We start from the raw sequence: 62287 nt of genomic DNA on the forward strand, positions 1-62287 counted from the left end.
GCATCAGCAGCTTAGAACAGCACCGCCATAGCATCAGAAGCTTAGAACAGCACCACCATAGCATCAGCAGCTTAGAACAGCACCACCATAGCATCAGCAGCTTAGAACAGCACCACCATAGCATCAGCAGCTTAGAACAGCACCACCATAGCATCAGCAGCTTAGAACAGCACCTCCATAGCATCAGCAGCTTAGAACAGCACCGCCGTAGCATCAGCAGCTTAGAACAGCACCACCATAGCATCAGCAGCTTAGAACAGCACCACCATAGCATCAGCAGCTTAGAACAGCACCACCATAGCATCAGCAGCTTAGAACAGCACCGCCGTAGCATCAGCAGCTTAGAACAGCACCGCCGTAGCATCAGCAGCTTAGAACAGCACCACCATAGCATCAGCAGCTTAGAACAGCACCGCCATAGCATCAGCAGCTTAGAACAGCACCACCATAGCATCAGCAGCTTAGAACAGCACCGCCATAGCATCAGCGGCTTAGAACAGCACCACCATAGCATCAGCAGCTTAGAACAGCACCGCCGTAGCCTTGGCAGCTTAGAATTGTGTCAGCATAACAGCATTAACCTAGAACAATACCCCCATTACAGCCGCATCTTAAGACAGCAGCACTATAACATCAGCAGCTTAGAATCACGCCACCATAATAGCAGCAGCCTAGAACAGCACCCCAAAATAACAGCAGCCACCTAGAATAGCACTGCCATAGCAACAGGACCTGAGAGCAGCGTTCCATCGCATCAACTACCTAGAACAGCTCTGCCATAACATCATCTGTCTAGAACAGCACCACCATAGCATCAGCAGCCTAGAACAACACTGCCATAGCATCAGCAGCCTAGAACAACACTGCCATAGCATCAGCAGCCTAGAACAACACTGCCATAGCATCAGCAGCCTAGAAAAACACTGCCATAGCATCAGCAGCCTAGAACAACACTGCCATAGCATCAGCAGCCTAGAACAACACTGCCATAGCATCAGCAGCCTAGAACAACACTGCCATAGCATCAGCAGCCTAGAACAACACTGCCATAGCATCAGCAGCCTAGAACAACACTGCCATAGCATCAGCAGCCTCGAATAGCACCGCCATATTATCAGCAGCCTAGAACAGCACTGCCATAGCATCAGTAGCCTCGAATAGCACCGCCATATTATCAGCAGCCTAGAACAGTGTTCCATTGCATTAACAACCTAGAACAGCACCGCCATAGCATCAGCAGTTTAGAATAGCACTGCCAAAGCATAAGCAGCCTACAAGAGCGTTGCCATATCCTCAGCGACATAGAACAGTGCCACCATAGCATCAGCAGCCCAAAATAAAAGTGTCAACCTAGAACAGTTCCGCCGTAACGAATGCAGTATTATTGGCAACAATATTTCGCGAACCCCTCAGAGGCTGCGGCTGGTTATCATCGGCCCCTCCTGGGCCGCCTGTCCTATTCTCCCTCTGATATGTGCGTTATAAAGCGCTCGCCTCGTGTCCTCCTCGCTCGCTGGGGGGGGGTTGTGTTTCCATTTTTTCAATAAATTAAAACTGTTTCCAGAGAAACATTGTAGAGAACGGCGGCAAAAGTAGCAACTACAGCGCCGGGGTGAGATAAGTCCCAGAGCGGCTCCGGGTGTGTAACAATAAAGCTTTAAGGCTCCTGACCGCTGTCCAGGGCGATATCAAGTGATTCGCGGCCCGATATTGCCCTCGCAATCCTTCTGAAAACCCCCGGATGTGAGGCATTTTCACCTAGAAACAGCCCCGCATCCCTGCGGGGTTCCCTTCATCCCCGCCGCGGCTGTCACAGCTGCGGCAGGAGATCGCAATGTTCTCCCGTTGTTTTCAATGGGTGATATCGTAAAAATAAAGAACATGCTGCGATTTTTTTTCACACAGCATCGCAGGAGTGAAAATATCACAAATGAGGATGAAACCATTGAAAAGCATTGGTTTCATAATCATCGCTTTCGCATCGCGAGAAAATTACTCGATTTCCTCGCCAGTGTGAGGGAGCCCTAAGGGATTTTCCAGTTGTAAACTATTGGAGTCCACTGTCCAGGAGCCTCAACCGATCAACTGTTTGCCAGGCTGATGCACTTGTGGATTTCTACAGGAAGCCGACAGCTTTGTTCCCACTGCAGTGGTCAAGTTTGGTATTACAGGCAAAGTTCCCATTGAAGTGAGTGGCTGTAATACCAAGCTTGGCCACTACAATGAGAACGGAGCTATCACTTCCTGCAGAAATCAGCTCTGTGCATGAGTACACCAGGCAGAAAACAACTGATCAAGTGAGATCCCGGGTAGCAAAGGGCCAGGCCGGCCGATCAGCAGATGGGTGGGGGTCCCGAGCACTGGACCCCGTCCTTCAACTACTGAAGACTTATCCAGGGGATCAGTTAAAGACCGGACTCCCTTTTAAATGGTTGGTGCTAATATATAAACATCCAAACATCCCCTATCCATAGGATAGAGGATCATTTTATGACCATGTACACTACAGGTCTGACCGCTGGGACCCCCACTGACCACTCGAACGGAGTCCCGAAAGTCCCAACATGAATGGAGCGCAGTGGCACTATTCCTTTCGATGGTAGCGCTGGAGATTGCTGAGGATTGTGCAATTTCCATAAAAACCCACTAACCCCTCTAGGTTGGTTTTTACCGACTCCCCAATGCCCCGCTAAGGGGGGAGCCTTATGCAAAGATGCCGCCAACTAGGCATTCTGGGAGCCTTCCTGGGTGGACTGGGGCTTCAAATATGCCACAAATGGAGGCTCAGCTGCTGGAAGCACAGGAATGGATTGCCGCGCTGTCGCTGGCACAGTGGGGGTTCGGCTCGCCCGTTGCATCCATCACTGGAGCGCGGCTCACACTGAGGTTTAAAACAATTGAGTGATTGGATTCTTTTCTTCATCTTAGCATCTTCTTCGCGCCGTTCTGTAGACGTAACCCTATAATAAAACCTTCTCATTATGGTTTTCACATCAACTCCAAGATTTCCAGCACAGAAAAATCCTGACACCTAGTGGCGGATACGAGATGACAGGGTAAATCAGTTACCTGAAAGCGCTGCGGAATAAGTTGGTGCTATACAAATAACAAGATTAGTCTATTTTTATTTATTTAGTGTGTTTGTGTGACGGGCGCTCCATTCAGTCGCCTACCAGTCAGTACCGCCCCAATCCATCCATAAGGACATCCATAGCACGCTGCTCCCCAAATGCAATATTCAATACTTATTAGTACATACAGTATATACTAATGCAGGTTATTTGGCTGATTAATATAAATCCGACGTTTCGGTCAATTCTGACCTTTCTCAGCAGCATCTATCCAGCCAACGTCAGAGTGAGGAATGAGCTGAGCGGCAGAGATACTGTTGAGAAAGGTCAGAATTGACCGAAACGTCCCATTTATATTAATCAGCCACCTTCTACTAACAAATAACCTGCATTAATATATACAGTATGTACTAATAAGCATTCAATATTGAGAAATAGTGCGCTGTGGATTTGGTTATGAATTAACTGCGCTCCCTGATTGGCCTGCAGGTGGCGCCTCATGTGACAGTAGTGACGAGGATAGCAACAAGAAGCAGGACTAGAGAAGAATCAGTCAGGAAGGAGGAGAGAGGAATTGTCTGCAGTCCCTTCTTGGGGTCTCGCTGTCGCCTCTCCTGTTGTCACTTTCATCTGCGCCAAAGCAGGTGAAATGGATTCACAATCACTTCTGCTTCCTAAGAGCTCCTTCACGCTGGCGATCGCGGTATTGAAGAAAATCGCAGCAAAATCGCAATTGAGTTCACACGATTTTTGAGCATTAGCGATGATTTTTATTGCATGATTGTTAAAACGCATTGCGATAAAATGGCCAGATTTTCGTGCGATGCGCAGAATTATGTAACCAATGGCATGTCCCATCTTTGGGCGCACCTTCACATCACATGTTCCATAGTTGTCAATGGGGCCAGCGGCAACATGGCAGCACGTGCTAGGTGCATGCGATGCGACATCTCCCATTGAAAACCATAAGGGAAGATCACGACTTTCCCACAGGGAAAATGCATATTGGCGAGCGCAAAATCGGGCCATGAACCCTCGCACTCGCCCGTGTGAAGTTAGCCTAACATTGAAGCCTATGGTGGAAAAGTCGGATTTGACTTGTAACCAAATTCCAACCAAGCTGGATTTTCCGCAGCTGTCATGGCGCAGCTCTGTTAGTTCGCAGGTTGCAATGCGACCCCAATGAAAATCCAGCAGATGTGATGCTGCATGTGACACTGCGATTTCCATGCTGCCGTGTAGCACTAGCCTTTGGGCGCAGTCACACGGGACGGCTCAGATGGGAAATCTGCAGCATTTACATTACAAGCCACGTGGACAACACCTGTATTGGAGGTGTGCGGATTCTATGTTGCGCTCATGAAGAGTCCCCGAGTCTCCCTGCAGGACATCTGACTACCTCCTTCCCAGGGCCGCTCACTCCTGGCCACGTGCAATCCATCGTCAGACATGTATGCTTATTTTTACTTTGTCGCTCCTTCACACCCCGCGTCTCCCACACTTTCCCGATTATCCGGCTGATTACTTGCAAATTCCACACCTGCACGCCGCATCTTAAAACTCTCTAATTGGCAGATTCTCATTAAGTCATTATAAGACCAAAAAATTAAGTGAGATCCCACAAAGGCGAAATATCAGCTGAGCGCGGCGAATGTGCGGGGACGCTCCGAGGGAGAGAACAGACTGACTGATAATTAGTGATGGATGAACTTTTCAAAAGTTCGGTTGATTCATTGAATTTTAGCACCAAGTTTGGTTTGGTCCGAATTGGTTCTAACCGGATCTGGACTTCCCTCCTAGGTACCCCTGAGGCCTCTTTCACACGTTTAGCGTTTTATCATGGATGTTTTGCCGTTATAAAACGCCGTCCGGAAATCGAGACTATCTGAAGCATTGGATTCCACTGCATCTGTTCAAATGGGAGATTTTCCGGCATGTAAAATCAACCGGACAGAAAGATAGCGAATACGGAAAAGAAAGGACTTGTAGCTGGTTCCCATAGACACCTATGGGAGCCTATGAGAGCCGTCAGAAAAGGGAGAGGGGAGGAAGGTGGGAGGGAGTTTAGCAGCTGGTTGCATTGCTAAAGACTAAGGCCTTATGTCCACGAGGACAGATCCGCAGCGGGTGTCCCGCAGCGTGATCCGTGCCCCATAGGGATGCATTGGACACCCACAGGTACTTAAATACCTGCGGATGTCATTTTCCCTGAGGCGCGGATTGCGTGTGCGGGAAACCACCCGCAGCACGCTCCATTTCAGTGTGGGTCTCCTGCAGGCTTCTATTGAAGCCTATGGAAGCCGTCCGTATCCGCGGCACACCCGCACCTGAATTTCTGCTCTCCGGTGCGGGAGAGCAGGAGTTTTAAAAAAAAATAGAGTGCCCGGTGCATGCGCGTGGCACGCTGCCGGCATGCCGAGCACATCCGCCGGGCCGAAGAAAGAAGATCCGGCTGCGACGGAGGGAAGATCTGCAGCATCCAGACTGGCAAGTAAATCTTCTTTTAAGGCCTCATGTCCGCGGGAAAGGAAGGACCCGCTGCGGGATTCTGCATGGAGAATCCACGGCGGGCCTGATTTTCCCTGTGGACATGGAAACCCAAACCAACCAATCAGATTTTTTCTTACAGAATCAATACACAACACTATCCCAAACTTTCGGACAGTTTTTCCGACTTGTCCAAAAAAGAGCGTGGCCTAAATTGCACCAAAATGACATCAAATTGCCACAAATTCTGACGTGAACGAAGCCGACCAATAGGCTGTCTAAACTTAGACCCGACAGTCTAAAAATCAAACGATTAATCAATCAGTGATAAATTGGCGCATTTTAAAACTGTCTGGTTGAAGTTCGCACTGTGTAACAGTGTTAGTAAATAGGCCCCAGTGTGCCAGCCTTTTGCATCATGGAGACGCTCTTTGGGGGGTCCTCGTGGACCGGAGGCGCAGTCAGACTGAGCCCTCGTTTAAATGCTTTTAATAAACTAATGTTTCAAGTCCATTGAGTCTCCGACAGAGCAAATAATTGTCCGAACGTATTCAGATCTCGCAACTCATATTTTATTTTGGAACGCTCCGAGATGAAGTCTCCATGGATGCCGAACATCAGCCTAATAATATCATTTAAATGTTCTTCCCTTGCATGGCTGCTTCTTTTCAGTGACTTTAATTAACAAAACTGAGTGTGTTTCATGTAAGGTATCCCCCAGTGTACACAAAGCTAATACACAGGTAGCGCCATGCCTTGTGTAATGATTCAGGAACTGGATGAATACGGCGGAGGGGGGTGGGGGGGTCACAATCATTTGTGATAATTAAACTTGTCATTTGATAAAAAATGGAAAGTCCAGGCCTGCACTCCCTTCCAGCAATTACTGCCGCACTCTCTCAGCTAATTTTATGCCCAAAGAGTTTGTGATAAAAAGACTCATTAGGATATTCTTTGTGCCGGGTTGTTCTTGATGCGCTGCTTTTTGAATCCCAGTTTGCAGAGTCACAATGCCTTGGAAGAGTCTATTCACTGTGTATGGAGGGAGGCGACTTCAGAGTCAACCAAACAGTCTGGATGCAACAATGTTGCACATCATAGGACGGGGTTACTTTGTGAAGTAGTAGCCTTGAAAAAGTATCCAGATGTAACTGCAGGAGCTTTCTGTGATGTCACCGCTGCTCTCTAGTGAATGAATAGACTATGTCCCCAGTGATGTCACAGCTGCTCTCTAGTGAATGAATAGACTATGTCCTCAGTGATGTCACAGCTGCTCTCTAGTGAATGAATAGACTATGTCCTCAGTGATGTCACAGCTGCTCTCTAGTGAATGAATAGACTATGTCCTCATTGATGTCACCGCTGCTCTCTAGTGAATGAATAGACTATGTCCCCAGTGATGTCACAGCTGCTCTCTAGTGAATGAATAGACTATGTCCTCAGTGATGTCACTGCTGCTCTCTAGTGAATGAATAGACTATGTCCTCAGTGATGTCACCGCTGCTCTCTAGTGAATGAATAGACTATGTCCCCAGTGATGTCACTGCTGCTATGTAGTGATTTAATAAATTGCGTCCTCAGTGATATCACCGCTGCTCTCTAGTGAATGGAAAGACTGCACCCTCAGTGATGTCATCGCTGCTCTCTACTGATTGGATAGGCTGCATCCTCAGTGATGTCACTGCTCCTCCCTAGTGAATGGATATACTGCATCCTTAGTGATGTCACCATTACACTTTAGTGAATGGATAGATTGCATCCTCAGTGATATCACTGCTGCTCTCTAATTAATGGATAGACTATGTCCTCAGTGATGTCAGTGCAGCTCTCTAGTGACTGAATAGGTGTCATTCTCAGGGACCTCATCGCTCTTCTCCACTGAATGGGTAGACTGCGATCTTAGTGATGTCACTGCTCCTCTCTAGTGATTGGATAGGCTGCATCCTTAGTGATGTCACCATTACCCTTTAGTGAATGGATAGACTGCATCCTCAGTGATGTCACCGCTGCTCTCTAGTTAATGGATAGACTACGTCCTCAGTGATGTCACCGCAGCTTTCTAGTGACTAGATAGGTGGCGTTCTCAGTGATGTCACTGCTCTTCTACACTGAATGGGTAGATTGTGATCTCAGTGATGTCACTGCTCTTCTCTAGTAATTGGATACAATACATTCCCAGTGATGTCATCATCACTCTCTAACAAATTGGCTTAATCCTCAATGATGTCACCATCACCATCAGGCTACATTATCAGTTATATCACCACTGTTCTCTAGTGAATACATAGGCTATGTTATTAGTTATGTCAGACTACCCTCTCAGTGATGTCACCATGTCTCTCTATGATGTCACCGCTGCTCTCCAGTGGATGGATAGGCAGCATTCTCTGTGATATGACTATATCCTTTTATTTGTTTGCTTCTTCGTGGATCTGGCAATAATTCCACTTTAAATCATAAGAGAAAATATTTCCCCTCCATCTATGAATGTTGGATGAGTGCAGCGCGTCAGAGAGACATTAAAACTCACCTCATGTGAAGAAATATAGATTATCTATTCCGTCTTTAAGAAGCTTGTGTAGTGGGAACTCACAATGAGTAAGACATATAGGAGTAATTATATGTTCCCAGCCAGCGAACACTCCTCCAAGCTCGTGGACAAACATTGTGGTTCTCCCAGTTCTGATGAATACATAGCCTGTAACTCATTGTAACGGCTGTTATTATGGTGGGTAAATGGCACCATCGACTCCGCACGCCGGCAAATTTTCTATCTAGGATGTAACTTGTTTTACATTACAAAAATCAACTATGTCACGTGCCGTAAAAGATCCCGTGTATCACAATAAAGGCACAAAATATCCCTCCAAGACACCCTACAGGCTGGAATAAAGGCTCACGCTCAGGCTGTGGTGCTGGGGGCTCTGCTAACACGTTCTGGTACAATCCATGAATGTTCTGGACATTATGGACCATCGGCACACATCAATGACCTCATCCTTGTATATGTGATTGTCCATCATCTTCAGATGTCACCAAATGTCTGTGCAGTCGAACATTCACTCCATAAGGCTTCTACCATTTAACGGACGTTCATGGCAAGACAGAGATCTGGCAGATCTAGCCATAAAGTTGGCCATACACATCTGATAGCTGCTCACTTGGCCGACAGATATTCCTCCCATGGATATGCACTTTAGCCAAGTATCCATATATCTTGAACATGGATAGGGGAGTAGGTCATTGCAATGCACCTCTGTCCAACATTGGGCACCTCTGTCCACTGCTGGGCACCTCAGTCTACCAACAGGTCCCTCTGTCTAATTCCAGGTGCCTTTGCCCTCCAACAGGTACCTCTGTCCACCTAGACGGACTTTTGTCCAACAACAGGCACATCTGTCCAACAGCAGGCACTTCTGTGTACCAACATCTGTCATCCACCAGGTGCTCTGTCCACCAACAGGTGTCTGTGTCCATCGCCAGGGACCTCCATCCACCAATTGGTACCTCTGTACAACAAGCGGCACCTCTATCTACCGCCTGGGGCCTCTGTGCATTACTTATCTCCCTTGAGAATGAAAGGTCTGGAGATGTTGAAATCCAACAACCCGATTCTTATCTCCCCCAATGTCTGCTATCAAGTGAGAGTTGGGACATCATGCAGATTAGATGATCTTCTGGTTACACTGACACTAGCATGTTCAGCCGACATAAGAGGGATTGTGCCGAGATGTACAACCCCTTTGACAATGAGGGGCAATCAGCTGATCGTCACGAGTCCCTCTCTCAACAGACAGCTGATATTACTGAGTGAAGCCGCACCCAGTGTAGGACTACCAGGACAGAAACTGCCCTTGCTGAGCGGCTCTCCATTCTGGGACATAGAGAGGGGCCCCAAGTATGGGACTGCATTCTATGACATTTGATACAACCCATTTAACCCAATGTATATGACCACCTAAAAGATGCCCCCAGACATTAGACACCCTCGGTTCTGCTTATGCCATCGGAATATAAAAATCCTGTTTCAAAAGGCAAAACGCATTGGAGCGTTAGAATCAGACCGCGCAAATCCGTCACACACTATTTGCAGCAATGGCGCCGGCGTCAAGTTGAGGCAATGCATCACTGCTCCGTACAGTAGAAAACAAAGAGAATTAACAGCAAACTTCCAGGAAGAAGTTAAGATTGAGCAACAAGAAAGGTACGTCTGTGACTGACAAGACTGCCTGACCCAATTTGCTACTTGTAAGACACAGAGACTATAAACCCTTGTGTGAAACTCCAGAGAGTGGAAAGCTATGAATATCTAACACCCCCCACCCCCATCATGAATAATTCACTGTACCAGTAGGATCGGGGTTACTGGCACAATTATACAATACGCTGCAGATTGGAAGCCTTCGGAGGTGGCACATCACAAAGCACAACCTGCGCCTGTCTCTTCTCACCAGCACAGTCCACAAACTGATGGATTTTTTTGCATTACTTATATAAACCCCCTCCCAAAGTCGCGGGGGCAATAAACAAAGAATGTCCATATGTGAGTCTGTGAGAACAGAGAACATGGGAAGAAACATTGTATCAGATAGTCCCAATAAAGCAGTTCAGTAAGCAAAGCGTTAACCCCCTTAATGTCACAGAATGTAAGTTTACGTCCTGGCTGGGTGCTACTAAATGCAACAGGGTGTAAACTTGTGTTCTGTGGATGGCATTTTATCCAATGTATTTGGTATCATCGTATCCGTAACGACATGTGCAATAAGGTGAACATACTATTTATCCAGCACGGGAAAAAACGTTTAAAAAAATTGTACCAACTCGCAGATCGATGTATCATGTCATTTATGCTTTATGATTAACGCTATAAAAAAAATTGCAGAATCAGGCGGGATTCACACGAACGTATATCGGATCTGTTTTCACACTGAGCCGATATATGGTGTCCTCATGTGCAGGGGGGTGAGGATGGAAGAGCCAGGAGCAGGAACTGAGCTCCCGCCCCCTCTCTGCCTCCTCTCCGCCCCTCTGCACTATTTGCAATGAAAGGAGGTGGGATGGGGCGGGGCTAAATTCCAAGAATTAGCCCCGCCCCACCTCTCTTCACTGCAAATAGTGCAGAGGGGCGGAGAGGAGGCAGAGAGGGGGCGGGAGTTCAGTTCCTGCCCTGGCCCTTCCATCCTCCCCCCTCTGCAACGTATATCGGCTCGGCGTGAAAACTGAGCCGATATACGTTCGTGTGACTTCACCCTAAATGTGTTTTTTCTCACCGCCCTCCAAAAAGACTAATAACAGTTTTATGATACATTATATGAACCCCAAAAATGGTACCAAGAAAAACAACAGTTCGCCATGCAAAAGCCAAGCCCTCACCCGGCCAGGTTGACAGAAATATAAAAAAGGTATGGCTTTTGAAAAGTGGAGATAAAAATCCCCCCAACATTGTTGCATCCTCATGGTCCAAATAGGCTGCATCACTAAGGGGTTAAAGGAAGCTAGTCATCACCCATCAAACCATCCCCAGTATGCTGTCAGCCAATAAACCAGCATTTGTAACATGTATCCATAGTTAACATGAACACACGCAGGCCTTACTTAGGAGGCGCGCTCTATAAAACCCCTGGGCTATATTCTAATGAGGACTTAATAGTCCAGCGGGTGGGCATTCTGTGAAACCATGCCCCTCTGGGCTTTGATTGTCTCCTACATCATCCACATGGCCGTCACACTGTGATGTATGCACCATGCATTCTGGGACAGGGGGGTGACATCACTCCTTAGTGAGAGCATTAAGAAGGTAAGTGAGGAGACTTATAAGGCCACCCATGCTCCTCTGGGTAATATGCAAATAAGGGAGATGGAGCAATACCTCCGCAGCGCCACATGCACAGTTACTTTTGCCGTGCTGCTGGCAGACATTTCATAAGGATATCACTTTTAATGAAGCAATGTCCTGGAATTCAGCACATGCAGAATGCAAGGGGGACTCACTAAAGGGGGGCTAGAGGGGTCTGGATGCCTTTTTTGGGCATTACACTATAACATGTAGTATCACGGATTATTCAGAAGGTTGATGATCCGGGATTATTCTGATAGCCAGATTGGAGACGGGATTTTTTCCCCAAAACTGAGGAAAATTGGCTTCTATCCCTTTTTTTTTGCCTTCCTCTGGATCAACATTGAGGCGTAACAGGCTGAACGGATGCACATATGCCTTTTCTCAGCCTGACACACTATGCTACTATGTTACCGCTGCTCTCTAGTGACATGGCAGGCTGCATTCTCAGTAATGTCCCTGCTGTTCTCTGGTAAATGGATAGGCTGCATTTTCAGTCATTGCACTATTGGCCTCTCTGTTGGCAGCCTCGTACAATGGCCTTAAAGTCTATCAAGGTGGAATTAACCAAAAAGGTTTCCGTTGATGAAGTAATAACCGTTTGCTCGTAGAGGAACTCGTTAGCGTGTTTTGTGAATGATGGCTTTCTATCTGATCTCACCTGCTCAGGCTGTAGCTGCTTGGTACATAGATAATAGGAGAAGTAACAAACTACAAATAACTGGAAGTCCGACTGCTCCATCTGTCACCCGATAGTGACTAATGAGGAGTTAGGGCTTCTTTAGACGACCGTATCTCGGCTCGGTTTTCACGCCGAGCCAATATACGGTGTCCTTGTCTGCAGGGGGGGGGAGGATGGAAGAGCCAGGAGCAGGAACTGAGCTCCCGCCCCCTCTCCACCCCTCTCCACTATGGGGGCGGTGCTAAGTGCCTATACGGGAGCTCAGTTCCTGCTTTTGGCTCTTCCATCCTCCTCCCCCTGCAGACACCGTATATTGGCTCGGCGTGAAAACCAAGCCGATATACGGTCGTCTGAAATAGCCCTTATTGTGTATAATTTGCTCAGAGGGGCCCAACTTCACTTTTCTTCACCTGGCCCTAGACTCCAGCCCCGCCATTTATGACAGAACACAGTGACACCCGTGAATGATAGTTTACAGCGCGGTCCGATTGTTTGGTCTTATATCATCGTTACGCTATAAATCATGACACCGTGTGACATTGACTGCGTTACATTGTTTCGCTCTGTATAACATTGTCTCTCATTCACGTTTCGCTGAATGGAGAGATTTGCCTTTTGATAACTGGGAGCCGTTTTGAGCTCTAATTCACATGCAGAGAGGAGTCAATAGACTTTTAAATGGACATTAAATGATATAAAAAGGTACAACTAATTGTTACAAAGTGCCATATAATGGAGGGCCTAATAACGCAGCAGGATTATACTCTTGCCGTGCATTAAAAGTAACATGTAGCACTTACTAAAGTCTTTTATAATCCGGTTCCTCCATAATTGATATAAAGACACTTATCGAAACGGACGGCTACGGCTGATGAATACAAGGTACGTAGCCCGCACTTGTCACATTGAATATTGCCACTTCTATGGCAGTCATCATCCCATCGCACGAGAATACAACCACTGACCCTTCATAGAAACAGTAGTTTAAAGGGACGGCGCTCATGCAGCGACGTGCCACAAGTTCTGGGCACAGGTATGAATCTGATAATAAGGTACAATGCAAAAGTAATGAGAACTTGTCAGGTAATTTATGCTGCCCTCCCGGAGACACGCTGCATCGCAGGCATTCCAGCGGTCTGTCACTGATAGGGCAGGGTTTTGCAATTTTTGTGTACTTACTAGAGATGAGCGAGCGTACTCGGTTCAGGTGTTTTTGCACTCGAGCACCGCTTTTTCCGAGTAACTGACTACTCGGACGAAAAGATTCGGGGGGCAGATTGGTGGAGCGGGGGGTAGCAGTGGGGAACAGGGGGGAGCTCTCTCTCTCTCTCTCCCCCCTCCACACCCCTCTGCAACCCCCCGCTCACCCCTGGCGCCCCCCGAATCTTTTCGTCCGAGTAGTCAGTTACTCGGAAAAAGCGGTGCTCGAGTGCAAAAACACCCGGACCAAGTACGCTCGCTCACCTCTAGTACTTACAAATTCAACTGGACGGTTGCTGCGTAGGAAACGTCCCGCTCCCACAGCACCTTGCAATACACCGGTCTGACGTATTCATGAGGTCCGCACGCCCCATGCACCTGCAGTGATTTACATTTTTCTGACATTTACACTTCATATTGTGAAAAATGTGCACTTTCATTTGGTCTGGGGTCTGAATTTATTTGAGTTACTATAGAGGTTGACGAAGGCTGCAGAAATGACAGGTCAAAGATGTTCAGCAACAAACACTGTAGTCATCAGGAGAGGTTATCATGGTAGTCTGGGGCAGATGGAGAAGAAAATGTCACATGTGATCACTGGATTTCTAGAGGAGTTGCAGCCTCTTCTGACATGTCCAATATGTAAATTCTTGTATACCACAGAAAGTCTTCATGCACCCCAGATCAGTGGCGTAATTACAGTCCTGTTTAAGTGTTTTTTGTTTGGATGCACTGATCCCAGTGGAGTTGCTAGGGTCTATGATGATACATGACCACTACGAAAAATACATTTTTATATTATATATATTTCTTAAGTGAACACTGGTGATTATATTACAATTTCATCTAGTAATCACAGGTGATGTCCTCTTGGTTAGGGCATTCACATTCACTTTTCTTCTCCATCTGACCCAGACCATTGTGACCGCTTCTTTCAGCCAGAACTGATCTTTGCTGGGCTTTAATTACTGGTAAGAAGGCGCGGAACTTCCATGTCAAAAAAGAAAAGAACAAAAAAATAAGAAGAGTTGTAGGAGTGCTGAGCTGTTCCCCCTTTTGACACAACTCTGCGCTTTTGTTGGAAACACTGTGCACTTTCCTGTGTTTTGTACAGCCATGCCTTCACATAGATATGGCAGTATTACCCCTAGCACAACTGAAGAAGGGGCCTTGTGTCCTGAAATTTGTTTTATTTCCAGTTTTATAAATCAATGAGAAGTTTGATCCTTTACCTTCAATCTTTTCTTCCTTGACTTGGAAGTGCCGCTCCTTCTTACTAGTTTTTCGTGTTAGCTTCATACGTGTGTCGGTCACGTCCATGCTTGTGTAGCGCCTTTCCTCCATAAACACACTTTTGTCTTCAACTAGTGATGAGCGAGCATACTCGCTAAGGGCAATTGCTTTAGCAAGCATTGCTCTTAGCGAGTACCTGCCTGCTCAAGAGAAAAGGTTCGGCTGCCAGCGCGGGTGACAGGTGAGTTGCAGCAGTGAGCAGAGAGAGCGGGGGGGGGGGGGGAGAGGGGGAGAGAGATCTCCCCTCCGTTCCTCCCCACTCTCCCCCACAGCTCCCTGCCCGCCGCCGGCAGCCGAACCTTTTCGCTCGAGCGGGCAGGTACTCGCTAAGGGCAATGCTCGCTCGAGCAATTGCCCTTAGCGAGTATGCTCGCTCATCACTATCTTCAACCACTTATGGCCTCAATAGTAAGTTTTAGTCCCTACCTATACTTCAGGAGTGCTCCACTCTTTTTTGTTGGTTCTACACCTATTCTGATAAGGCCGCTGACACATGAGCGTATTTTGGCCACATTTACACATCTGCAATACAGACAAGTGTTCCGGCTTTACAGTGGGTCTCCTAACCCAAACTCTGAGCAGAAAAAGGAATGCTTAGAGTTCAGGCCCAGAAACCGGCGGTCAGATGGAACACTTATCCATATTACAGATGCAGAAATATGCTTGTGCACCATGGCCTAAGAGTGGGTATGGCTGGCTTCAGCATTGTGCGCCCATGCCTCTTACTCAGCCTTCAGCACCTTCTTAGATAACAGCAGAAAAAGGACAGACCATGCCAAGCTGGAACCCCCCCCCCCCTTTAAAACTTCTTCATGTACCCCTTACGTCCCCATATACACTATGATAGACCTCTGTAAACATGTATATCTGAAGTCAGTAAGGATGTGGGCCTCCCGCTGTGAAGATAGACTTCCATAAGTATTCCTCCTATATCCCCATCCAACCATATAATTAATATGTCCAACCCATAAACCAAGAGTGATCGAGGGAATGGAAATAAAGGGAGTAAAACGTGTCTCCAAAGCGTTCGCTCAGAGCTTCTCTCCATAAAACAAGAGCAAAATTAATCTTGCTTTTGCTACAGAAGTGTTCTATCTGTATGAATGCTCCAAAAGTGAATAACATTACAGGCGGAGATGCCTCTAATGCAGAAACGTATATTTATATCGGATTTTTGCTACACAAGGGGTTCACGTAATAACACAGGACCCATACGAGGAATAATACAGTCAGCCCAGCGAGGCGATGCTGTAATTTATGGCTGGGAATTGTGGACATTTATAAAGCAGGAGAATGGAGAACCCAGGATTTATGTTGGTCACCTGCAACCGGGAGATATATTGCTGCCTTATAACATTGTGTACGGCCGCTGCTGAAGGATGTATTCTTGGCAGGGGAGGAAAAAATACATTATACTGCGTTTGAAATCCCTGAGAAGGGAATATTCATTAAACCAGAGTGTGTGCTTGTAGTGTGCATTATTACGCACCACACAATATTATTATCGAAGCCCTCCAGTATTGTAATTTGTACTGCAGCAAACAAGACTAACAATGGCTGGAGAATGGAGATTCAGCAACTATTTTTGCTGCAGGGATTTTTGATCCTTTTCTGTATATTCTGTTTTCTCACAATGTGATCATCGGCTGATTTTCTTTTACTCTTCCCATGAATGCATACATAATATAATAAACCTGATACAGGATACCATGTTACAGGCACTGCAGAAATAACACCAGACACCCGTTTATGCTCTGTATCATAATATTTATAATATGTCTTATACAATGTATCAGTTTATATGCACCACAGGGCAAAATAACAAAATACAATATGTATCAGATATGCCTTCAGAAACATGTATCAGATATGTCTACAGAGGACAGCAATGGCATAGCTGCTTTAAGCTGCTGATGTTGCTCAATGCTGTGAAGAATAATGGAAAATTAATGCACAAGAGAGAAGAAATCTCACAAAAGTACTGCATCTAAGTCCCTCATGTGCAAATGAAAGGTGGAGCAATTGCCTATAGCAAGCAATAAACTTCCCGCTGTCATTGTTCTAAAGCAGACTGGAAAATTGAAGTTCACATTCAGTATTTTTCTACATAAACAGAGGAGTCACTTTGTAAATACAAGACATTACTCATGCTGCGCTGATCCTCAGCTATATCCTGTGTTATACTCCAGAGCTGCACTCACTATTCTGCTGGGGGAGTCACTGTGTACATACATTACTTATCCTGTACTGATCCTGAGTTACATCCTGTATTATACTCCAGAGCTGTACTCACTATTCTGCTGGTGGAGTCACTGTGTACATACATTACTTATCCTGTACTGATCCTGAGTTACATCCTGTATTATACCCCAGAGCTGCACTTACTATTCTGCTGGTGGAGTCACTGTGTACATACATTACTTATCCTGTACTGATCCTGAGTTACACCCTGTATTATACTGCAGAGCTGCACTCACTATTCTGCTGGGGGAGTCACTGTGTACATACATTTCTTATCCTGTACTGCTCCTGAGTTACATCCTGTATTATCGTCCAGAGCTGCACTCACTATTCTGCTGGGGGAGTCACTGTGTACATACATTACTTATCCTGTACTGATCCTGAGTTACATCCTGTATTATACTCCAGAGCTGTACTCACTATTCTGCTGGTGGAGTCACTGTGTACATACATTACTTATCCTGTACTGATCCTGAGTTACATCCTGTATTATACCCCAGAGCTGCACTTACTATTCTGCTGGTGGAGTCACTGTGTACATACATTACTTATCCTGTACTGATCCTGAGTTACACCCTGTATTATACTGCAGAGCTGCACTCACTATTCTGCTGGGGGAGTCACTGTGTACATACATTACTTATCCTGTACTGATCCCGAGTTACATCCTGTATTATACTCCAGAGCTGCACTCACTATTCTGCTGGAGTCACTGTGTACATACATTACTTATCCTGTACTGATCCTGAGTTACATCCTGTATTATACTCCAGAGCTGCACTCACTATTCTGCTGGTAGAGTCACTGTCTACATACATTACTTATCCTGTACTGACCCTGAGTTACATCCGGTATTATACTCCAGAGCTGCACTCACTATTCTGCTGGTGGAGTCACTGTCTACATACATTACTTATCCTGTACTGCTCCTGAGTTACATCCTGTATTATACTCCAGAGCTGCACTCACTATTCTGCTGGAGGAGTCACTGTGTACATACATTACTTATCCTGTACTGATCCCGAGTTACATCCTGTATTATACTCCAGAGCTGCATTCACTAGTTTTCTTACAATAGAGCACTGAGCACCTCTTACAAAATCATTAATGTTGAGGAGATCTAAGAGGGAGTGCCTTCATTTACAACACATTTGGGTAGACAGGAGTTGTTTCCCAGGCACTGGTTACATAACCCCTTGCAGTTAGTTCTGCACTAGAGTTGACTGTCCATATGTTGTCCATTTGTAGTCTATGCTTGCTATAACTGGACTCCATACTGTCGGCAGTTAATGATGCTCAGTGTGTCTTCTATGGGTTATTTTCTACATGCAGCGATAGAGTGGCGGTGGGGGAGGGGGCTTTTATCAATTAGGCACTGAATGAAATGCAGCAGCTGCTGGCAGATTGTCTTCTTCCTTCAGTTCAATAGCTCCTTCTTCACAATGATGGTAACAGAAATATATTTAATGAATGATACACTTGTAGCTAATTACACGGAGACAGACACAGTCCAGACCGCGGTTTCATCAGCAGCGGAGGGTGGGCTGGATGGAGCGCTGCAATCCTCCAAACACGTAAAGAGAGATTTCCTTCTATCAGATGGTAATATTTACTTCCCCATGTGTTCTGTCTGCGGAGCCTTTTACACCGGATGACTATCGGGCACAGATGTCCTACAGTTGTTCCACCGGAATGAGCGAATGCAGGCAGAGCGGCCGCTGCACCTATTTCATTTACAGTAAACAGGCAGTTACTCGTAGATAAATGACTGCCTGTTCACACGGCCGGTCCATCGTTCAGTTCTCTGCATGCAGAAACTGAGCAACGAAGAAAAAGGAAATGAATTCTCATTCATCATTCAGTCGGGGTATGGATTTATATTGGGGGATGATAATTCACTTTCCCACTTGATGCTGGAATCTGAACAATGATTGGCCCGTGTAAAAGGGCCCTTATATTTTGGCGCATTTACAGAGGCGATTTTCTTGCACGATTTCTGTGGGTTGTGAGAAGTTCAGAAAACAGACAGGAAAGAGAAGGGACCCGTTATTTCCATGGGCGGCTCTGCAGAGATGCTGTCAGATAGGGAGGGGTGAGAATCGCCCAATCTTCCCTGTGGGAGAAAGAATGTTGCTTTTTGCTCGTATGTACATGCGGATCTCATGTGATTGCAACGGGATTTTCTTTTTTTGACTTTTGGAATAACATGCAAATTCCATGTTCATTTTTCACACGTGTGAAAGTCACAGCTGCGGCGATGTGATGCGTTTTTCTCTGAAAATGCATCAAACTTGCCTAAAAAATAGAAAGTTTGCAAGTGCAATATCGTTCCGTGTAAACGCATCCCCAGGGTTCGCACGGCAGAATTCACAGCAGATATTATCAACATTAGTTCCATCTACAAAAACCGTGTCAAAATCCGCAGCTTTCTGGTTTGGTTTTTGGTGCAGATCTAAGTGTTAATGGGCAAAATCCCCATGTGGAATTCTGATGCGAAAAATCCAGTTTCCGTACTTTTCTTCATCGACACGTTACATGTCGCACCTTGGGATTGTTCTCAGTAAGACAAACAAAGTCATCTTGTGGATAGGATACCTTTTAATGGCTAACAAAAATACATGGTGTTACTGCAAGCTTTCCAACCTCTCAGGATCCTTCTTCAGGCTTAATAGAACAGATCTAAGGGTGGATTCAGACGACCGTATATCGGCTCGGTTTTCGCGCCGAGCCGATATACGGTGTCCTCATCTGCGGGGGGGAGGGGGAGGATAGAAGAGCCAGGAGCAGGAACTAAGCTCCCGCCTCCTCTCTGCCTCCTCTCCGCCCCTCAGCACTATTTGCAATGAAAGGAGGCGGGACAGGGGCGGAGCTAAGTTTCCGCAAATTAGCCCCGCCCCATCCCGCCTCTCCCCATTGCAAATCATGCAGAGGGGCGGAGAGGAGGCAGAGAGGGGACGGGAGCTCAGAGCACTGCTGCTGGCTCTTCCAGGCTCCCCCCCTGCAAAGAGAGACACCGTATATCGGCTCGGCGTGAAAACCCAACCGATATACGTTTATCTGAATCCAGCCTTAAGATGTACACTTTGCTCTCCTGGTACTAAACTTTTTCCATCTCACATCCTTACACAGAAAGGCCAGTTTCCATGTCAGAATTCCATACGAGGATTTTTCCCATTGACAGGGTGAATTCCACGTATAGATCTGCGCTAAAAAACAGCAGAAGGGCTTATTCACACAAGCGTATATCGGCCACTGTTTTCACGGCCGGCCGATATACGTTACCATCTGAGCTGTCTTCCCCTTGCCAGCTCACATTCTCTCTCCTCTCCTCCGGCTGTTTGCAATGGGAGGGGGTGGGGCAGGGCTATGCTGAGGACAAGGGTCAGGAATGTAGCTCCGCCCCCTCCCATTGCAAATAGTCAGAGGGGAGAAGAGAAGAGGTGAGGCGGGGAGGGAAGGAAAAGACAGTTTGGACGGTAGTCTATATCGGCCGGCCGTGAAAACCGCAGCCAATATACGCTCTTGTGAATAAGCCCAAAAGCTGTGGATTTTAATTCTACCCTGTGAACGCACCCTTAGGCCTACCTCAATCATGCATTAGGGAAAGTGCGCTTTGCCGCATTATACTTTTGGTTTCGGCTGCGCTCAAAAATGGGACAGACTCCGCTTGAAAATCACGGCACGTTCGAACATCTGTCTGTGGCTGCGTGAAAGGCTCCACTGAAAACAATGGGAGTCTCTGACAGCGTTTAGTGCTGCGCTGAAAGCACAAAAGCGGTGTGTGTGAGGGAGGCCTCGGGGCTCATTCACATGGGCATGAAAATCACACAGAAGATAGCCATGCAAAAAAATATTGTGGCTCACTCGCGTGAAAAATCGCATGAATGGATGATTTCCCATTATCCAGTCCCGAGCTTAATTAGCGGTGAAATTGCCCATTCACACAATTGTGAGCTGCAAGTTGCAGAAAAAAAGTGCAGCTGCTTCGGGAGAAACGAGAGAAAGATGAAGGAAAGCCCTGTGGGGCTTCCCTTTGTCACTGGGGATTCACTTTATCTCGGCAGGGATGGGGGGATTCCCCTGCAGGGGAGAAGGAGGGATTCCCGAATAGCAATAGAGAGAGGGGTTCCCCTGCAGGGAAGCTGGAGGGATTTCCCCACAGTGTGGAGAGAGGGGGCATGAATAAATATGCAGGGGATGAATACATACACAATTACAACTTTTCAGTATTTATTAAACATAGTATTCATTTCCTTCCAATGTAACAATTTGGACGATTTCAGCTCCAATCATAAATTCTATATTGAAATCCAACTTGTAATACAAACAAACGGAAAAATACACCAAGGGGGTGAAGACTTTTGCAAGGCACTGTGTAGCATCATGAAAAACCCAATCACACTATGTAAGTATTGGAGCCGTAAAAGTAATATTTTTGCTTCCATCATCAGCTGTTTAGAAATATACATTTTTGGCCAATAATCCCAAACTTTCCGACTGCCATTAAATATTCATTGTGGGAACTGAGTGCGGTGAAATAACGGGTTTAGCGCGCGGCTCTCAAGAATGAAATATTTCTGCGTGAACAGCGGATATTTGACAATCTCCTTCTCGCTCGGTAAACACCAAAATCTCTTCAAACCAGGCTAGTTTTGTGTAATAGGAACGCTGGCTGTTTCCGGCAGTTTCGGCGCGCTCTCCTCGCAGTAAACGCCTGTTTACAATGCTAAAGCAGACCTTTTGTCAGTGTTAATTTGCAGTATAGATTATGGAGACGGCCGGTTCTGTGCCGTAAATCCTGCTTTGTGGCCCATTGCCTTCAAACGGCGGGATCTTATCCACTCCCACTTCAACCTGCAGCGCGCCGAGAAGAGGAAATAACTCTGTTTCAAGTCAAATAAAAGAGTGATTAAATTCGACGTTCTTTGTGTTGTTCCCAGTATTGAGCAGTGAAAGACGCTATTAAGGCAATCCCGCGACCGGCGGAGGGCTTCGGGGGGAGGTGTTTATTATTTTAAAGGTGGCTGGATGCAGAAAGCAGAATATTAATGGTAATGGGAACGTTGTAACCAAGACGAATCCCCAATGATAAATCACACACACGACTTTTAGGAGTCTCCATTGGGAAACAGCAGTGTACAACGAGTTCCCGGGCGGCTTGTTTAAAGGTGGCACCAGCTGGCCCGCGCTTATAGCCACTGGAAAAAAAAAAAAAAAAGGACACTTCTGAGGACTCTTAAATGGGACCAAATAGCACTGATACTAGTGTGAGAGAACTAACAGACTTGGACCCGTTTTCAAATTGTACGTTGCTAAAAGTTTGGTTCAGTGTAAACCCAAACGTCAGGCAGCTTCTCTCAGCCCAACCAGCTAAAAGTTTTCTTTTCTCCTTCTTCCTTTTTGTTTCTTTTAGAGAGAAGTAAAATGAAGGCTTATAGGAATGATGAATGAAGGCAACAAAGAAGAAAGGGGGGGAAAGAATCAGAAGAAGAAAAGGGGAAAAGAGGAAGATGACAGTGAAAGAATGAAGAGGCAGTAGAAGGAGAAAAAGAGAAACAGAGATGACAGAGAGAGAATGAAAAGGAAGTAGAAGAAGAAAAAGGGAAACAGATGACAGAGAGAGAATGAAAAGAAAGTAGAAGAAGAAAAAGGGAAACAGATGACAGAGAGAATGAAAAGGAAGTAGAAGAAGAAAAGGGGAAACAGAGATGACAGAGAGAGAATGAAAAGGAAGTAGAAGAAGAAAAAGGGAAACAGATGACAGAGAGAATGAAAAGGAAGTAGAAGAAGAAAAGGGGAAACAGAGATGACAGAGAGAGAATGAAAAGGAAGTAGAAGAAGAAAAAGGGACACAGAGATGACAGAGAGAGAATGAAAAGGAAGTAGAAGAAGAAAAAGGGAAACAGAGATGACAGAGAGAGAATGAAAAGGAAGCAGAAGAAGAAAAAGGGACACAGAGATGACAGAGAGAGAATGAAAAGGAAGTAGAAGAAGAAAAAGGGAAACAGAGATGACAGAGAGAGAATGAAAAGGAAGTAGAAGAAGAAAAAGGGAAACAGAGATGACAGAGAGAGAATGAAAAGGAAGCAGAAGAAGAAAAGGGGAAACAGAGATGACAGAGAGAGAATGAAAAGGAAGCAGAAGAAGAAAAAAAGGAGATGAAGAAGATGGAGAAAGAAGGAAAAAGGAGGAAAAATAAGTAAAAGAAGAAGAAAAAAGAAGGCAGAGAAAGAATGAAAAAGAATAAGAAAAAGATGAAGAAGAAGGAAAAAGGAAAAGAAGAAGATGGAAACAGAACATAGAAAAAAGTAAAAGATGGAAAACGAATAAAAAAGAATCTTTTACTTTTACTTTTTTTTAAAAAAAAGAATGGAAAATAAAAAGAAAAAAGAAGCAAAAAAAAATCTTTACATTTCCTTCTTTTTCCTTTTTTCCCTCCTTCTAAAAAGAAGAAAATGATGTAGAAAGAGAAGAATAAGAAGAAATAAGAAAAAATCATCTTTTTCCTCCTCCATCTTCCTCCTTTTCCTTCTCTTTAATCTTCCTTTTTCTTCCTCTTCCTTCTTTCTATAAAGGTCATTGATCATGAAGCATCACCCAGTATATATATATATAAGTGAGCTGGTGTTACCTTGGTTAGTTATTCCTTCCTGTCTGAAGCCCCCGGCCTCCTCCTCATCAGATGGTCATGTGATTTCACTTCTGACCAACTCAGATTTATTAGGGGTTATGAATTGAGTTTCTAGTTCATTTCTTAAGGCCGGTTACATCAAAAATTTTGATCTAAGATCAAGAAGAGAAACGTTTCACCAACACGATCATCCAATTGTAGAGGATCAAACCTGTTGATCTAAGTTCAACTGGCGAAGTCCAAGATGGTGGAATAGGTATATAGTAATGTATATACAGTCTGCCCCTCCATACATCTTTGATCTAGACTCCTCTGACTTAAACCTACGACTCTCAGCATAGCCTTACATTTACCTATACAGCAGGATCCATCCATTAGCTTATATGCCATGAGCCTCCACGCTGCCCACGTAGGTGATAAGACCCCCCATGCCCCCCGCCCTTGCCACAGTCACCTTAGTTTAGTGGATATCTCTATTGCTTCTTCTCTGCCAGAACCCAGGGAACAGAAAACTGGAAATGCACATTTACTGACAGCGCGCAGCGAGGAGACGCCGCCGTTTCATGCTCCTCACCAACCTGTAAAACGTTGCGGTTTGATAGATATATTCCTAAATCAATTGACAAGATTGTCATCTGTGAAAAAGTTATGCGGCAAAATAAACCAGCGTGATGTTATCGCTGCCATGTTCTCCGTATAAACGCGCACAAAACCATTTTCTTCCTGAACTATTTCTGAACAATCTTGTAAATTATTTTCCCCTCTTTGTAATGAAAGTTCTGCCTGTAATCTCACGACTTCTCCTCTCCACTCTAAATGACTCCAGACATGCAGAAGCTTCCGCCTCAGCAGAGCAGGGATGTGCAGGACGCTCTCCGCTGGCGGTGTACACCCAGCTAAGCCGTACGCAGCAATTAAGTCAGGGCTTTAGGGACGTCTGCAATGTGGTCTCCAGCGGGATCTTAAGGTGCGGCGGAAGGAAGATGCAGCCAGAAGGTTTGGACTTGGGTTATTGTAGGAGGCAGATAAGTAGGTCTACTGTGCAGTGGGTCAGCGCTGGGTTCTCTGTACCCCTCACACCTCAATAGGACATATGTAGGTTTATAGAAGGTTCCTCAATTAAGGCTAATGCCCACGGACGGATTTCTGCCGCAGGTTAACGCAGCGGAAATCCGCGGCGTTGTCCTGCAGCCAATAGGTTCTATTGGACCTACGGAATTCCGTAGCGTCAAATAAACCGCGGCATGTTCTAAATACCGTGGAAATACATGCAGCCGACTTCCATTGTAGTCAATGAAAGCCGGCCGTTACGCTATACTTCCGCTGTAGTACTTCGGAAGTTTTGTGTGAATACTCGTCCCCGTCCACCGCTAGCCGCGTCATCTTACACTGCCGGCGGCGCTTCATGCGTTGTACTTCGCATGCGTGTCGGCCCTCCATGCAGGACACATACGGCGGATCCGGAGTGGTAAGTATGGGGGTTTGGGGGGCGCCATGGCAGACTCCACTGCCATATTCCACTGGCAGAGTCTATCACGGCCGTGGGCATGAGGCCTTACCCAGGATCCCCATATTACCAAAGGCTGTAGATGACTACTTGCCCCCTCGCTCATTGCTAAGTTATTAAGCAATAAAAGTCAATTAGTTATGTGCAACCCGTATGGTCACATGTGGGCTGGGGGAGATTGCCCCCTATAAGTCTACCCAGCCAGATGAATTTTTTTCTCCATGTGGCAGCATGCTGTGGAGCTACATGAATCATCCTTCTCCTGGCTCTGTCTTCTTCCCTCTGATGTTCTGGGGAACCGCTGTCAGCTCATCGGCACCCAGCAAGGCTCTGCTATCTTATGAGCTTGGTTCTGGTATTTTACCTATGTAGTGAGGTTGGTTCTGGTGTATTTATGTCACAAGTTTTGCTCTGGGGTTGTATCTATGTACTGGTTCTGGTGCTTTGTTTATGTTATGAGCTTGGTTCTGGTACAGTATTTATTCACTGAACTGTTTTGGTGTTGTTACGCTACTTTCTGACCTACTGTCTATTAGTGCAATGTATATATATATATATAATTTTTTCCTTATGAGAGGGGGCGAGGCAGCCAATAAAAAGATAATTCTGCCCAGGCTGCCATCTGACCAAAACTGGTATAGGGAAAACATGATCAGTGAGTCGTACATTGTTTTCCAAGGCGTTGTAGAATGGAGGACTGGAATCCTAGCAAATTCTGACAGCCAGAGTAAACTGACAACTCCTCCCCTACCCTGCTCTCTTGTTGTGAACATGCATTCACTGCTTTCCACTGAGCTATTACAGAGGGCTGTAGGGCAGTGTCGGAGGATGGTAGGAGAGATCGGGAGGACGAAGCAGAGAAAGCTACTATTACAGAGGGCTGTTATTCATTCCAAGTGAATTTTCTGGTTTTATTAGCTTTGAAAGGGGGAACAGACCAGCAGCTACTCAAGAGAGAGGGTGTAGAGATAGCTGTGTAGTATTGAGTCGGCCTGGTTATGCTACACAGCTTCTGAAAGAGGAAGGGGAGCTGAGCTTGTGTGCACTCATGAAAGAGGCCAGCTGATTATTGCTGGGAACTCACAAAGCCAGAAACATGAATGCAAGAAAACTTGCAAACCAAGTGAGAGGCTTTCTAAACTCATGACAAGGAAAACTCAATGCAAAAAAACTCAGTGCATCATTTTTTTGTGTATGTATTTATTTTTCATACACAAAGGTTTTCAAAGACTTTAAAAACTGACCTACTTACCGGCTCATTGGCACAGACATTTATCTTCATTGGAATATAACCAGAACAGAGGCAAAAAGAATAATCATGAAGAAGCCTCTGAGAAGCTTGAAGACCCAACAGAAAAAAGTTATCCATAAGGGGGTCTGAAAACTCTTAGAGGGCACTCCAGTTTTTACAGGACCGCCCCTTTGAGAGTGATCATTGATGGGCTGAAACCGCACAAACTTTAGCAGTAACTTCCAGAAGTAACGCTGCGATTATTTAGGTCATTCGGTTACAACTTTGTTTTCAGTCTTGGTGACGATTCTGTCCGATTACATGAAATCGACTTCTATAATTATCCAGAAATAGTCTTCCGCTCTAAAAGCTCTTCATCCGCCAGCGAAACCTCGAGGAGTTAAAAACTAAGTCTAATTACATTAAACATGAGATTATTTTATGAATCAAAAAAAGTGGATAAGAAATCAATTCTGCAGAAAGAGAAACATTTAGAAGAGATCTTGATGGTAAGAAGTGGAGCAGCGAAATCCAAGGTCAAGTCTGTGAGCGTCTCTAATGAATAGCTCATTTCTCTTAGCGTGTGGGCCGAGAGCAAAAAGTCCCTAATTAGGGAAAAGTGACGGAAAAGTAGGATTCATTTGTAAAATAATAATGTGTCTGTAGCGTGCGGGGGGGGGGGGGGGGATTCCAAAGGCCGGATATGGGGACCACCTGCCTAATATAACACCACCCGCCCCCAAATTACCACTAATGGTAGCATATAGCACATAGGTAGAGCTCATGGCACATTTGGCCCAATTTACGATGCAGCCCCAAAAGTGTGAAAGTGGTTTTTCGGATATTTTAAAAAAACTTGCCCCATGGTCTAAAAAAAAGTCCATTACTTACCCTCTCATGTTGCCTCCAGTCCAACACTGTTAACCCAATCTCTGCTCATCCAGGAAGTGATGACGTCATGATCATTGCTCACATCATAGCTACAGTCATTCCCTGACCTCAGAGGTCATGTGCCGTTCTTGCACACATGACCACCGCGGCTGCAGTCATCACCTGACTGATGAAGGGGGCACCATCACTTCCTGGATCATCGGAGATCAGAGCGGACCACTTGGAACGAAGGGAATTCCCTATACTGGGGAAAGTTTTTTCAACTGGTGGAAACCCCTTTCACGGGCATGTCCGCAGTACGGAAGTATACCGCAGATTCGGCATCCAATCCATGGCAAATAGGCACCAGTAAAATATCCCATTTATTTGAATGGGCTTTTGTGCTGTAATCTATATGGCACAGCTTTTTCAATGAGGGGGGGGGGGTAGTGACACGCATGCCGGATTCATGACATGGATTCTGTATGCGGATTTTACCAAGGCCTAAATCCCTATGCAAATCCATATGCATATAGAGGGGCAAATAAGTGGCTTGTATTGTGCAGTGTAATGTGGCATGTAACGGTGGGGAGAGTATACCTACAATGGCATGATTGAGGAAAAACATCCAGCGAAAGGGGTCCTGTGGGTGGAAACAACTTATCACTGAAAGGGGTCAGAGGAGGATGTCAGGAATCGTTCTGACCAACAGACCCCAGACTGTCAGGATCAGCCGAATACAACGCTGGGGCTCCAACGAACCTGTCCGAGTGTACAATGACAATGGGCAGATTAGTTGGCGCGAGATGGGCTATAATAGTAGATGAACAGTTCCAGTGGCAAGAGAAATAGAAAGACGAGACTCCATGGGGCAAAAGAGCACAAAACTTGTATCACTGAGCAGCAGAAAAACATCTCCTGGTCAGATAGATCCGGATTTCTGTTGCCCCGTGCTGATGGGAGGGCAGAGTTTGAGCAAGATGAATCGATGACCCCTTCCTGTCCGTTGGTCAGAACATGTCAGCACCTCCATCTAATCTGTGGTAACTACAAGCAGCTTCCTGTCCGCAGGGGCCGATATTCCTGCAGAACCATTTCACCACCTATTGGAATCTACACCATGATGAATTGCTGCGGTTCTGAAGGCCAAAGGGGTCCAACGTCCTACTAGATGGGGGGCTCTAATAAAGTGGCTGTTCAGTGTAGACTGGGTTATGGTGAGGACTGAGCACGATCTTCCGGACTCTTCCTTCTGACTATGATGGATGGTTCCGATTCCTACAGTCATCCACATTTTCCGCACACGCCAGAGCAGTCATCGGGCCGAAGCTTGAGCGCCGCGGTGCTCAGAGGTGCGCACACGCTGGAATAAAGTTGATACACGGGTGTTAGCAACAATTAGAGAACTGCTTACAGTCGCTCTTCTGAGTAATGTAATTAGAACAAAAATTTAAATTCTATTTAAAATGTATGATCGTTATCGGGTGGGAGCGGAGGAGTGCGTGGCGGGCCGAGCCGCGCTGCCAGCATTTTGCTTTTTATTTAATGCCATCTTAATCAGGCATTAATTATTCAGCAGCCTGCCATCCTCCTCCTGCGCTCCTCATATTAGATGCTGATGTATTTGGAGAATGTTACAAATTACACCCAGCTTTGAAAGTAAAGAATGGCGCTGGCCGATCGGTTATCGGTACGCAGCGTATAACGTCGGAGAGAAGATTGCAGCTTTAAAAAGGCCATCCAGAACTAAAGACAGAGACCGTATGGAGCCGGAGCGTGGCAGCGGGGCGGGCAGTTGGCGCTGGGTTCACATGCTTTATATCATTATGCATTTACACTGACTGGCTACTTTATTAGAGACACGATTGGCACTGACCTGTACGGAAATGATCCCCGGAGTGCGGCATAAAATCACGTGATGAGTTTTTTATGGATCAGTTTTAGGGTGAATCCACATTAGATGGGAAAATCCAAGGATCTGAGTGATTCCAACGAGGCCGGGTCATCGGTGCTGGACTGGCCGGTGGCTCAATGCCAACCATGGGGGGGGTAGTCCTTGAGTAACTGTGTGGAGAGTATACAGAGAATGGTGTGATCGAGGAAAAACATCCAGCGAAAGGGGATCCTTTGTGGTAACCGCAGGCTAGCTGAGTGTTGAAGTGTCACATGACAGGGCGGTGCTGCTAACCTGAGCTCTCCACCCTTTTGTCAATGTAGCTGTTTCATTGATGCAGAGCGCAGGAATGAGACTTCTGCCACTAGGATTCCGGGAAACAACTTTACTGACTCCTCTGATGCAATTCCAGGGTAAGGGTCAAGCATAGTACAATGTATTACAGCATAGAAGTAGATGAATGATTACTTGGTTACCGTCCCTTTAAATGTTGCTGCTTTAGCAGATTTATTGGAAATAAAGTCTGTGATGCTTCTGGAAATATCTCTTGCTTGCTTGTTAATGGAAATATCGTCACTTATTGTTCCGACTTTAGTCTTAGGGGTGCCCGGCCCATCTTAGGTTAATGTCTGCTATGCTGATTGGTAGACTGTATGGCGGTATTCACACCTGTTACTCATGCTTCAGATCTGTCACGCCATCCCTGGAAGGACGCACGCAGGAAAGGTTTATCGACATGAGAGCTGACTAGTACTGCCTCCACTGCAGGCCTGAGATCAGTGGATGCAAAGAGGTCTTTGCTCAGCTTTACCGTCTCTGACTCGCTCATACTCTTTGGGTTTTCTAGAGATCAAAACAGTTTTCCTCAAAATTTAGAGGCTGGAGGGGGGGGGGTACAATCTTCTCCCTTAGTAGCTTGATTCTTTCACTGCATCACACTTGCAAATCTTGCATAAACTTAAAGGGGTTTTCCATGGAAATAGTATTGATGACCTATCATCAGAATAGGCCATCAATAGCTGATCGGCTGGGGTCCGTCATTTGAGACCCCGGACCGATCAGCTGTGCAGGCGCAAGCTGTCGGCGCCGCAATAAACACAGAGGTCGGCGCGCAAGCCTCTGCACCAATCTCTGCGTAGTGGCTGGCGCTTGTAACTTCAGGCACAGCTCTCATCAATGGGAGCCGTTCCTGCAGTTACAAGCACCAGCCACTGTAAGAAGGTCTGCACGGAGGCTTCCGCTCCGAACTCTGTGTTATTGCACCTGCACAGTTGATCGGTCTGGGTCCCGAGCGACGGACCCTGGATGATCAACTATTAGGCCCCCTGTCCATGGCAGTGATTTCGCCGGCAGTAAACTGCCGATGAATCACGCCGGCCGACACTTCCCAAAGCATTGCTATGGAAAGCGCCGGCACCTGTCCACGAGCAGAGAATCATTGTGATTCTCCGCTCGCGGCAGGCAATTCGCAGCATGCTGCGAATTGCTCGATTCTCCGCCGTCAGCCTATGTATTAGATAGGGCTGACCAGCGAAGATTCGGCGGCAGCTCCTGCTCCCGGGCGGTGGCTCCTGCGGCATAGCTTCGTGGCGGGATGCCACATCGCTATTGGACAGCCGGCCTTAATGACCTACCTTGATGATAGGTCATCAATACTATTTCCATGGAAAACCCTTTTAAGTTTATGCAAGATTTGCAAGTGTGATGCAGTGCAATGCAATGTGCAACATACATAGAATAAGATGCACTTGAGAAATAATTGTTCTGCAAGCACACGACAACTTTGCACTGGATTGTCCGGTTCTGGGATACTACACCTTTCCTAGCCAATACCACTATCCTAGATACCTGATTGGCAGATCTGCCGGTGGTGCAAGATGGAAGGCTGGAGGCGCAGGATCTGGGTTTGCACCAATGTGAGAATAGTTAGAACTTCCATTGACACCCTATAAACCCTTAATGATGACCCTCTACGAGAACCGTAGAGGTGACCGTATTGGTTACCATTGGCTTTCCCAGAAATGGCTCTGAGGACGACTCAAGGACTTGAGGAGGATTTGATTTTATGACTGAATGTTCTTTAAGACGTCTCCATGCCTCACAAAAGGTTGTGGCGAGAGCAGCAGGGCGCGCGGACGGACGGCCTCACTGCGTATTTCATGGAAATAACAGTTAAATCAATACAAAAAGACAGTCCGCTCAGTAATTAACAACTCTGCCTGACCACTTAATTGACCCTCAAAGACGACCCGTCATAAAGCGCCCGTCAAAGACATCTAGATGAACTGAGACGAGACGCCAAATCAATAGTGGAATTTTGATAACTTCGGTTGGGTTACAACACTTGACACAGTCAGGGATGTGAAGTGATATTAAATCCCCTTTATTGACGGAGCGAACGTTGGGGGTCAGCGGGTTCACATCAGGGGGGCCGACTTCGGCACGGGTCTAGAAAATAAATATACAGTAAAACAAGATTCAATGGCTGTTCCTAACTGGAGACTACCAGCAAGACGGCAGCTGATGGGTCTAAGGGCCGTCACACTCCCTGGATCGCGGGATTCTGAGCGATATCATCCGCTGTAAATGGCGCACGATCTGAACGACGGACTGGAATTCGTTTGTCATTGAGTTTCAGCAGGCATAAAAAAATCAAACGGTGAATGGAGCCGGCGGACTGGAAGATCTACGGCACCTCCATTCACTGAGTGATGACCACACCGATCATCGCCGGGGCGGTCTGTCGGACATCTGTGCCCAGCAGTCATCCATGTAAAAGGGTCCTTATTGGGGCTTTGTTTTAATTATCACTTGCGGATATACCTGAATGCAGCAGCCCGGCTCTGTAAGTCCAACTGCAACACCGATGCCTTCATCCTGCGCCAACCACTGTCCTGCTGTATCCACCCTGCGACAGCCACTGACCTGATGCCTCCTCACTGTGTCAGTCATTACCCTAATGCATCCACCCTTTGCCAGTCACTGCCCTGATACCTTCACCCTGTGTCAGTCACTGCCCTGATGCCTCCACCTTGTGCCAGTCACTACCCTAATGCATCCACCCTGTGCCAGTCCCTGCTAACTTCTCCATCTACCCCTCTTCTATATTCCCCCTCAGAACCTAATCCCAGTATGCCCCACCCCACATATACCCCATATCTATGAATACACAGGTAGCAGCTGGTGATGGCCCATGCAGCTTTATGTATATCACCCTATGCATATGAAAGAGGGCAGCACCATTGTACAGAATCAGCGCTGCCCCCTCTTGTGTCACCTCGGTTTCCCCATAGACTGTAAGCTCTTGTGGCACATATTTCCTCCTAGACTGTTATGCCCCCTATTGTCTCCTCTGTGGTTAGTTCTGCACATGATCTGTAAAGTCAGATATGATGGAGCTGGATGAGGATTATTGCCATTACTGAGTTTCTGGCCGCTGCGTCTGATTACTGCGGGAGGGCGGGGGTGTACAGGGGGGGGTACAAGAGGGGTGGGGGGGTACAAGAGCTGTGGGGGGGGGGGGTACGCCGATTACATTCAGGGCAGATAGGAATTGCGTGACTTTTTGGAGTCAATGCGGTTTTGTGTTTAGAATCGCTGTTCACCTGCTTCACACAATCAATCAATTTAACCCTGTAGTCGCCTGGCTGCTGTAAGTTCACCGAGACACGCAGGACATTCTGCAAGGTGACCAGTAGATTGTGATGCAGAACTGAAAACAGCTGCAATTCTGCATCAGAATCCACAAGCAGACCTGCAGATTTTGGCGCAGAACTCCGCAGTGGCCTCTTATGGGGCGTCCTGACGAATAATTCCACCGGTGTGAAAGCACCCCAAAACATATGGAGGAGGGAACCCGGGTGTGAGGAGCCGCTCTCACACCGGCACGCAGGAAGGTGCGGCCGCAGGTGGATCCCCGTTGTGGTACGCGCACACCGGTCAGATTCGCTGCACACAATTTCCATCAAAAATGCCCCAAAACAACTGCAAGACGAATCCACATAAAATCATATGGATTTTTTAAATGTTTTTCTGCAGATTATGCAAAAAGGAGGGAAAAAACTGAAATCCACGTGTTTGAGACGTGTGATTGATTACTGGCGGGCGCACAGCGGACTGCAGATACGGATTCCCATTGATGTCAGTGCGATAAAAACCCGTAGTAAATGCAGATTCACAAATCTGCAATTTCTTTGGGAAAAATTCCCGCGGTGCGCGGATGTGACTTGTTAATATAGTATCCGCTCGCCGCCTATCACAGGCCGCAAACATCCGCACGGAAAAACAGCAACATTTCTGCTGCACGAACATTTACCAGTTTTTATGCAGTTTTTGCCACGGATTCACATTAAATTCGCAGCCCATTGGGATCAATGAGAATCTGCGCTGCGAGGCCGGCTTCACACGGGCGAGATTCTTGCGCAAATCTCGCACAACTATGAACCCCATTCTTTTAAATGGAGTCATACACATGAGCGATTTTTTTTTCCCCCCACATTGTATTACACCACAATGCAAATCGCGGCTTGCCCTATCTTTGGGCGTCACCCTCCCATCGCCCACTGGTTTCAATGGGCATCGCACCGTGTGTTGGGTGTTGGCGATGCAATGCAATGGGAGAAACTTTGCTATCTTCCGATATAAAAACGTTTGCATAAAAATGCCTCGCATGTTGGCGAGCGCGATATCAGGCCGTGATCATACTCGCCCGTGTGAAAAGTCCCATATACTGCAGAGCTGCATTCACAATTCTGCAGCTCCTACCAGAATCCATTGCTCAATGAAGATATGCACAGGGATTAGCAATTCAGGATGTGTCCTCTTTACATCGGTCAACTCGAACAGCCTGTAGTGCCCTCTACCTTCGATCCTGCGGTACTGCACCCCGTTACCAGTTGCAGTGAAGCTGAGCACGGTAATAATAGAATATTGATTATAATAAACCAAATGATACATTGCAATTAAAACGTCATTTAGAAGAAACACAGAAGGTGCGAGCGGACCAGAACATTGGGAAAGTCAGAAAAAAAAAGTGTTTCTTCCCAGCGGCCTTGGAGGAGGACGCGTCCCCCGGAATAGCGGTGAATGTCTTTTCATATGGCGGCATTATAAACTCGCCCGGCTCGCGCCCATTGAAATGTATTTTTGTTGCAAATGAATCATAGAGGAATAAAGAAAACAAAATATTCCAGATCTCCCCCTCGGGTGATAATGCTGTCAGTTCTAAAAGATTATCCTTTTTGCTTTTTCAATAACGGCATTATCAAAAAGAAACCCAGCAGGCCCCGGCGCAACAGGAGCAGCCGTGCGCTGCGAGTAGCATGTACGGCGGGAACTAATTTGCCATCAGATACATACATTACGGTTCACAATAGGGGGAGAAGAGTCTATGAGGATGAAATAAAGTCGGAGGCTCGGGAGACTGAAGAGCGGCGCACAAGATGTTCTCGCTGGCAGAGGCATCAATGCCATCGCTCCCCAGTGACACCCACAATTCAAGACTATTTACCTCCACTTGGGGCGTCAAAGATAACCACAACATAAAGAATGGAGCCTCGGCGCTTCTGTCAGATCGCAGCCGGCGGGGAAAACGAGGGCATTGTGGTCGAAGCCTTTATCTTGTCGAAGTTCAGAGCTTTGAAGAATTAATCGATACGTGCCTTAGTATAGAAATCAGGGCGGTCTGGGCCGCACGGAAATATAGCACCATGATCAAATGACCAAACCCCAGTAATCCGTATTAAAGGCACAGAATGGCCACCAATGAGACCCCCATCTAGTAGCGCGTTGGACTCCTTTGGGCATCGGAGCCGCAGCGATTCGTTGAGGTGTAAATTCCACTAGGTGATGAAATATCGGCCCCTGCGGACAGGAAGCTTTTTGTAGTTGTGCAGATTAGATGGAGGCGCTGCTGTGTTCTAACCATCTGACAGGAAGGGGTCATCGAATCATGCTGATCGCGCCAAATTCTAACCTCTAATCAGCACGGAGCAACGGGAATCAAGATCCATCTGACCAGGAGATGTTTTTCTGCTGCTCAGTGATACAAGTTTTGCGCTCTTTTGCCCGCTGGAGTCTCGCCTTTCTGTTTCTCTTACACACAATGGCGCTGGAACTGGTCGTCTGCTGTTATAGTCATCCGTGCTGAGGAACGGCGAGTTGTGCGTTCGGACACGTTAGAAGGAGCACCAGCATTGTATTAAGCTTCACTTGACTGTGCAGCCTGTTGGTCAGAGCGATTCCTGACATCCTCCTCCGACCCCTTTCAGTGATGAGTTGTTTCCGTCCACAGGATCCCCTTTTGCTGGTTATTTTTCCTCGATCGCGCCATTCTCTGTATACTTAGAGGACAAAACCCCCACGGTTGGCAGTGAGACCCCGACTAGTCTAGCACTGGTGACCTCACCTCGTTGGAAGTGGCTCAGATCGCTGGATCTAATGTGGATCCACACTGAAATCGATCCACAGACAACTTATCAGATGATTTTATGCTGCGCTCCGGGTCACGGGAAGAATTTCTATACAGGGAAGCGCCAATTGTGAGAGGACCGGGGGCTCTAGTTAAGGGGCTACTCAGTGTTGTTTTCCTGATTGGGGAATCTGCGTGACAACCAATATGGCCACCATTAGGGCCCATTTACATGGGGGATTTTTTTTTCATCCAAGTTCTGTCTGAATTTGTAACTGAGGAAGCTCGGGCAGCACTCGGACTCATTAAAATGAAGGGGGTTTGAGCCGAGTGTTTTTTTCCCTGTCCGCAGCGTTCCCTATTCTGGTCCGATTCATGCATCAAACGCATGCCCCGCAGCGGTGAAGATTTACCATTCAGATGTCGGGAAGGTTCGGTGAAAACCCGTGTCGGAGCCATATTTTCTGCCATATTAGTTGTTTCCAGCCAAGTAGCAACGAAAGTTTCTGTGTTTGAAGTACTTTGCCAAGTTTCTACAAGCGCGGTTTGCGAGCCGCGCAGCCTGGAGCCTCGCGGCTGATTATTTATCACTTCACACAGGATCATTATTTTTCAGATGTACCGGAGTAACGAGCGGCTTCATCACTGGCCATTTACAGCCTCACAACGCACAGGTCTTGACCCGTCCGGACACTTGTTTGTATCATTCGGAAATGAAGAATAGAAATTGCGCGCTCGATTGGGGACGGTTGAGGTTTTATAATTATCTGAGAGCGGAGAATAGGAAAGCGTCTCCCTGGGTTCTGCGAACGCGCCATGTTTAATTCAGAGGATGACTAAGGAGATCCCCGGCCGCCATGGCGCAGGCAGACAGGTGAACGCGAGGAGCGCGTACAGTTTTATTCACGAAGCATTTTACAGAGTAGCAGCACTTAAGTTCACTATTGACATTTAGCAGGGGAATCCTGCAGAAACGGCGGCGCGAGGCCTCCGTGACCTTTATGTTTTTTTTAAAAGCAAAGAGCCTGAAGGAAATTGAATGGCGCTTGTGCGGCGCTGTATACATTTCATTAAAGCTGTTGCTTTCCAAAGAGATTTTGCAGCAAAACAACAAAAAAAAAGAAAGAATTTAACCTTTTACCGCTTTAAAGCGCAGCTGGGCGCGCACCAAAAACCCTCGGATCTGGACGCCGTTCTGTGAAGTTCTTTAGTGGAATGAGATTTCCCAAGATGCAACTGAACAGAAAATGAAGAAAATCCTTCCCGGTGCCAAGAATTCACAAGCGCGGTCCTTTGTGAGCCACAACCCCGCTCTTCATAAACACGGGGAAATCAGAGGCAACGCAACGGGCGAAGGGAAAAAGGGAGTGAGGCCAGTACCAACCCGGATAATGCCCCGCTGTAAAGACCCTCCTCCATGTCTTCAGTCTATTCTGCCCCACTACAAGAACCCCTTCTTCATGTCTTCAGTCTATTCTGCCCCGCTATAAGGACCCTCCTTCACGTCTTCAGTCTATTCTGCCCCGCTACAAGGACCCTCCTTCTTATATTCAGTCTGTTCTGCCCCGCTACAAGCACCCTCCTTCATGTCTTCAGTCTATTCTGCCCCGCTGTAAAGACCCGCCTTCATGTCTTCAGTCTATTCTGCCCCACTACAAGGACTCTCCTCCATGTCTTCAGTCTATTCTGCCCCACTGCAAGGACTCACCTCCATGTCTTCAGTCTATTCTGTCCCACTACAAGGACCCTCCATCATGTCTTCAGTCTATTCTTCTCCGCTACAAGAACCCTCCTTCAGGTCTTCAGTCTATTCTGCCCTGCTACAGAGACCATCCTTCATGTCTTCAGTCTATTCTGTCCCACTACAAGGACTCTCCTCCATGTCTTCAGTCTATTCTGCCCCACTGCAAGGACTCTCCTCCATGTCTTCAGTCTATTCTGTCCCACTACAAGGACCCTCCGTCAGGTCTATTCTGCCCCGCTACAAGAACCCCTTCTTCATGTCTTCAGTCTATTCTGCCCCGCTACAAGGACCCTCCTTCATGTCTTCAGTCTATTCTGCCCCGCTACAAGAACCCTCCTTCATGTCTTCAGTCTATTCTGCCCCGCTACAAGGACCCTCCTTCTTATATTCAGTCTATTCTGCCCCGCTGTAAAGACCCGCCTTCATGTCTTCAGTCTATTGTGCCCCACTACAAGGACCTTCCTTCATGTCTTCAGTCTATTCTGCCCCACTACAAGGACCCTCCTTCATGTCTTCAGTCTATTCTGTCCCACTACAAGGACCCTCCTTCATATCTTCAGTCTATTCTGCCCCACTACAAGGACCCTCCATCATGTCTTCAGTCTATTCTGTCCCACTACAAGAACCCTCCTTCATATCTTCAGTCTATTCTGCCCCACTACAAGGGCCCTCCTTCATGTCTTCAGTCTATTCTGCCCCACTGCAAGGACTCTTCTTCATGTCTTCAGTCTATTCTGCCCCACTACAAGGACCCTCCTTCAGGTCTTCAGTCTATTCTGCCCCACTACAAGGACCCTCCATCATGTCTTCAGTCTATTCTGCTCCGCTACAAGAACCCTCCTTCATATCTTCAGTCTATTCTGCCCCACTACAAGGGCCCTCCTTCATGTCTTCAGTCTATTCTGCCCCACTGCAAGGACTCTTCTTCATGTCTTCAGTCTATTCTGCCCCGCTATAAGGACCCCTTCTTCATGTCTTCAGTCTATTCTGCCCGCTATAAGGACCCTCCTTCATGTCTTCAGTCTATTCTGCCCCGCTACAAGGACCCTCCTTCTTATTTTCAGTCTATTCTGCCCCGCTGTAAAGACCCGCCTTCATGTCTTCAGTCTATTCTGCCCCACTACAAGGACCTTCCTTCATGTCTTCAGTCTATTCTGCCCCACTACAAGGACCCTCCTTCATGTCTTTAGTCTATTCTGTCCCACTACAAGGACCCTCCTTCATGTCTTCAGTCTATTCTGCTCCGCTACAAGAACCCTCCTTCTTATATTCAGTCTGTTCTGCCCCGCTACAAGCACCCTCCTTCATGTCTTCAGTCTATTCTGCCCCGCTGTAAAGACCCGCCTTCATGTCTTCAGTCTATTCTGCCCCACTACAAGGACTCTCCTCCATGTCTTCAGTCTATTCTGCCCCACTGCAAGGACTCTCCTCCATGTCTTCAGTCTATTCTGTCCCACTACAAGGACCCTCCGTCAGGTCTATTCTGCCCCGCTACAAGAACCCCTTCTTCATGTCTTCAGTCTATTCTGCCCCGCTACAAGGACCCTCCTTCTTATATTCAGTCTATTCTACCCCGCTGTAAAGACCCGCCTTCATGTCTTCAGTCTATTCTGCCCCACTATAAGGACCCTCCTTCATGTCTTCAGTCTATTCTGCCCCGCTACAAGAACCCTCCTTCATGTCTTCAGTCTATTCTGCCCAGCTACAAGGACCCTCCTTCTTATATTCAGTCTATTCTACCCCGCTGTAAAGACCCGCCTTCATGTCTTCAGTCTATTCTGCCCCGCTACAAGGACCCTCCTTCATGTCTTCAGTCTATTCTGTCCCACTACAAGGACCCTCCTTCATATCTTCAGTCTATTCTGCCCCACTACAAGGACCCTCCATCATGTCTTCAGTCTATTCTGCTCCGCTACAAGAACCCTCCTTCAGGTCTTCAGTCTATTCTGCCCCGCTACAAGGGCCCTCCTTCATATCTTCAGTCTATTCTGCCCCACGACAAGCACCCTCCTTCATGTCTTCAGTCTATTCTGCCCCACTACAAGGACCCTCCTTCATGTCTTCAGTCTATTCTGCCCCACTACAAGGATCCTCCATCATGTCTTCAGTCTATTCTGCCCCGCTACAAGGACCCTCCTTCATGTCTTCAGTCTATTCTGCCCCACTACAAGGATCCTCCATCATGTCTTCAGTCTATTCTGCCCCACTACAAGGACCCTCCTTCATGTCTTCAGTCTATTCTGCCCCTCTACAAGGATCCTCCGTCATGTCTTCAGTCTATTCTGCCCCTCTACAAGGGCCCTCCTTCATGTCTTCAGTCTATTCTGCCCCTCTACAAGGGCCCTCCTTCATGTCTTCAGTCTATTCTGCCCCGCTACAAGGACTCTCCTCCATGTCTTCAGTCTATTCTGTCCCACTACAAGGACCCTCCGTCAGGTCTATTCTGCCCCGCTACAAGAACCCCTTCTTCATGTCTTCAGTCTATTCTGCCCCGCTACAAGGACCCTCCTTCTTATATTCAGTCTATTCTACCCCGCTGCAAGGACCCTCCTTCATGTCTTCAGTCTATTCTGCCCCACTACAAGGATCCTCCATCATGTCTTCAGTCTATTCTGCTCCGCTACAAGGACCCTCCTTCATGTCTTCAGTCTATTCTGCCCCACTACAAGGATCCTCCATCATGTCTTCAGTCTATTCTGCTCCGCTACAAGGACCCTCCTTCATGTCTTCAGTCTATTCTGCCCTGCTACAAGGACCCTCCTTCATGTCTTCAGTCTATTCTGCCTCGCTACAAACACCCTCCTTCATGTCTTCAGTCTATTCTGCCTCGCTACAAGGACCCTCCTTCATGTCTTCAGTCTATTCTGCCCAGCTACAAGAACCCTCCTTCATGTCTTCAGTCTATTCTGCCCCGCTACAAGCACCCTCCTTCATGTCTTCAGTCTATTCTGCCCTGCTCCAGAGTTCAGCCTTCATTTCTTTAGTCTATACGAACAAATGTACTACAGCAGTCTGCGAGCTAACAGGAAACCAGCAGGTGGCAGCAGTGAGAGGTGACTTCCTGCAGCCTGAGAGCTAACAGGAAGCCAGCAGGTGGCAGCGGTGAGAATGACTTCCTGCAGTCTGAGAGCTTACAGGAAAGCAGCGGAATTGTCCCTGCAGCTCTGGATGTGGCTGGAGTAGGTAATTTTCTTAATTACAGCTAAACCTTAAAGGGCTTGTCCAGTTTCTGGGCAACATTCTCAAATCGCTGTAAATGCGTTAAAATAAGAAAAAGAGGTATACTTACCCGTCTTCTGTCGCCACAATCCAGCGCTGTAGCCCCACCGTGGTTGTGGGGCAGTTTGCGGTGACAGATGATGTCACGTGAAGTCAGGTGACTGCTGCAGCATCACAGCCGTGTTCTTGGTGCTCACATCCTGGGTGCTGTGATGTCAGGAGTTCAGAGGAGTGACGCTCTGGGCTCTGATTGGCTGCAGCAGTTATTTGATTTCTTGTGACATCATCTGGCACAACAAACACCAGGACCCCAGTGGGCTGCAGCGCTGGATCACAGTGGCAGAGGAGGGGAACCTACAGATCTTTTTGATATTTTAACACAATTACAGCTATTGGAGGTAATGTGCGGCAACTGGACAATGCTTACAGGGAATCTGTCAGCTTCAACGTGCCGTGCAAACCACCAGCAGCGTGCTACAAAGCAGGAGGAGCGGATATATAGTTTAATGGGGAAAGATTCAGTATAATTTGTGTTTTATTCATTTTATCTCTACTCATTCAGTCCAGTGGGCGGAGCTGTCAGTGATTGACAGCCTTCCCTGTATATACAGTCATACACAGCTAGCTGTAAGCCTTTAATAGGACTGCCCATTGGACTGTTCAGCTCAGAATTGAATTCAATGAATGGCTTAGCACTGCCTGTGATTGGCTGAGCGCTGTGACCAATCACAGGCAGCGCTCAGCTGTCATTCAATGGCTGAGCACTGCCTGTGGTTGGGTGAGCGCTCAGCCAATGACATCAGCGCTTTCTGGGGGCGGGGATTTTTCAATCCCTGGCCTCCAGAAGACAGAGGAAGACTGCTGGGATAAGAGAGAAGAGACGGACGGCTCTGCTAGATGAGTATAGTTTATTTTTTTATTTTTTTTACAGCTAGGGCTGATTTTCAGGAAAGGGCTTATATTTCAAGCCCTTTCCTGAAAATCATTGCTGCAGGGGTTGCCTGCTCAGGACCCCCGACAGACCACCAGTAGAGAGGAGCGTCTGGCCAGACTGTTAGGAGGTGTTGGGACCAGTGGATGTGTGAGGCCACACAAGGTGATCAGGCTCAGGACGCCCCCTACAGACCACCAGTAGAGAGGAGCATCTGACCAGATTGTTAGGAGGTGTTGGGGCCAGTGGATGTGTGAGGGCACACAAGGTGACCGGGCTCAGGACCCCCGACAGACCACCAGTAGAGAGGAGCGTCTGGCCAGACTGTTAGGAGGTGTTGGGAACAGTAGATGTGTGAGGGCACACAAGGTGACCGGGCTCAGGACGCCCCCTACAGACCACCAGTAGAGAGGAACATCTGTCCAGACTGTTAGGAGGTGTTGGGACCAGTGGATGTGTGAGGGCACAAAAGGTGACCGGGCTCAGGACCCCCGACAGACCACCAGTAGAGAGGAGCGTCTGGCCAGACTGTTAGGAGGTGTTGGGAACAGTAGATGTGTGAGGGCACACAAGGTGACTGGGCTCAGGACGCCCCCTACAGACCACCAGTAGAGAGGAGCATCTGATTGCCCGACAAGCACCAGCAGCTCCAACTGCTTCATTGTCCACCATCCAGAGACAGGGGGCGCCATCATTACAGCCACCTGTGTCTCTCTGAACCATTTCCAGGCACTTCGCTGAAGTCATTTCATCTCACGGCGCCCGTTACCTGTACTGTTACCTCCATTGCCAGTGGTCTTGTGAATGACAGAACAATGCATGTATATATAACTCTGCTCAGCTCCTACTGCTATATAACATACTGCTGCAGTTTGGACAGGACATTCGAGCTGACAGGTTCCCTTTAAATGATAATGTAATGAGCAGCGAAGACCCCATCAGTAACATGATGGGGATTAGGTTGCGTTGACGTGTTTGGCACATTTTTGTGGATGCTTTTGTTTACAGAAGAAAAATAATGCGTCTTTAAAAGTATTCCTCCCCATGCGTACGTTATGTAATGGGGACCTATTTTGTGGTAGTATGAAGTGCAGTGATACTGAAGATAGGTAGACCAGACCCTCACCAGTATGGCACTGGGGAGTAATGGTCTCAGATGCCATGTTGGTGGAGAACCCAAACAGTAGGTGACCAGAACTACGTGAGAGCACAAGGGTGTGACCCCATCGCACCGCTCATGTGGGCCTGGGACTAGTTAAGAGACAGTTTCCTGCCAAGACGTGTGTTAGGTTACAAGTAACTTATTTGTAGGGTGGTGGAGGAGCTCCAAGACCCCTCCACCTTAAGAACTACCAGCTTCAGTCACTCCAATAAGTACTCTAAGTGCCACACTTGATTCTCTTAGTGATGGTGACGCGGCTAACACATTAAGAGCCGTGAAGACCCAACCCAAGATAGAGGCTAGGCCAGCATTTCCAAGTGACTATGGATGTCATCAAAGGAGAAAGTGGCACTATAAAAGGCGCTAGTGGGCACCAATTTTAAAGATAAGACTGGTGTGTGTCTCATCACAGCCCCCTGCAGAGCTAAGTAGGTGTTCCTTGGGGTGTAAAGGCCCAAGACACCATCTGAAGAACTGAGATAAGATAGCTTCATGGAGAGAGAAAGAGGCCAGAAAAAGAGCCTAGCGAGACCCAAGAGTAATATTGGCCCAAAATCAAAAGGGGCCCAGTGTCCTAGAGAGGGCCCAGAGCAAAGGCTTGCACAGTGGCTGCTCAAAGATGAAGATCAGGATCGAGGGACCAGTTGTAGAGTCCAGACCACAGATGTGGTAATTAAAAAAGATCCCTGATGACTGAGTGGCCCAGAGCACCAGTCCATGAGAGGAGATGGAAGATCCCTCACTGCAGCGGCCGGTTTGTTGGAGATAGGGCGAGCACCAATAATGATCCACTGAAAACTTCTTCATGGACAAGCAGTTTGGCCATTGGGACTCCCCTTATCATTGAGGTCTATTTAGTAAAAAGACTTTCCAAGAAAAGGTTCCTGCTGCTTAGGCATTGGTGAAACTGAGTCAAGACTTGGTAGCTGGAGTGGGACATGGAGAGTGCAGCCAGAGACCCAGAAAGAGGGTCCATGTTACCATACTAAGGGTACATTCACACATAGCCGAAATGAGGTGAGTCATCAGCAGCGGAAAAATCCAATGGTGCAGATTTTGCTGCAGTTTTTGATGTGGAAATACTGCGAATTCTACCACATATATTCCCGCTGCGGAAAATCTGCAGTTCTGCGTGCGAACGTACCCTTATCGACAGCCCATGTGTTGTAGTTTACAACATATGATGGGCCCTTCTTCGCAGTGAAATTGTAAGTGCTGAGTACATAGTAAAAAGTTTTTGTTTTGTTGCCCCTCTGCTTGCTCACTGATGCGCCATTCGTAACACCCCACCTCCGCTACATGCTGACAAGAGAACGGGTGTTTAACAAGACAGAAGTGACACAGTTACCCCGGCGATCAGCCGGCACCTAAACCATTGCGGATGTATGACACAATTACCCTGGGGATCAGCCGGCACCTAAACCATTGCGGATGTATGACACAATTACCCTGGGGATCAGCCGGCACCTGAACCATTGCGGATGTATGACACAATTACCCCGGGGATTAGCCGGCACCTGTAACCATTGTGGATGTATGACACAATTACCCTGGGGATCAGCCGGCACCTGAACCATTGTGGATGTATGACACAATTACCCCGGGGATTAGCCGGCAGCTGAACCATTGCGGATGTATGACACAATTACCCTGGGGATTAGCCAGCACCTGAACCATTGCGGATGTATGACACAATTACCCCGGGGATTAGCCGGCACCTGTAACCATTGTGGATGTATGACACAATTACCCCGGGGATCAGCCGGCACCTGAACCATTGTGGATGTATGACACAATTACCCCGGGGATCAACCGGCAGCTGAACCATTGCAGATGTATGATACAATTACCCTGGGGATTAGCCGGCACCTGAACCATTGCGGATGTATGATACAATTACCCTGGGGATTAGCCGGCACCTGAACCATTGCGGATGTATGACACAATTACCCCGGGGATTAGCCTGCACCTGTAACCATTGCGGATGTATGACACAATTACCCTGGGGATTAGCCGGCACCTGAACCATTGCGGATGTATGATACAATTACCCTGGGGATTAGCCGGCACCTGAACCATTGCGGATGTATGACAGAATTACCCCGGGGATCAGCCGGCACCTTAACCATTGCGGATGTATGACACAATTACCCCGGGGATTAGCCGGCACCTGTAACCATTGCGGATGTATGACACAATTACCCTGGGGATTAGCCGGCACCTGAACCATTGCGGATGTATGATACAATTACCCTGGGGATTAGCCGGCACCTGAACCATTGCGGATGTATGACAGAATTACCCCGGGGATCAGCCGGCACCTTAACCATTGCGGATGTATGACACAATTACCCCGGGGATTAGCCGGCACCTGTAACCATTGTGGATGTATGACACAATTACCCCGGGGATCAGCCGGTACCTGAACCATTGTGGATGTATGACACAATTACCCCGGGGATCAGCCGGCACCTGAACCATTGTGGATGTATGACACAATTACCCCAGGGATCAGCCGGCACCTGAACCATTGCGGATGTATGATACAATTACCCTGGAGATTAGCCGGCACCTGAACCATTGCGGATGTATGACACAATTACCCCGGGGATTAGCCGGCACCTGTAACCATTGTGGATGTATGACACAATTACCCCGGGGATCAGCCGGCACCTGAACCATTGTGGATGTATGACACAATTACCCCGGGGATCAGCCGGCACCTGAACCATTGTGGATGTATGACACAATTACCCCGGGGATTAGCCGGCAGCTGAACCATTGCGGATGTACGCCTTCGCTGCTAACGTCTTCCCCTTGGGATGGCTGGTGCATGACTAAGAGAGGGTCACACAGAATCTGCCGCCAAGCGAGGGTCTGAGACAGCAGAGAGGGCAAACATCACAAGGACTGAGACGGCATGGAAGAAAGTAGGCCACCGACCGAGAATGGAGTGCAGCTACAGAGAAGCTTCATTGAAGCAGTCAGCTGGGGGCCGCTGCAGCATACAACCTGTGTAACAAGTATTGCGCCTCGCCTGCTGGAGACGAACGACATTTGATTGCGTTGAACCTTGTTAAATGATTGTTCCTGAGTATTGCTGGCAGTAAGGCCGGATTCACAGCAGCGTATGTATATTTGCGCACACATTAGCGCAGCGTTTTTGCAGACCAAACAATGCTTTTTTGCGTGCGCATCGGCATATTTTACTGTACTTTCTCCACGCACAAGGCATGTGTATTTGCATGCAGAAAAAAATTCTCATCGATTGAAATGGCTAATTAGTCTGGGTTTCAGATGTGTACTTTTTTTGCAGCAATTACGCAGAGTTTCGCGCATCTCCTAGCACATTTTGCGCACATTTGCGCATCCCTATTGACTTTCATGGGGACTATTGCTGCTCAAATGCGCTTGAACATAGAGCATGCTGCTTCTTTTTGCACAACCGAAATGTGCAGGAAAGTTCAATGGGTTCTATTGTAATTCTGTAGTATTGTGCTCACAAATTTAGCATGTGCAAATACGCCCATGTGCAGCCGGTCTGACTGCCCAAAAGTCTCTCAGAGGGCGCTTGTCCCGCCGTTGTGGTTCCTGTGCATTACAGTCAGAGCTTATCCCGTATTACCCATCACTGTGACAACCCACTGGTGAAGCATTGAGGGAACAAGGGGAGGTAAGTACTTCACTGGGTGTTGAGTGTTTGTTGATTGTTGCACGTTTGGGATTACATGTAGTGATGAGCGAGCATTGCCCTTAGCGAGTACCTGCCCGCTCAAGAGAAAAGGTTCGGCTGCCAGCGGCGGGCAGGGAGCGGCGGGGAGGAACGGAGGGGAGATCTCTCTCTCCCTCTTCTTCACCCTCCCCCCCCCCCCCCCCGCTCCCCCTGCTCACTGCCGCAACTCACCTGTCACCGCACCGGCAGCCGAACCTTTTCTCTCGAGCGGTCAGGTACTCGCTAAGGGCAATGCTCGCTCGAGCAATTGCCCTTAGCGAGTATGCTCGCTCATCACTAATTACACGGCTCCATGTGAGCACAATGTGGTACTATGTGGATGTAAGGAGTTAAGTGCTCATTTTCCATATAAATAAATATATATATTATAGGGTACTTTGTTTTATGTTCCTGCCAGGATCTTCAAGAGAGGTCACATGACTCTTCACTCTCATTTTGGTTGTTATAACTGACAGGACTTGCCCTATACACTGATGGGCTTGGTATAAAAGTGAGGCCCTGTTCTCCGGCTCTGCTGTGACTCAGTAGTTTCAGAGAGACTCAGCTAGTGGGAGCTGCAGCAGAGCTGACTTGCAACTGGACTTGTATACCAGAGAGGGCGATCCCTTGGTGATCAGCTCAAAATCCCAGCAGCTGCATAGGAGAAATAGGAGCTGGTGAGAACTCAGAACAAAAAGTAAGACTAAATCTTGTTATTTGTATAGCGCCAACTTATTGCGCATTCTTCTTAGGTAATTCTTTTTATTTAATACCCCCCACCAAGCTGGGTACTCAGTGGGAGCTGAAAGGCGTTCTTCTCTGTTTTTTACTGGAAGATGTAACGGCACAAATCGATTAAAGCAAGGCTTTCCTTTTTTTTCACATTGAACATCAGTATCTTTCTTTTCTTTGGAAGGAAAATCTCCCTTACTTATTTTACCGACCTCAGAAGGATGGAAGGCTGAGTCAAAGCCGGCTACCTGAACCAAGCGGGGATTGAGCCTGCAACCTTCAGGTCGTGAGTGAGAGCTTAGGGCTGCATTTCTGCTGCCTTAACACCCTGCGCTACCCAATGCTCTTTAAAAAGTAGTAAATAGTTTCCTCTTTTGTGTTCCAGCTTGTTTATTCTCTCATAGCTGTAGGACATCTTGTAGTTTGCGAGGCGAGTTCTAGTTTTTTTTATAAGAAGCAGTTTCAGGTCTATAGAATGTACTAAATAACTTGCTGGGCAGCAATGAAAAATGTGATTTCACCATTGTTTCCGGATTTATCATTACCGCATTCACTACGTGGGATACATATGTTAACCCTTTCCAATCCAATTTGTATTCTGGTTTTCCTAGGGGGCTTACTCTTTTTTTCTGCCATTATACAACAACGCTATCTGCTGGCTAAAGCCAGTACTGCATGAGGTGACACGCTGGATAGGCTATGACAGCAGAGAGGCTGGCAATATACAGTAAGAGAACTCTGCCGGACGTCTTCCAACATCGGAGCTGTACAGGCTTAAATCATAATGTCTTCAGAGGTCAGAGAGTGAATTGGAAAGGGTTAACTTTATTCTACGGGTCATTATAACATGACATTTATATACAGGATGTTTTATTTACCACTTTTGCGCAGTATAAATCCTTTTTTTTTCTACCACGAGACCTTTCTATGTGTCAGCAGATTCCAGGATCGGAGCAGTTTTATCTTTCTGCCAGCAGAGCCGTCTGAGGGCTTGTAGTTTTTATTGGTAGCATTTTGAGGGATGTACAACTTTTTAAGTTACTTTTGTTTTTCTGTTGGGTTGTTACAGATGTGGCCATACCAATGATGTGAAGGGGTTTATTTTCAATATTTCAGGCATTGCGTAGGAGAAAAAAAAACTTTTAATATTTTTTTTCTGTAAAAACATTTAGATGCCACCATCAACAATAACTGTGGCATCTGTGGGGTTAAGTGACAAAGAGGAGTGGTTAGATAAGCAAGTGCTCATCTTTTCACGCATAAAGGCCCTTTTACAACGGTTATCATTCAAAAGAATCCTATAAACGTTAGTTCAATCATTCTCGTTCATTTATACAGCGAATACGAATGACTTGACGATTTCTCGTTTCAGCGAGCAACGATGTATCTGTCTGTAGAAACAAGCTGTCTGAGTGAACTCTATCATTACTTGCTCATTAAATGACAAATCGGCTGGTCTAAACAGACGCTAAGAAAGACCCCCATATGTGACAATCGGAGAGCAAATATGTTCTCTGATTGATAAGGAAGGGTTAATCTACACATAAGTCCATGTCACCCTTCCGCTGGGATGCAGAACAGGCATCACACACAGATCCTTCCCTGCTGCCTACTCGTCCCTCCTGCCCCCTCTGCTCTTCACACAGACTGATATATGACAGCTGAAAATTTAGCATTCCGGCTTACACTTCACACGGCTGTAGCTCCAGTTCTATCAGTACTATGGTCAAGCTGATAGAAATGGCCTACAGCTGTTTGAAGTAGAACCAGTTTGGGTTGAAGTTTGAACAAAACTGTAATGTCTTCCACACCTGTCACCTGTTCATGGGTGCTCTATAACTAGGTGGACAGGATCAGGCACAGTTTATGGTCACTGTTTGGCTCTATAAATGTGGTCTTCTGAACAATCTCCCTTGGTATGTCACAGGATATATGGAAGATATCCTCCTGAAGCAGTCACAATATTGCATCCATAATGTCTATACATTGACCTCAGTAAAAGCTCAGTTATGGCCACTAGTCGCAGTCATCAGCTCCTCCTCTCAGCTGCAATCCCCGGCATCAGATGCCCTCAACATCTTCAGTCCCTAAAGGGGTTAAAGGGTGAGGACCAAGGACTTCTTACAGCTGCCTTCGGGAGTAGCCCAAAGCCAAATCAGTCAGTGTTACAGTGCGTCCACACAACACCTGCTGCATAACACACAGTATACAGCAAGCTCCTGAGCTCCCCCTAGTGGTGACAGCAGGCAGCCATGCTTTTAATTCCATGCCTACTTTATGCAGAGTGCTTGTTCTGACCACTGTAAAGATATATAGAAAATAATATCCCTGACTTTCAGGCCAATTCCGACTTGAACATTCGCAATAACCTTCTGCATTCCTGGAAATGTTTTACTAAAAAACACAAAAAACACGTGCAATCAACTAGCAAAACCTGCTGCAAAACACAGCAGCAACCAGACCACAGAGCACCAATGTGTGAACGGCGCCGCGGCTCATTGAGTCTTTTTCCATGTGTAGCTTTCTTAAGTTATTTTATTACTTTTTAGTGTCCGAAGAAGACTTGACAGCGGAGAGGGGTGGTCTGCGCATTTGGTTTGCTCGTGTTCTACATGACAAAGTGTTTATTGAGAACGCTCAGGGCAGAGTGAGCCGCGAGCAGCTCCCCGCAGGCATGTCCACGGCCATGAAACAAATGAGTCCATCTTCGGCATAGCAGGAACCAGAGAGGATGATGCTCCGCAGTGCATAAATGTCCGCACCCCCCCCCCCCCCCACCCTCCATAGACTAATCCATTATTTTGGAGCCGACACAATGAATGCGAATATTATTTCACTTGCAACCTGCTTTTTGTTAAGACCCCCCACCCCATCCCAAACAGATGAAAGCCACGCTGATTATGTGACTAGAAGAAGTGCATGCGGGCAGTGGGCACAATGTGGGCACGTCCTCTAATCCACTTGCACAGGGAGGAAGGGTTGGGGGTAGATCTTTACAACAATCCCAATCTATGCGCAATCTTCCTACAAGCTCCTTCCCGTTGCACCTAGGCGTCGAGTTGATCATGCACCATGCAGTCATATTTAATCAAGCCATTGTGGTTAATACCTGAGTAGCATCATATGAGCTTTGCATACACAGTGAAATGTAAAAAAAAAGCCGCTGCCGGAGGGGCTGATTTCTCTGCTCCATTCTGCTTTGTGTGTGACTGCAGTGGGGTTTTAAGTAGGTTTACATAATTCCTTGTGCTGCTGCTGCTGGATGACCTACTTCTCGGAGCTCGGCACAAACTGCACTTAAAATAACGATGCTGGTAAAGGGGTTATGCTCAGAGTCTGTTCACATTCCTTATGACGATGAGATGAAGAGGCAGAAAGAGATGAGAACTTAAGACAATTTGTCAGGAGGTTTGCCGGCCGCTTCTCCTCTTTTTCTTCACTTGATCTTTTCCCCCTCGTTACGATTTCCATTACGAATGAGGTTCTGTATTTTTTATAAACCAGTGCTAATTTTATAGCCTACAGCCTACAAGGAGCGATCCGAGACGTTCCAGCAAGCATTTAGATATCTTAGACTTTCAAGACACTGGATAGAAAAAGGAGCAAACCCATAAGAAGTTACCGCCCTCCTAACCATTGACCAGAGAGATAAAAAAAGGAGTTGCGTCAAGATTTAAAGTTCTCTGACCGGTGGGATCACCACCGATCCTGAAGGTCCCTGCATAAATGGAGTTGTAGGAGACCGGTCTCGTTCTTTGGATGGGCATGCTGACACTGCTTCTGGAACCCACATCTCATAAGCACACCCTTACAGTTTAGGAAATGCCATGTAAGCATGAAATGCCCGTTGGTCACAGCTGGAGAATCTGGTTGGTGGATAGGAAGTGCGCAGTCACGTTGTTGTTTCAAGGCTTTATTAACGAAGATAAGCAGTCCGATGATTTAGTCTCGCCGTGAAGTTACAAACACTGTCGGAGCGATCAGAGTTCTTTGGATTGAGCAGAGAGGAAGGCAAGTAGCGGAGCGGTCTTGAAGCTTTCCCAATTCCTCTATCCCAATGAGGTAATATTGGTGGCTCACTTCTCTTCTTAGTCACCTCTCCAGGCACTGTCATAGAACAAGTGGGCGCTTGGGACCATAACTCTCCACCCTCACCACATGATGGTTCCCTCTCTCCAAAATGACGTGTATGGACTCTTCTTTTGTCATGCCCTTCTGGGCTCATTCATCCCCTTACATTACCATAAGTCTAGGCAACAGTACAAGCCGAAACATAGAGGCTTCGACCCCTTACAAAGTTGCAGTTGAGCATGCACTCCACCGCTCCTTTCATTTCAGTGGGAATGCCAGAGATAGCCAAGTACTTGGCAGTGCACATGCCCGACTGCTGCTCAGGTTAGAAGAACGGCGCGTAGAAGTCCATTCTGTACTGCGAGTGATATTGGACATCACATCCCCAGCCGCAGGCGTCGATCAGTGTCTACACAAACCATCAGAAGGCGCTCGGAGGACATTGGGCTACAAGCAGATGTCCAGCCACAAGTGTTCCTCTGACCTCACATCACCGCTCTCAAAGACTAGCATGGTGCCGAGCGAAACGGTAATGGAGGCTGGAATGGAGGCCTGTCGTCTTCAGTGATGAGTCCGACTTTTGTTGCGGATACAGTGATAGTCGGAGATTGGTCTGGAGACCACGTGGCCAACGCCATGAAGAGGCCTTCACAAGGGAACGTCACAGCGGTCCTGCTCCTGGGATTATGGTGTGGGGAGGCATAATGTATAGTGACCGGACCTCTCTAGTCTTCATTCCAGATACACTAACAGCTCAGCTTTATGTGATTTGGTCGTGGAACCAGCAGTAGCGCCATTTCTCCCAAGTGTCTCAGGAGCCGTTTTTCAACATGACAACAGAATTTGTAGGAAGGTAAGGAGGCAGAGTGAATGGAGTAACACATGACTTCAGGAACTGACTACAGAGAGAGAGGTTTGTAGTCTGTGAGCATGGAAACACATCACTCTGCGTGGGAGCTGCATACACAAAGTGGAAGATTTTTTTTATCACGACTATTTGCAACATTTTTTGTTGTTTAAGGAAGATGATTTTGATTAGTTAAATTGGAATTGTCATTGAAGATGAACAGTCAGTAAGGAAGTGTTACTCCTGTACAATTAAAGGGTTATTGCTGACCTGTCCTTAGAATAGGTCATCAATATCAGACATGGGGAGATTCGCCGCTCATAACCCCCATTGATGAGCTGCTTGAGTGAACGCCGTGGCCACTTTAGTACTTGCAGAAGCACAGCGCTATACATTGTATAGTGGTTGTGCCTGGTATAGCAGCTCAATCCCGTTTACTTGAATGGGACTGTGCTCCTCTCAGGCTACATGACCTATTAACCCTTTGCAATCCTGTTTTGGATTCAGGGTTTCCTAGGGGGCTTTCTCTTTCTGCCATTATACAATGGTGCCATCGGCTGGCTAGAACCAGTACTGCAGTATGGGACATGCTGGAGAGGCCCCTTGACCACAGAGCGGCCAGTAATATACTGTAAGAATACCCTGCTGGACGTCCTCCGACATCGGAGCTGTACAGCCTTCAATCAGAATGTCTTCAGATGTCAGACAGTGGATTGGAAAGGATTAATGTGATGTCAGAGGCCTAAGGAGAGGCCACAGTTCTCACCTGATCAGTGGGGCTCCCAAGAAGTAGACCCCCGCCAATCTGATATTGATGACCTATCCTGTGGAAAACCCATTTGAATAGCATGGGCGAACTTGAAGCTGGCATTTAACTAATTGTCGTCCGGTTACCTGCAGGCAGATGACTTTTTGCTGCTTCCCTGAATGGAGAATGTTGTGCCGGGACAAATGGAGACTGACAGAAGATTGTATTGGTCACAGTCCTTGGTCTGATTATACTCTGCATTATACCGCTGAGAATTCCAGTGAGCATTATTCCACGAACGGAATGCAAAAATGAGCAGATGAAGAAATGACAGCACCACGCTCCTGAGGGGATGAGCACAGAAAAAGTATCTATATATCTTAGTGGAGTCGGACTTTATGCCACCTGCGACAGACTTCACCGTACAGATTTAAAGGGTCTGCTCTTCTGTGAATAAAGCTGAGGCATAGCATATTGAAAAGTTCTGAAACTTTCCAATAAACTTTCTAGTAGACTTATCTAGGACCCCTAGCCTAGCTCTTGCCAGGGAGTCTCTGCCACACCCTCAGGAGAGGGGTGTGGTTGGACATGGGACCTGCCCCATGCTCAATTTTTGGGCTTCACGCTAGGCCTCATACTCTGCTCACCCCAAACGGGTTGAGTGCCTGCCACATGGCATACGCCACACTTCTCAGAACATGGCACCTCTCAGTGTTTGTATGAGGGTCTTCCTACTTCTCTCCATCATTAGTGACATGCAAACCGTGTCATGAAAGAAGAAAGTCACTTCCCTAATGCATCCCGTTCTTCAGGGGCAATGAGGCACATCATTGTTTGGGGCAGGGCTTCTCCTGCTTGTGTAACCAGGGGAAAGGGCTTATCAGCGCAGCTTCAGTGGAAAAAACTAAGTTTTCCTCCTTACATACAGGTAAAAACGTTTGGTCACTGATACGAGATTGTGTCTCACACTCTACAGTCAAAGATTCAATTGCCGCAAAGGAAAAAAAGAGGGTTGTTTCATATCATTTACTGCCAGGGAGAACTGACAGAGGGAAGGGGAGGAGTCTCTGTGACAGAGAAATAACCCCACTGGTTTGTTAATATGGCTGACAACAGTAGATATCATACAGCTACTTCCTGTCCCAAAAAAACTGAAAGTGGTAGAACTCTGGAGTATATCCATCTGAGCTTGTAAGAGAAAGAGACCGCAGATGAGACGGGAGGAGCACTGGAAGATTTACATTTTTGTGTGGAGTTGCACTTTAAAGGGGTTCTACCAAAATTGACTTCTATGACCTATTCAGATCATGGATGATAAGAATAAATAATTTATCCCCCCCCCAACTGGGTACTCATTTTACCAAACTTTGAGAGCTGGAAGGCTGAGTCAACCTTGAGCCAGCTACCTGAACCAACTGGGGATTGAACCTGCAACCTTCAGGTTGTGAGTAAGAGCTTAGGGCTGCATTAACAATCTGTGCCACATGAGGCAGAACATTTAAACTGACTGACTAACTCCCCTAACTTGTCTGAGTCCAGAGTAATCTAGCCTTCATGAGCCATACAGACCGTAAAGCAATTGTCCCTATAATTGTGTGCACAATAGCTAATCAGAGACCGGTCTTATATGCCTGGCAGCTGTGTTTTGGCTCATGTATAGCACTGGCAGTGTCATCCTTGAAGATTCATAGTGGTGGAGGTCTCGAACCGGTTACTACCCTCCTGGGTAGTCACTGTGAATTCCCGTTTGTAATGCGAAAATTGCCGCTGACTCCAGCAGCTTGTTGAACCAGAGGTTCTTGGCAGCAACAGCTCGATCAGCATAGCAGAACCGTCTCCCCTAAACTTTTCACCAGCACCAATCATTACTGATCTGCTCTGCCTCCTTATATAGTTACTCAGAGCCTTCTTCTGGAAGTTTCCAGCACATTCCTATTGAGCATGCTCTGTAAGATCCATAGAATATAATGGCTCTATTGACTTCTATTGTCCTCAGTCTGTCCATTGACTTTACACTAATTGTAGCCTGCCACCCTGCTTCAACTGCACCCACTCCCAGTGATGTGGAGATTGACTGGAGCCGGCAATTGCATATGCATGAGTCTAGTCATTTCAACTGAGCACAGAGTACAAGCGCAAGCAGTCTCATCGTAGCAGCTCCATGCATGTGCACCCATTGCTCCATTCAATCTCCTCCTCACTAAGGAGGATGCAATGAGGAGGAGAGGGGGACATGGGACCAAATTCTCAGTAGAGGTGTTCACGTTGAAACCCCTACCAATCAGACCTTTACCTAGGGATAAGTACCCTGTTTGCCTAAAAATAAGACATACCCTGAAAATAAGACATAGCATGATTTTCCAGAATTTTTGAGGATGCAAAATGACTTTTCCGGCTTTTTGAGGATGCTTGAAATATAAGCCCTACTCCAAAATTAAGCCCTGCTAACATCTAATTTAAAAAGTCAATTTAAATAGTGTCCAGGCAGCTATACATGTAAAAAAAAAGATAAACCTTTTTAAACAAAAATTAATATAAGACACTGTCTTATTTTTGGGGGAAACACGGTAATACAAGTCATTTTGGGAATACCAAAGCTCTACACACCAGAACTCTCTATATATTACACTAGAAACTCCTCATTATGGAAGAAAGTGCCCCAAATAACTAACGATCCGCTTTGGATTTGCCTTTTATGCAAAGCAAAAGTAAAGAGGGGAAAAAAAAAAAGAGAGTAAAACTTGAGAGGCGCTGACTTTGTAGCTGCTAACGTTGTCGGCGCTGCGGCCCCTCCGCCTGTGTGCGCTGTATGTTAATGACGGTTTAGTAAAGCGTCTCCCACACCCTGCTGCTCTCCACATAAATTAAGTGTCAGACAAATGTGACTCTCTCATATTTAAAGAAGAAAAGCGTCATTTGCATGAGCGCTTTGTCCAGATGATATTTGGTCTGTATCTGCGCGGCCCAGCTATGTTTCCACATTAACTCCGCGGCGTGCTGGGCTGGTGATAACGTGCTTTATTTTTCCTTTTAATGTCTATATCGGTTACATCAGCAATTCTGTCAGAACACTTGTCTTTCGGAGTTCAGTGAGGAATGCAGATAGATTGGGGACTGCGCAGTCATTATCTTCCTCTTGTCAGCAAAGACGTTGCCGCAAGACTTTTTGCTGAAATCTGTTTAATCATGCGCTTGCTTTGCTAATGGCATTCTGATTCCACCCCACCGCCTCTACCGGCTCGCTGGATTGCGTTTTAGGACAGCGCCAATACCCGAATGTCATCTCCGCTCATTCTTATGGATAGATTAGAGCTGCGGCACAACATTGGTCATTCCGGAGTCTGAGAGACGTTGGTGACAACTCATGTGGGAGCTGCAGCGGTGGTCCTACGGGTTGTCACTGCTGAGAACAGGATCAGTCTTCATGCGGCAGCTGAATGAGTCACTTTAACTTGGCACACAGTTTCAGAATGTTGCAACATTGTTTCAATGCTTGGCAACATTGTATCGGTTTTTCAGCCCTTGCCGCATCTTGTCACAGACTCTATATATTCAGCAGTCTTGCTGTGGCTCTATGGACACATTCGACAGTTCTCAGTCTTTAAAAGTGTAGCTCATCAATAGTTCAAGGGGTTGTCCCGCGGCAGCAAGTGGGTCTATACACTTCTGTATGGCCATATTAATGCACTTTGTAATGTACATTGTGCATTAATTATGAGCCATACAGAAGTTATAAAAAGTTTTTTACTTACCTGCTCCGTTGCTAGCGTCCTCGTTCCCATGGAGCCGACTAATTTTCGCCCTCCGATGGCCAAATTAGCCGCGCTTGCGCAGTCCGGGTCTTCTGCAGTCTTCTATGGAGCCGCTCGTGCAGAATGCAGGCTCCGTGTAGCTCCGCCCCGTCACGTGCCGATTCCAGCCAATCAGGAGGCTGGAATCGGCAATGGACCGCACAGAAGAGCTGCGGTCCCCGGAGACAGAGGATCCCGGCGGCCATCTTCAGCGGTAAGTATTGAAGTCACCGGAGCGCGGGGATTAAGGTAAGCGCTCCGGTAAGCTTTGTTTACGTCCCTGCATCGGGGTTGTCTCGCGCCGAACGGGGGGGGGGGGTTGAAAAAAAAAAAAACCCGTTTCGGCGCGGGACAACCCCTTTCATCGCTGGGGACTCTGCAGATCACATGATCAGCTGTCATTGCAGCAGGCCAGATGTGCGGCATAGGATGCAGCACCAGATGTGGCCTAGCTTCACTAATATTGAAATCAATGGGATCTGAAAGCGGTTATTACACTTCCTTGGTGTCAGAGGCAGACGTGTAATAGCCAGCTTCAGCTCACATTGACTTCAATGGGAGTGAAGCCAGTTAGGCCATTTCTGGTGCCATCTACTATGATGCACGTCTGGTCCGCTGCACTGACAGCTGATTGCTGGGATCCCGTGTGGAGAGGCCCTGGCGATTGACTATTAATGACCTTAAGTTATCAATAGTTTTTGCCCAGAAAATCCCTTAAATCATGGGTCCCCAACTTCAGTCCTCAGGGACCACCAACAGGTCATGTTTTCAGGATATCCTATGGTAATAACACCTGTGGCAATGTCTGAGGCACCGACAATAATTACATCACCTGTGCAACACTGAGGAAATTCTGATAACATGACCTGTTGGGGGTCCCTGAGGACTGGAGTTGGGGAACCCTGCCTTAAATGACCCCGTCTCTCAGTAATACAGCAGTTACGAGCAGCGGCCACTACACAGGATTGGAGCAGTGCTCCCATTCCAACCCCCGCATATCCTGGCAGCGCTTACTGGATAACCCCTTTAAGTGTCTCATGCCCTTTAATTCTCCATGAACAAGCTATGCGTAATTTGCGCTCAACACCTAGAAAAGTGAATAAACTATCCTACCAAAAGTATTGGATACCTGAGCAAGAATCGTGATGGCTTTGTGATAAACGGCTTGTGCGCAGCGGTATAACCAGTATATCTAATAGCGCGATGTTTCCCTCGTACGGCGCTGACACGAACTTGGCTGCAGATTCTCAGTGTGTTCCTGGATGGTGGAAAAGCGGATTCTGCAAACAATCCCTTCAAGCTGTCATTTGTCCTTGTGATTCATATTTTGGGTCCCATTCAGGAAGGGGTGATACATTCCCCTCCGCTGCACCTTGTGATCCCATAAGTCACAGTTGATCCAGCGATCTGGGTTTTAGTGGAAATATCACTAACTGATAGTCCGCGAATGCGATCACCAACAATGACACTCATAGGGTCCAAATACATTTGGTAGGACAGTGTATGTGTGACCGGGCTGCCAGCACCATTAACATACAGAGTGTCTGCTGCACTTTAGGGCAGAGCTGACGTCGCCCACTGAAGGTCTGATCGCCGTTCCTGGCAGCATTGGGACCCGTAGGTGCTGAATATCCATAAGTATATAAGTCCGCAAGCAAGGACTCCAAAATTTGAGATGTCCCAGACTAGAAAATTGTGGCAACGCTCTTGATCAATTCCCCTGTGTGCTTCACTTTCTTACTACTTGTAAGATCTCTGCTTGATGTCAGTGGATGGCAACATTCTTCTTTACATTCAGATCAGGAAACCAGATATTGTACGCCCTGTGTGACCCGGCACGTCCGCCCGGCGCTGCACGCAATTATTCTTATTCTTCTGTGCTGCTCACATTTTTTCTGCTTTGAAGACGAAGAACGCGGGTCATAATAAAATGTCTTTGGAAGAATACATATACCTTAAAACAAGGCCCAGCGACGCAGCGGGTGTCCGCAGCGAGGCTGATATGACATTCTTGCTAATCTTATGCTTTGCAGCTCCTAACAGACGTCTAAAGAGACTCGGCACGTCGGACGCACCGCTATATAGCGGCTTATGATATAAGCCCGGCAGTGAATATCGGAAGCAGGAGATTTGTGCACATTTCGATTCCATTTTTCTGCCGTCCGCGGACTGATACATGAGGCCCCTGTTGTTCTCGGACGATGTATCTCACTAATGCTCCTTTATGGCCGTGACGGGCGCACTACCTCTGCGCACGCCGGCTCAGGGCAACAGATATATGTTCATTGGAATGAAATATCTTCCCTGGAACACGGAGGCTTGTAATAGAAAGACACAGTACAAGGGTCAGCGGTGCGATGATATACACGGCCGGCAGTCAATATTTACTCAGTGGATGTGTTGGAGATTTAACCACTGGCTGAGTTTTATGGCTCGGGGTGGTTCATTCCTGCTCAGGGTATAAAATGCCTGATGTTTCTGCAGATACTGTATCAATAGCAGCTCATCAATTCACTGGAGCGTTTTCCAGCCACGTGCCTGCACTGCCATCAGCTGGCGACTCTGCGTCTGCGCAGCCCGAGTCAGTCCCTCCTGGAGCTCCATCCCTCAGTGGTATTTGTAGTCCTTAATATGAGCCATTTATTGTACCCGGGTATATATTTTTAGCTGTCAGGCCGCAGCTACAATGGGGAGCTTTTGGCGAGCGAGATCGCGCTACGGAAATCGCCAGCAATTGATCATTTACATTGGAGAGTTCTATCTTTTCCGTAATGCTGGAATTCCCGGGATAAGGGGCAGCCAGAAGAAAACGCTCTGCCAATGAGCTGCTGCGGATGCCGGGAACGATGAGCGCTCTACGGGGTCGTGTTCAGTATAGAAGCAGTATAAAAGCATGCTCTGATTGAGCGATGAATGGTAATTCATTGCAAGTGGAGGCAAATGAGAATGATCCCCGGCCGCTCCGCCTGCATTCACTGAGCGATGATCATTCCTGTGTAGAAGCACAAGAATGATCATCGCTGGCATGACCTGTCGGGCATCTGCACCCAATAGGTCGTCCCGTGTAAAAGGACCCTTAGAGCTGCTGCATCCAACCAGCTCCTGTATCACCAGGAAGTTGTAGCAATGCAGACCACTCAGCCTCTACAGGGCCCATTGGGCAAGGGGATGGGGCCAAAGGTCGGACCCCCAGTTAGTCCGTTCAGCAGCAAAACTCTCTAAGTCACACTCCTGTCAGATGCCGTGCGGATGGTTCCATGCAGTGCGGAGCCCAGTCCTTGCGATATGTTGCCTGTACACATAAGGGGTGCACAGTTAACCAGGAGAGGCCACAGCGAGTGGCAGAGGTACTTAGTGGAGGCACAGAAAGTTCACTAATACCTTTTGGGCTGCACAGCCGTAAACTAATACTTAGGGGAGCCACAGAGGGGGCACTAATACTTAGTGGTGGCTACAGAGGGCACATTAGTACTTAGGGGGGACCATAGAGGGTGCACTTATACTGAGCAGAGGCCACGTTGGCAGAATAGTACTTAGTGATGGACACAGATTTAATACTTTGGAGGAGCCCCATTAGTATGATGATGATTATCTGTTCAGTCACAATCAAACTCCAGTCACTTTATGGATCAACGTTCTTCATGCATTGCTGTCTGTCGCCGCTTCTTTCAGTTCTATGATTGACATGTTGGTGGCCCTGATTGTATCTCGCCATCTTGTTCTTTGTCCTGATCTTCTCTTCCCACTGACCTTGCCAAGCATCAGTTCTGTTTCCAGTGAGTTCGCGCACATCACGTGGCCAAAAAGAGTGGCTGTTTGGTGATTTTGCCCTCTAGTGATATTCTCGGTTTGGCGCGATCTAACACTGCCTTGTTCATTGTCATGGTGGTCCGAGGTATCCGCAGCATTCTCCTCCAGCACCAGAGTTAAAATGCATCAATTTTCCTTCTGTCTGTCTTCTTGAGCATCCAACTTTCGCAGCCATACGGCGTTATGGGAAAGACGATTGTGTTGACCAGTCTGGTTTTTGTTGCAATGCTAATATCCTTGCTTTTGCAGATCTGTTCCATCTCAGGTCCAGATTGCCCGTTGCAATCGATTTTGGATCCAAGGAAGATGAAGTCTTGGACCGACTCGACTTCTTTGTTGATGATGTTTATGTTCACTGCACCGTTGCCTGCCGCGGTCATAACTTTCGTCTTCTTGCTGTTGAGATACAGTCCATGCATTCACTTTCCTTTTGCACTCGTTGGATAAGGTATTCCAGACCCCTTCCACTTTCTGCCAGCAGGGCGGTGTCATCTGCATATCGGAAGTTTGATTTTGACGTCGATTTCTGATTCGTCCAGATCGCATCGCCTCGCCATCATTTCTGAGTACAGATTGAAAAGGACCGGTGATAGAATGCAGCCTCGCCGTACGCCTTTCTTGAATCTGTACCAATCCGTGTGTCCATAAGTTGTCCTGACTGTTGCTTCTTGGTTGTTGTAAAGCGACCCTATAAGCTCTTCAATATGTTCTGGGACGCCCATTTGCTTCAGACACTTCCAAAGCTTGTCATGTTCGACACAATCCCATGCCTTGCTGTACTCAATGTAGTATATGTCCTTATGATACTCCCGGGTCATCTCCATGATCCAGCGCAGGTTCGTGATTTGGTCGTTGATGCCACCTTGAACATCCGGCAGTTCCCGTTCCACAATAGTCGCAATGTGTTTTTGTATGATCTTTAAAAGAATTTTACTGGCGTGAGGTATGAGGGCGATGGGGCGGAAACTGGAACATTCTTGAGCATCACCTTTTTTTGGAAGTGTGATGAAGACAGATCTTGCTCGGTCTTTGGGCCACGATTTCGAGCTCCAGATCTTCTGACATGGATCGGTTAGGATCTTGACTGGCACTGGTTTGAGCCCTTCGGCTGGTATGTGATCAATGCCCGGAGCTTTCCTGTTTGGTTGTGGTTTCAGGGCCCTTGGGACTTCTCCCTCTAGAATGCCCGGTTCTTGTTCTACTTGATGTACGTGACCCAATGGGTTGTCTGTCTGACCGCCTGCATACAGCTCTGCCGTGTATTCTTGCCACCTACTCTTGATTTCATCTTCTTCTTGTAATAATTGGCCATCCCAATCTTTGATGATTGCTGCCTTTCGTGGTGCAAACGACGCCTGTGTCTGCTTCACCTGCGCGGAGAGCACTTGCGCGTGGCCTTGCTGGTTTGCTTCCTTGAGTTTCACACCTTGGTCGTTCCAGTGGCGCTCCTTGTCTTGCCTAACCTTACTTTGAAACTCCGAATTTTTTGAAGGTGATGTTTTGTTCGGCTGTATTCGGGTTGATGGATTTGATTTCCTCCCATAATTCATCAGGGTTTCCCTTGATGGAGCTGAGCGCATCAAATCTGTTATTTACTCCGACTGCGTATGGTGAAGGGATGTTGTCTACATCTACGGCGTATTGCTGGCGACCTTCTGATGTTGCTGAATCTGAGCTTGATTTTTGTGACTAGTATCTGATGATGGGACCCGGGAGTGTTCTCAGTATTGAGCTTTTCCAACGCAGTTGACAAGGGAAGTAATTGATTTGGTTTCGGTGCTCGCCATTTGTGGCCGTCCACGTGCATAAATAGCGTTTTGGCCACCCGAACCATGTGTTCATGATCAATATGCGGTTTTCCATGCAACTTTGGACAATTCGGTCGCCTGCATTATTGCCCTCCCCCAATCCACATTTGCCAATGACTGGTAGGTCTTCTCCAGAGCCAATTTTTTTGCATTGAAATCCCCTGTTATAAAAGTGATATCCTTGGCAGGGGGCTGGTTGATTGCTTGCTGGAGATCGTTGTCGAATTTTTCAATGTCCTCATCTCTTGCATCAGTTGCGGGTGCATAAACGTTCAGAATTGTGATTGAGCGAGGATTCCCATTGATGCGTATGGATATGATCCTATCGTTTATATCATTGAACCAATGGACAGCTTTGGG

General features: G+C 47.1%; 1 protein-coding gene across 1 annotated transcript; it reads left to right on the top strand.

The window, feature by feature from the left end:
• Positions 1 to 26607: 26607 nt before the first annotated feature.
• LOC136633493 (adhesive plaque matrix protein-like) lies at positions 26608 to 40080 on the top strand. The gene is made up of 3 exons (XM_066609254.1): positions 26608 to 26688; positions 36865 to 38176; positions 38681 to 40080. Exons 1-3 carry the CDS (start codon positions 26608 to 26610, stop codon positions 40078 to 40080), a joined length of 2793 nt encoding a protein of 930 aa, XP_066465351.1.
• The last annotated feature ends 22207 nt before the right edge of the window (positions 40081 to 62287 follow it).

The sequence above is a fragment of the Eleutherodactylus coqui genome, chromosome 6 (genome assembly GCF_035609145.1).
Source record: "Eleutherodactylus coqui strain aEleCoq1 chromosome 6, aEleCoq1.hap1, whole genome shotgun sequence".
Taxonomy (NCBI): domain Eukaryota; kingdom Metazoa; phylum Chordata; class Amphibia; order Anura; family Eleutherodactylidae; genus Eleutherodactylus; species Eleutherodactylus coqui.

Coding starts and splice junctions, on each gene's coding strand:
- LOC136633493 (XM_066609254.1), top strand. CDS start 26,608: ATGAGATTATTTTATGAATCAAAAAAAGTGGATAAGAAATCAATTCTG. Junction 26,689..36,864: donor ATTTAGAAGAGATCTTGATG/GTAAGAAGTGGA, acceptor TCACGTCTTCAG/TCTATTCTGCCCCGCTACAA. Junction 38,177..38,680: donor TCAGTCTATTCTGCCCCGCT/GTAAAGACCCGC, acceptor CCCGCTGTAAAG/ACCCGCCTTCATGTCTTCAG.